Here is a 70,016-nt window from a genome sequence, read left to right as displayed (position 1 = left end):
CATTCAGCAGGGTAGAAAGACTGGCCCAAGCTCTTTATGAACACCACACCCCAGTGCTGAAGGGCAGTGGGCCGGGTTCCTAGCACGGCTTTGCTTTAGTGCCAAAGCCCCTTGCCTGAGATTGCGCCTCCATCGCTTAAGGCAGGGCCTCATGGATTATTTGTTGGGTGAATGAGCTCTTTAGAATTGGGCATGGTCACTTCTTGGCTATGTGCTAAGGACAGGGGTAGAACGTAGGACGGCTGGTGGTGATCTCTGTGCTGACCACAGGGACCCAGGCAACGCTGGGAGCTGGGAGACTCCTGCCAGGTCTGTGAGGTGATTTCAGGGCACATTCAAGGGAGTAGGCAGACCGATGAGGGTAGCCTGGCTGGTGCCCAGGCCCGAGGGAGGTAGCACAGCCTCGGCTGGCTCTACTAAGTGCCAATTCTGCCCTGACCCGCTCTCTGCCCAAGGCTTCCACAGCCTCGGCTGGCTCTACTAAGTGCCAATTCTGCCCTGACCCGCTCTCTGCCCAAGGCTTCCCATCATCCTCAGAAAGAGCCAGGGACAGAATTCATGCTTGCGCAACACACCAGAACCCCAAGAGTTATGAAACCCACCTGCTAACCTTGAAGATGAGGAAATGAAGGCCAGAGAAGGATGAGATGACCCCAGGCTTCACAGTGATTCGGGAACCCAGGGCTCTCTCCTGCCTCAGAGCCCAGACGTGCCAAATGCTAAGTAATGCTTCAGGGTTCTGTTTTCCCCATTGTTGCCAGGAAACTCCAAGTTTGCTCGCAAACTAATTGTGACGTTTATTGTTAAAGTTGATCAAAACCTTTTCCAAAGGCCACTCAACATTTATTTAGATCGTTAATGCGCCTGACCCCACACCTGCCATGCCCAGCCACATACAGGATCTTGTTAAATCCGTACAGAATGTGAGATAGATACATGAATGCCCTATACACACATGCACGTGGCACACACACACACACGCACACACACGCACACGCACGCGCAGAGACAACTGACCTGCTCAAAGCCACTCAGCTATTAGATGACAAGAGCAAACCTAAGCCTAGGTCCCTCCAGCTCTCACACCCACGACTTTCCTCTCAGTGGGGGACATGGAGGTGGCAGCAGTCTTGACTTCATTTGTCTCTTGTTAACCAATCTTCCTGGTGACAATCTTCCCTGGGAGGGAAATTGGTGTTGAAGTTGCTCCTCCCTTCCCAATCCTAGAACGGCCTAGCTTGTTTTTGTGGATGCCAAGTCTGCCGTCTTTGGGTTTTGTTTCCTTTTTGAGAATAACATCTTTCTATGTAGCCTTGGCTGTCCTGGAACTTGATAGGCCAAGTTGGCCTGGAACTCACAGAGATCCACCTTCCTCTGCCAAACTCCAAAGATGGAATACTTGCCCGGGCATGGTGGTACACACCTTTAATACCAGCCCTTGAGCAGTGAAGGCAGGAGAGTCAGAAGTTCAAGATCATCTTCAGCTACACACTGAGTTTGAGGCCAGCCTGGGTTACATGAGACCTAGTCTCAAAAACAAAACAAAACAAACAAAACAAAAAACTAACAAAGCAAACTATACCGCCCAGAACAGTTCGTTATCCAGAAAAGATAAGAAAAGCCACATACAGGAAAAAGCCTGTGTGATCTCAGAAAGGTCTGCCAGTGACGGTACAGCACTGAACGCCATCTGGGCTCCTCTCTAGTTCTTTCTAAGCTGTTGAAATTCTCAAGGAAGCCACCGTGAGCTAAGATTACTCCTGAATGGTGGCTTTCAGGGAGTGGTGCGGGGGCGGAGCCTCTGTGAGACCACACCCTCCTCCCCTCCCTTCCCACACCCATACTCCCTTCAAGACTTCCAGGGTCCCTCTCCCCAACGGAGGAGGAGCAGGCCCAAGGCCAGACAAGTCTAGCTCATCTTTCCTGGGCCAAGCAGGGAAGGGCGTGGCAGCACCTCCAAAGGTCCTGCAGCTGCCAGCCAGTTTGCATGACGGAGCACCAAGGTATCTAAGCTGCAGCCGCCCCCGGATGCAGCCACCAGGAGCGCAAGGAAGGAGAGATCAGAGGAGCTGCACACGGAGCTGGGAAGCGGGTGGGAGGGCTGCGAAAGGGGAACAGGTGGGAGAGAGAAGGTGAGTCAGCAGAGCTGAGCCGGCAGCCGAGCTTGCAGCCTGCATGGAGCCGAGCAGTCTGAGCTCTCTTGCACCCTGGGTCTGCCTGGAGGGCCCCCACTGGTGCTCCCCTGCAGCTCTATATGAAGTTCTGGTGTTGGGCTCTGGCCAAATCTGCTTCTCTCAAATCATGCTTCACATGCGGCATGTGGCCTGAGAGAGGAATGGGGTGTCTGAATGGGGTGTCAGACTCCGTTGCCCCAGGAGTCTGAGCAAGTGGCTCTCTGGTAATGTTTCCAGCGGGCCCTGGAATGCTTGTCCCAGGGTGGTGGTCAGTTTGGCCTCTTGCCAGAGTGGACAGCCTGATACTTGTCCCACCTTCCGGAACATGAGAACTGGGCTGAGTACTGACACTTCCCATCACCTGGGGCAAACATGAGAAGAGAGTCCCAGCCGTGTCCTCCCAGGGCCTGCAGGGCTGAACAGCAGGACATCCCTGAGAAGCTACCTGGGTCTGGGGTGCGCATGCGTGGCTAGGCAATTGAGATTTATCCCTTGCTGAGTGCCACCTCCCCATCCTGGCCTCCAGCCCTTTGAGACTGTTAAAGGTCATTGATGCACTTGAGGTAACAGGCTGGGGAGGGGGAGGATGGCAGACAGTCTCTGTCCATCAGTGTCTTCAGAGAACTGGGAGAGAGGCAACCTTTGCCCTCTGAAAATCACCGTATAGGAAAAGCCAGTCTTCCGCTCTCTTGGCCTGCATGCCTTCATCTACCAAACGAGACCTCAGTTCTTGACTGCCTAAAACAAGCTACGGTTGGGAGCCTTGGCTCCCCAGCTAGCCTCTCTCCAGGAAAGAGCCCTGAAATTCTCTTGTATAACTGTTGAAGCAAGCTGGGTGTGCAGTATTTACCCAAATGGTACTTGTGGTCAGTGCTGGTGAGGTGAGGTCCTTCAACCCACCTTACTTCACAGGAGGTAAGCTGGCATATTTGGCACAGAAGTTCCTGAGACCACCCAGGGTGTTTTCTACTTGTCTACAGCCTGAGTGCTGGACACAGAGCCGGCCTGTGGAACAGACCAGCTGAAAGCAGCCCCTCAGAAAAGGGCTAGGTCACCCAACATGACAACTCTTGCCATGTTCCTGAAGATGGAGTCTGACTCACCCCATTGCATCTGATGAGTCCCCTGATGGCCCGAATTGCCCAACAAAGTGCATCAGAAGGGATGCTGAAGTTGAGGCTCCCCAGCAAACACCCCAAAGGAACCTGATGGGGTTCATGAAAGGAGGAAGGGCCTGAAGCCCCAGCTCGGCACCAGACCATGCAGCCAAGGCTACCTTGACTCTTTTCCAGAGTGGCCATCCCAGTACAGCTCCCTGGAGACTTCAGGAGCAACTGACTGGGAGCGCGGTTACCCACAGACCTTGAAGGTTGCCTGAGTGAGGGCAACTCCACACAACACAAACTATGGAGCCCAGAGGAAGGAATTGCCAGAAGTCCTGCAGGCTCCGTCAAGCAGTGTGTAGAGACATGGATGTGTGTACGTACATAAGCCCGTGTGTAAATCCCGTGGGCGCGTCCTACTTCCCCTGAGTTACAAAGGTTTGATTCAGATCTAGCTTCTGTGATGCTCACCCACAATAGGGTCCTTTCATTGTCTGTCAGGTGGCACAGAAGTCCCTGTGAGGGTCAGCGTCTCAGAGAGGGGACACACCCCTGAGATGGCTCAGTCACTAAAGTGCAAGCATGAGTTCAATCCCCAGCACCTATGCTAAAAGAAAGAAAGAAAACGAAAAGAGAAGAAATGAAAAGAAAGAAAACCTGGACCTAGGAGGAGACAGTTAGATCCTATGGCTCTCCAGTCAGCTAGCCTACCCTAACCATGAACTCCAGACCAGTGAAGAGACCCTATCTCAGAAAGTAAGGAGGATGGGGCTGGAGAGATGGCTCAGTGGTTAAGGGCACTTGTTGCTTTTGCAGAGGACCCAGGTTTGCTTCCCAGCACCACACGGTGGCTCACAACCATCTGTAACTCCAATCCCAGAGGGTCCGATGCTCTTTTCTGACCTCCATGCGCCTCAGGCACACACACGGTGCACAGACACACGTGCAGAAAAAAGCGTTCATGCCTGTAAAATGGAAATAAATCTTTTAAAAAAGTGGGTGACTCCTGAGGGACAACACCTGAGGCTGTCCTTTGGCTTCCACATGGGCACACACATGTGTACCTGCACACACACACACACACACACACACACACACACACACATTATTTAAAAGGGGGCCACATAAAGATACTCACATGTGCTCTCTCTCTCTCTCTCTCTCTCTCTCTGTCTCTCGCTCTCTCTCCCCTCTCTACCAGCCTACTTCTAGTGACCATATGCTTTATTAAAAATAGTTACAAATGCCATCATCAATCTGGGGACTGGAGGGATTGCAAGGAGGGAGGGTATTCATCCCACCTCTGGGGTTCTGTCTGTACCCAAACCCAACACCATACAGAGTTGGCTTCAAGGGTCTCAAGGGACCAGCCAGCTGGGCAGGGCTGGGGCTGGGGGGGTAGGGGTGCACAGAGAGGGATGGTGGCTTCTCTGTCTCACAGGTAGAAACGGGCAGAGGTGGACTTGTGTCTCCATCTCTTCCATTTATAGATATTTACAAAAAGAGAGTCAAGAGCACAGACCACAGTCATGCAAAAGAAACACACCCCTCCCCCTCCCCAGACCCACCCTGCCCACCCAGAACCCCCATGATGCCCACCCTCCCTAGCAGTCCAGCCACCTTCCCCAAGGTCCTGAGAGCAGAAGGGTCACATCCTTGAAGGGTCAGTGGGAATAGGGTGGAAGGTCTGGGGGCCCAGAGCCACCCGTGGGGAGGTGCCGGGGGCAGAGCTCAGGTCAGCAGGGCTGAGTACCTGGGTCCTTCCCAGTCCTGGGCTCTGCAGTCAACAGGAAGGGATCTCCCAGTCTTTGAAGTCCCCGCCTTCCTCCAGGTCCACGGAGCCAGGTTCAACTCTGTCCTGAGAGTGGGAGGCTTGTCTTGGCACCTCACCCCTGGCAGAGGATCTTGCAGGAATAGAGAAGGGCAGGCCCTGGAGGTCAGATGGCAGACTCCCTGCGGTAGGAAATATTGTCCAGCGGGAGGGTGGCTTGCATGCGCTCAAGATCCAGATGACTACCAAACTCAAGCATCCGAATGATACCTGCCTCCTCTTTGGAACCCGCCTCCAGGCCCAGGCCTGCAGCTACGGCGGCTGCAGCAGCAGCTTCCTCTTCCATCTCCTCTTCCTCCTGGCTCATGAGGGCCAGCTCGTTCTCATAGCAGAAGGCACTGGGAGGGGGCGGTGGGGCGGGCAGCACCGTAATCTTGCTCTCCTGCAGCTCGCGGGCAGAGCAGCAGGGCGTGCCAGCCACCTCGTAGGTCTTGTGGAATCGTGAGTAGTCCACCTTGTAGTGACTCTTCTCCTCAAAGACCACGGGCTCGAACCGGTGACCCCACAGGATCTCACTGGCCAGGTAGGAACTGCGGGCCTGCGTGGTCATAGCTGTGGCCTCCACCATGCCCTCCAGGATAACCACGATCTCGAAGTCCTCCGACTCCAGCTCCTCCTTGCCCATGCCGTAGAGCGGACTGTCCTCGTCGATCTCATGCACGATGATGATGGGCGACACCAAGAAGATGCGGTCCAGGCCGATGTCATAGCCCACGTTGAGGTCCCGCTGGTCCAGCGGCAGGTACTCGCCCTCTTGGGTCATGTAGGGCTTGATGAGCTGAGCGCGGACGTGGGCCTCCACAATGTGGCTCTTGCGCAGGTTGCCCACACGCCACATCAGGCAGAGCTTGCCGTCACGCACTGAGATGACCGCATGGTGGCTGAACAGCAGCGTCTGCGCCCTCTTCTTGGGCCGTGCCATCTTGGCCATGATAGTGCCAATCATGAAGGAGTCGATGACACAGCCCACGATGGACTGGACCACCACTGCAATGACGGCCAGCGGGCATTCCTCTGTCACACACCGGAACCCATAACCGATGGTCGTCTGTGTCTCCACTGAGAACAGGAAGGCTCCCAAAAAGCCGTTTACATGCATGATGCAGGGTTTGGGGGCCGTCGGGGCTGCCCCACCATTGCCCCCCGGGCCTCCTGCAGCAGGCACCGAGGGGCTGGCCTCCAGGTCACCATGGAAGAAGGCAATGCACCAGAAAAGGAGGCCAAAAAAGAGCCAGGAGACGAGGAAGGCCGCGGAGAAGATCATGAGCATGTAGCGCCAGCGTGTGTCCACACAGGTGGTGAAGATGTCCGCCATGTAACGCTGGGACTTGTTGCTCAGGTTGGCAAAGTAGACGTTGCACTGGCCGTTCTTCTTGACAAAGCGGTTGCGGCGTTTCCGCCGGGGCACGTGGGCCTGCCCGTTTCGGCTGTGTCCGTGCATGACCTGAGGCCGGCGTGGTCACCTGGGGAGATGCAGGGTCTGTGAAGAACAAGGGATAGGTGAGGCGCTGGGGAGTGAGGGGCTACTGTAAAGAGACCACCAGACTCTCAGGCCCAGAACCGTCTGTCTACACAGGACCTCAAGACTTCCTTTGACCCTCAGTGGGATTATGGCAGAAGGTCGTTATTGAAACTAAGTCTAAGTCTGTGTCCCTGAGGCTGACCCTAGACTGGGGTCTGCCCAACGAAGAACAGAATCCAGGTCCTAGCTCCTGCCGCTCAATGTGGCCCTTCCACCTTGCTGCTGTTCTGGAAGTTTCTATATCTGTATTTTTTTTTTCTTCCTTTCTGGTTTTGAAGCAGGTCTTGACCATATTGCCTTGGCTCACCTGGAACTCATTCTGTAGACCAGGCTGGCCTCAAGCTCAGAGATCTGCCTGCCTCTGCTTCCTGAATGTGGAACCAAAATGGTGCACCCCTATACTTTCTCCATTTCAATGTATTATCATCGTTGTCATCATCGTCATCATTAGTGGGAGACGGCACACTTGCCGTGGTGTGTATCAGAGACAGAGGACAGCATTCGGAAGTCAGCTCTTTTGTCCCCCGTGGGTTCCGTGGATCAGACTCAGGCTGCCAGGCTTGCACAGCACGTATCTTTAACTAAGTCACCTTGCCAACCTCTTTTCATTTTTAGTGGTGCCAGGGTGGAACCCAAGGCCTTGGGCATATGGAGCAAGCTCTCCCACCGAGCCACACTGTCATCCTGATGCTTATCTTGACTCCGCGTCCTGCATGCCCTGAGCTTTGACCACCCCCCCCCCCCCATTTGCCTCCCGGTTTAGCCACTGCACTGGCTACCTATAATGATTTTTTTTAAATTCTATTTCAGTTCCTTGTCAGCACTGGTTTTGCAAATCCTCAGAGCTCCCTGTAGCTAAGTTACCATGGGAGTGAGTATATCCAGACAGACTTCCATTGACTCCCAGATTCCCGTCCTGTCCCCAGACTTGCTGGGAGCAGGCTAGGTGCTGACAGATTATCCGGTGTGCTGGTCAAGACGGAAGAAGGGACAGCCTGGCACTTCCGTCCCGGTCTGGGCACATGCAGCTGGCTGGAAGAGGGAGAGTGGTCTGCTGGGAAGAAAGTGGACCCAGACTCGGGGGTGTCACCTTCCAGGAGCTCCTGGATGAAGACTGGGGGTAGGTGAGGCAGTTGCTGCTCTTCTGCCCCACCCACCTCTGATCACCTGATCACTCAGTTTCCTTCTCCGAGCCTCAGTTTCCTCATCTGCATCCTACCTCACAAGACCCTGGAAGACAAAGCCCCCACCCTGCTGCTCCCCACTTGCTGGCACCTGCGAGAGGCAGGCGGTGTGCCTGACTGTGGTTGCCAGCTGTCCCAGCAGAGGCTTGTCACCCCCACGTGGCGTGTCCACCGGCTGGACTCACACAGAGGGCACACTGTCTTCTGTGCTCCCTGCCATTGAGGTCTGAGCACAGGAGCTGCTGGTGCAGTCTCAGGCCCCGGAGGCCCACAGGGCCAGGACCTCGCCTGGGTTCCTGATAACATCTTGGCCTAGAATTATATAAGTCTGGAAGCTTCTATTTTCTGTTCTATTCTTCCTGGTCTAATTGTGCATCTGTGGCAATGTTTACACACTTCCCTGGTTCAGGACAACTTGGTTGCCGCAGCAACCGGTGCGCGCCAATGCTATAATTTAGATATCAACAGCCCTTTCCCCTGCCTCTTTCTCCAGAGTCTCCCTCTCCCTCCCCCAGGCCACCCTACCCGACCCTGCTTCTCTCACCCACCCAACCCTAAAGGGCTCCCTCAGTCAAAGTAATTTGCCATGTGATTTGACTGGCCCTGAGTTACCTGACCTGGAACTTTAGCTTCTTGGGTATGGCCCAAAATTCAACACTGGTCCTATCCTTCAAAGCATTCAGTAGCTGGGGTTCCCTTGCTGTGTTCCCCCATGGCCTTCAACTCCTTCATCTGCACCAAAGACACAGCTGAGGAGCACAAGGTAGCCACACTCAAGACCACTGTTTTATAGGTAAGGCCAAGGAGCCCCAGACATGGAAAGGAGCCATTGAGGGTCTCCGAAGGAGGCAGGGGGGACTGCCCTGACCAGGTTGTTTACACCCACCCTAATATTTGGAAAGACAGATCTCCGGCTCTTCATCCCTTCTCGCTGGAGGGGCCTGGAGGACTGGAGCCAGGAAAAAGCAGGTACTAACCTCATCATGATGGGCTCTGAAGCACAGCCTGTACCTCTGCAAGAGAGGCAGAAGTGACACCTGTGCCTTTGATGAATGTCCAAGCGTGTGTGGGGGGGGGGGGGGGATGTCCTGCCAAAAGCTGCCTCCCAAGGTGCAAAGGACAAGACCCCTGACTCTGCTGGTAGGTCCAGTTCACTTGTGCTGCAGATAGGGCTCATTGTGGGGTCCACCCTCACAAGGGAGCCTGCGGTGAGTAGCTGAGAGAGTTCCTCTGTGGCTCTAGGCTATTGGAGTGTTCCCTCTGGTTAGTGGGGGAAGAAGAGGGAGCCTCTGCCAGCATCAGCCTTGAGTCTTTTCCCATCTGTATCAAGTACTCAGCTCCCCCCAGTCTCCCATCACCTGCATTATAGTTCTGCAGGCCCCTGTGCCTCTTTTCAAGCACCCAGAAGGTTTTGGAGGCCCTCCTGTGCCTGCCTCAGATGAACTTTTAAAGCTTGCCCATCCCAGTGCTCAGGAAAACTGGCTCCCCAGAGAGGTCCCTTCATGTACAGCGAGGATAGCTGTGGGCACTCAGTCCAGCCTCCTGTTGCAATAAACAGCCGCTGTGGCCATCACATCAACAGGGACGTGACACTCACCTGACTCTCCAGTGCGAAGTGCCAGCTGGGCATTTGTGCATGCGCTAACTGCATGGCGTGGGGAAAGACACAGAAGCTGGGGGGAATGCTCAAAGAGGGGGGACACAGACGACAGGAGAGGACACAAAGCACGATCACTATCTTCCTCCTCTGAGTAGAATTTACTTTGAAAAAAGAGGAACCCTGCCTGCTTGTCCAGGCAGATGGATGGCCCCAGCCCGTACTCTCCTGGAAAGCTGGGGACCAGTCTCCATCCTGTCCATCAAGTGGATTAAAGGATGCTGGGCTGGGTGAGAAAAGGAGGCTGGACCCTTCTGTAATACCCTGTGGAGGGTCCCCAGACAGGGACCTTTCTCTTTCCCAGCCTTGTAACATTCCCCAAGCCTGGGAATTGGGCTTTTGGAGGTGATGAAACTTGAAGAAAACAGTAGAAGCAGGGGAAGGTGAGGCAGCCAGGGTTTCCCACAACCTCCAAGAGCAGGCTGCCAGTCCAGCAAACTGAGCAGAGAGATGGGGTCCTGCCTTACTCAGGACTGCATCCTGTGGTGTGTCTGGTGGCAAAGGAATCCCACAGACTGGGGGGGACAACCATTCCAGTCACTCACCCACATACACATATCCTGGCTCCCCATGACAGAAAGAGTGAGCAGATGCTGTGAGGTTACCTCCCGGGGGACCTCCCTTTGGCCCTACCAGCCCCAGTAGCAGATGGACAGAGGGCAGTGGAAGCCACGCTTGGGAATGGCCAGGCTGCTGGGGCATTTTATCCTTTCACGAATCTTCTAGGTCATTGTTGGTGAGACACAGGATGTACCAGGCCTCACCAGAGGTCTCATACCCGTCTCAGGGCCCTGTCACTGAAGTGTTTGAGAGACAGAACGCCCTGGAAAGGCAGACTCCACACCAGGCGTGGCCTGCCTGTCTCACCGAGGTATCGCTGTGTCTTTGTTCAGTGAATGTCTATTTATTAAGCAGCTACTGAAATGCAAGGGGATTCTGGCTGCTGTTCCCCATCTGGGGAGATGAGCCTGGGGCTTGCACAGCAGAATTGGAGAGGTAGGACTCCCCTTAGGTATGGCACCTCTTGGCCCCCAGCTCACCCTTATCCTCGCTCACCCTGGCCCCTGGCTTCTTGCCTTTTTTATCTGCTGTGATGCTGTGCTCAGCCTGGTTCCTCCGGGGTCAAGGCCTTTGGTTCTGAAGTCACCGGTCCCTCCCTTCCTCTCCCTCACCACCCTGCCCGCCTGCCCTTCAGGCTGCCCCACCTTCTCTGTCTCCTTCACCCTTGCCGTTTCACCCCCATTTAGCTTCAGATCAGCTATGAAAACAACCTGCTGGTTGCATCCATATGCTTGAGATGGCAAGACCCAGGCTCTCAGTCTCCACTCCAAGACTCCTGCCTTCGTTTCCCTGCCTGCACGGGGAGGCAATGGCTACGGCGCTGACTTCAGCAGGCCAGCATTGGATGCTTTGGAGAGCCACTGCACCGAGGACACACCCGAGGGGAGGAAGGGCCCTTGGGTGCTGCAGGTAAAACTCCAAGGGTGACACGTTGGTGGTGACAGAGACGCAGTGGCTCTGGGACACAGAACAAGAGCTGGAGAGAACTCTTGGCTTGACTTTACCACAGAGGTGCTCTGGCCTGGTTCACCCCCTTCTGTCAGAAAAACAGGGACCCTTCACAACTCCCTGGAAAGAAGGAACATGTGAAGAGATGAAGTCCCTTGCTGTTAGTCCCTGAGCCTCAGGCAGGCAGGGGGAGTGGGGTCCTGCCTCCAGAAGATGGGCAGATATTCCTCGGGGAAGTGGGGAATTCAAACCAGCAACTTCTATCCCAACCCTCGAGATCGCAAGGCTGACCTATATTCCAGCTCTGAGGCTCCCAGGCTTAGACTTGATAGGCTAAGTGGGGAGGCCTTTCCAGTCCAACACACAGGCCTCTGCAGTGGGTGAGGGATTCAAGGCTCCAGGCAGCTGAGCTGCGCCTCTCAAGGAACGCATGGTAGAATCAACCTTTAGTCACAGCACTCTGGAGGCAGAGGCAGGCAGATCTCTAGGAGTTTAACGCCAGCCTGTGCTATATAGTGAGACTGTCTCAAAAGAAAAGAACGTGGGGGCTGGAGAGATGACTCAGAGGTTAAGAGCACTTGACTGTTCTTCCAAAGAACCTGGGTCAATTCCCAGCACCCACATGGCAACTCACAACTCTCTCTAATTCCAAGATCTGACACACATGCAGGCAAACACCATTGCAAATAAAATAAAAGTAAATAAATTACTAAAAGTAAGGAAAAGAAAAGAAAAAAACGTGGGATGGGGACAGAAAGGCGTGACCCTTTGCAGGTTTCAGGTTCCTATCATTCCTCTGACCCTGGATAACCTGATTCCTATGCCTCCATCTTTCTCTCCCAATGATAACACCCCAAATCTTTATCCTATGTGGACACATTTCATTGGAGGCCAGAGGACAACCCTGAATGTCATCCTCAGAAACACTGTCCACCCTCTCTGTACGGGGTCTCTTACTGACTCCAGGGCTTGACAAGTAGGCTGACTGGCCAGCCAGTGAGCTCCAAAAATCCTCCTGCCTCTACTTTCCCAGCACTGAGGTTCCACGCATGTTCCACCACACTCAGTCTTTTGTGTGAGTTCTGGGTATCAGACTCAAGTCCTCACGCTTGCAGAACAAGCACTTAATTGACTGAATGTTCCCCGGTCCCTCCAGACCACTTTCTATGTGACTTCAGGCCAGACACGTCATCTCTTTCTTCTCTGCGTGCCTCATCTACACATAAAGCTCGCTGTGGATCTCACTGCCTGAGAGTGTAATGAGAATAAACAGGATCCCACAGAGCTCACGCCTGCATAGGGTAAGGGACACATCTGAGCATGTATCACGCGGAGACGGAACACTCCTGCTCAGGGTTCCAAGGAGCAATCTCAGATACAGAATCCAGGACCCACCTACACTCACCCACAACACCTCACTCAGGGTGTCATCCTCTGTACTGAGGGCAGGGGCCCCAAAATCAAATCACACAGTCTGGATTCAGCCAGGTAGGCTCCGGAAGATTCACTCCCAGCTCATCCTCAGCATCTCTACTGGCAAAAGGAGCATAATGACACATTCCTATATGCAGGGCAGCCCTGATGTCACCAAAATGCGCACGCACAGTGCAAGCCACGCTGCCTTCCTCTAGACTTTGGAATCCTTCTGCGCGCTGCCCCTCCCCCTGGCCAGCACTATCATGTTGCAGGATCTGCGCTGAGCCTTTAGCAGGCATGCACTCTTGAGCAGGGGCCATTCTGAGTGCTTTTCGCTGATCGATTCCTCTCAGCCTCGTGGTGACCTCAGAGAAGGTACCGTCATTACTCCTGTTTTAGAAATAGAAGAAGGAAGGCACAGAGGGTTGGCAACCAGCCTGAAGTCCGAGGTCAACCTGAGCTACCTAGTGATATACAGTCCAGCTTGGACTCAAGCATCTTTTAAGGGCCACGCCCACCTGTGAGATTTGGCTCCTGATAGCATGCTTTAGGCTGGCCTCCAGGTATGGTGTAGGGGTAGGATGGGGAAGCAAGAGGTGACAACGGTGGCCTGGAACAGGAGAGAAAGAAGGGGACTGGGAACACTCTGGACAAAGCCCATAGGGTTTGGTAGTGGGTAGCCAGAAAACAGAGTAGGTGACCTTCGGCCCTGAGATGGAGCTGACTTTAATGGTCATTGGCTCCGGGATCCTGAATGACCGTGTAGAGCATGTGGCCAGGTGTGAATGGACAGTGGAGAGAGAGGGTCTCAGACCTTCCCACAGCCTCACAGCTGAGAGCTCGGGCCGACTAACCCCCTGACTCACTCAGCCCACTGAGCCAGCCATTTTCCCAAGGCTGGAAAAAAAAAATCCATGGTGAGCTAGAAGAGCCCACATCTACCCTGCCCCTGCCATCTGCCTGGGTAGGTTTGAAGGCCACTACCCTCCTACACCACCACTGCCTTGCCCCTGGATCCCAGCCGGGGTGGGGGTGGGGAGGCACAGGGGTCCCTAGAGTTTCGAGGAGTGGATGCCCTTGTCCCTTCAGTGCACAGGCTGCCCCAGCAGGGACCACTTACAGAAGAGGGACCAGCCTAGCACGTGACTGCAATCTCAGCACGTGGGAGGTAAACACAGGAGGCTCAAGAGTCCAGTGTCATCTTGGGGTCTACAGTAAATTCCAGGCCAGTCTGGGCGACGTGCTGAGTGACCTACGTGAAACCCTGTCTCCAAAAATGTAACAATAAAAGTTGGGAGTGATGGCAAATGCCTTTAATCCCAACACTTGGGAGGGAAAGACAGTCAGATCTCTAGGAGTGCAAGGCCAACCTAGTCTATATAGAACATTCCAGGTCAGCCAGGGTTACACAGTGAGAACTTGCCAGAGAGAGAGAGGGATTGCGAGCAGAAACGGTACAAGAACAGGGGTGGGGGGATTCAGAGCTAGGCTGGTGCCCCACCCTGCCTCCTCCCTCACTCTGGGTGGCTCTGCCCAGCCAAGGGCACCAGGGCACTGCTCGCTGATGACTGAGCCATCTCACAGCTGGGGATCATCAAGCAGTCACCCCAGTCGCACACAGGCGGGGAGTGAGGCAGGCAGCCTTCCTCGCTGAAACACAGCTTGGAAGGATCCCAGCTGCCCATCCGCGAGCAGCAGTACCACGCAGCCATGGAAGCCAAGGAGGCAGCACTTTCGGGAGCCTTGTGGGTCTGCGAGATGCGTTTAAGTGGAAAGAGGCAGCAGTGGTGAGCGGCGGCGAGTAGAGCCGCTACCTCGTGTGAAAAGGGAGAGGAGTTTATAGCTACACACATTTGCTCCTCTCTGCTCGCTCGCTCGTCTGGATGGAGACCCAGGAAGCTGGTGACACTGACTGCTTCTTGGGAGGAGAAGCAGGTGGCTGGGGATGGGGGGGGGGGAGAATACTCCCTGCCTTTTCATTTGTCTTTTAATTTTAGAACCATATGGGTGGATCACCTATGGAAAATACCCGTGCGTTTTAAAATTAGCATCGGACATATGTGTGCTCGTCGGAGGGGTCACGGCATCCATAAGATCCTCAACAAATAGTGAGATCCCAGACGGTCCAAGAACACATCCCCCAAGGGCTGTGAGGCCTTGGGCGACATGCCTTAACTTCTCCGAGCCACATTTCCAAAACGGGGGAAGAATAACCCCCACTCTCCAGGCTGCAAAAGTGATCAGTGGAGGACGAGGGGTATAAACTGTGAGGTGCAGAGGGCAGCCATCCGAGGTTGTAAGATGCACCTGTCCCGTGGTACTCATGTATACCTGTGCATGCGTGTGTGTTCTCCTAAGTCCCGCTACTGCGTGCGGCCCGTGGAGGCCTGAGGTTGACACCAGCTCTCTCTTCAACTGCTCTCTGCCTTAATTCTTGACAGAGTCTCTCACTGAACCTAGGGCTCGATGTTTCGACTGGACTGGCTGGCCAGCAGGTCCCAAGATCTGCCTGTTTCTTACCCCCCTCCCCGAGTGCCGGGTTACAAGCACACTGCCACACTCTGCATTTTACACAGGGTCTGGGGATCTGAACTCAGGTCTTCATGCTTGTGTAGCAAGAGCTTTACCTACCAAGCCATCTCCCAAACCCATAAAAACTCTTTTTACAGGACATGGTATGTGCCTCCCCTTCTCCCTTCCACCGCCTGGGGCCCTGAAGGAGTCCCTGATCAGTCCCCTTCTTGCTCCTGACTCCTTCAGGCCTGAGAACCCCTCTCAGGTTGCCTGACTCCTCCCACTTCTATAAGCCACATACCCTGGGAGCACGGACTCAGCCACCAATCACCACCAGCAGCCATTAGCCTCCCTCCATCTTTGACCTCCCTCCTCAGCTCCTCTGCAGTCCCCCCTCCCCGCACCCTGTGATCTCATCTAGTCCTGAGCCTTAAATACCAGCAGCCCCATCTCCTTCAGAGCAGACTCGTTCTGAGTGTCTGCTGGATGGCTAAGAGGTACCCACTGCCTCCCCCTTCTCCTCGGTCTGAGAGCCCTCCCAGGGCGCTTCAGGTCTAAGCCCTGTAGCTCCTTCACCCCAAGAATATAAGGGTATGGAGAAAACATCTTCGGTGAACACTACGGCCAGCCACCAGCCAGGCTCTGGTTCTCATTCCAAGCTATGGTGGTCCTATTATCTCACAGGGAGTTGAGGAGCAGGCCCACAGGACTATTCTATGTTCACAGCCTCAAGCTCAACCCACAGCCTCCTCCTGGCCTCCCCAGTCAAGGATTCCTATTGCCCCCCCAGCTATAGTTTTGGGGCTCATCACAGTCCCTGGGCTGAACTCCGAGCCCAAAAAAGGTTCTGCTCTCACGCAGACCTTGCCCCCTCAATTCCCTGCCCCAACCCTTGCCACACTGCCACATGGCCTTTCTCCCCATCCCTCCAACGTATCAAGTTGGCTTACTTGGGAGCCCTTTTCACTGAAATTCTGTGGCTCTTTAGCTCCAAGTCCCCTCCCACTGGAGTTTTGATTTAGAGGCTCTAGGCTCAAACATGTCCTGTACTTTCTTGATAGTCCTTCTCTTCCTCACAGCCCTTCTGGGCCTGATGTCATTGGTCCAGCCGTGCTGGGCATCCTTGACTGTCCACCCTGAGCCCCGGAGCCTGGCATGCAGTAAACGCTTCACACACAACTGACAAGGGACAAGGACATGAGATCTGTGCAGCCTGTCATAATTCCCGTGAAGGGCCTGAGCGGGGCGATGTCACAGAATGTGACAAGCTATTTTTGATGCTGTAATGAGGGAGCAGAGGTGGCCCCGAGCACAGACCAGGAGGGACCTTCTGTGCCATTGCACCATAGGACACAGCACAGTAGCTGTGAGTAGAGGAGACAGGGGACAGGACAGTTCAAGTCTCGGGCCTCTGTTCCACCTTCACAGAGCTGGTCCTGGAAATTCTGGGGAGAAGGGTAACAGATATTCTGGGCAAAGCTTGAGGAACCCATGGTTTGGAAGGTGGGGCAGGGCTAGGGGAGAGCGCACAGCAGATAGAGGCTCAGAGGGTGAGGAACTGTGGTCAAATCCCAACACTGTTTGGCAACGACCAAGGAGACTGTGGCTAAAAGAACATCTGTCCGCTGAGTGTCGAGAGCTTGTTCATTGAATCTGACCATCTCCCACCAGCTCCAGCCAGCCCATTCATTCATTCATTCATTTGTTTGTTCATTCATTCACCACCTAACAGTATCCTGAGCTGGCTCAGCATCTGCTTACCCGCCTCTGTGTCTGTGGCTGTGCTCTGGAGGCTGCACTTGAGTACCCACTATGTGCTGTGGGCTTGAGTGCCCACTATGTGCTGTGAGAGAAGCAGTGAGTTCTGAGCTGGCCTTGGTGGCACACATGTCTTTAGTTCCAGCACTCAGGAGGCAGAGGCAGGCAGATCTATGGCATTTCAGGACAGCCTGGTCTACAGAGTGAAACAATGTTTCAAGAAGAAAAAGACATGCCTATGAGCAGGCCTACTTAGCTCAGATAGTGTGAAGTGTCTTATCTGAGGACAGGAGCCAAATAGTCTACACAGTCAGGGGCTAAAGAAAGGGTCTCTGGGCCAGGTGTGATGACACACACCTTTAATCCCAGCACTCAGGAGGCAGGTGGATCTTTGTTAGTTTGAGGCCAGCTTGGTCTACAGAGCTAGTTCCAGGATAGCCAAGACTACACAGAGAGACCCTGTCTTGAAAAACCTTAAAAAAAGAAAAAAAGAAAGGGTCCCCGGAAAGATATACAAGTTCTAGAATGCAGAGGAAGCTGGGCAAGACAGAGCTTGGAATACGGCCCAGGCAGGACAAAGGCTCTGGGGACGGCTGGCTGCAGGGGACTGGAGACCCAGGCTGGGTGGACAGCCATGCATAGGAGAGGAGGATGCTCCAAAGCAGGGCAGTAACCTCCTAGAGGCTTTGGCACTTGGGTTCCCAGGAGCAGAGGGGCCTGGGAAGGAAGCCATGTGTCTATAGGAGCTTTGGAATCGTTAGCCAGGGAACTGGCTTTTCAGCTCCAAACAAGAATCAGAGTAAAGCAACATGTTGGGTATAAGGTATTATTAAGCACACAAGTGCTTGCTTGCACACACACACACACACACACACACACACACACACACACACACGCCAGTGGCCATCCTAAAATACTACTTACCCTCACATATGCCTTGTGTTTCAGTGTTTTACAAGCCAGGCCCTGCCTGCCACTTGGTTATTGATCTCACTATGTAGCCCAGGCTGGCCCAGAACTCATCCAAAGGGTTGGGCTTACGAGCCTGAGTCACCACACCCAGATCTTCCCTTCTGCGATGTTAAAAGCCCCAGTCTGAAAGGTGATGAGGGCTGAGAGCCACAGCACCTCTCACAGCGAAGTCTAATGATTTAGACTTTTTGTCACAGATGCTGGAGAAGCTGAGGCAGACAGAGTACAAAGTCAAGGTGACCCCAATACAGACTAGTCCAGGCAACTTAGTGACAGCCTGTCTCAAAACAGGAAGTGAACGAATAAAAGGAGTGTGTGGGGAAGGAGGGCTAGGGATGCAGACAGCGTGCCTGAGGCCTAGGCTTCATTCCCTAGAGTACCCAAACAAGCCATCAGGAACATTACAGGAGATGCCGTGGGCTCGGGAGGCAAAGGCACAGGGACCTCGTTGACCACCGTGTGGATACTTGAGACAATGGGCTGTCTGGGATCCCCAAACTCCAGTCCCCACAAGATGTTCATTTGGGTTCTGAGTCCCTTCCACTGCCCTGTGCTGAGACTCTGCTGTCCCTCCCTTGGCAGGTGCCGGTCAGCGGTTGCTCACAAACCTAGGACAAGCAGCCCACTTGGCTGCAAGAAGTGAGGCTCAGATGGTTAAAAGGTTCATCCGAGGATGCGGGGCATCTCTGAGACAGGACCCTGGCCTCTCCTCATTCAGGCACTGTCTGGTGTCTGGGGGTGGTGGCCCTGGTGCCCAGCTAGGACTTCTCCAAGGTCAGGTGGCCCTGGAATCTGCAGCTGCAGGGCTTGGCGCCCTCTCAATATCGCCCCCCCCCAGCAGGTCTGCAGACAAGAAGAGAGAGCTGGGGTGCAAGGGCAGGGCCCAGCAGACATTGGGGGGACAGGCACTAACTGACTGGATACAAGGTATTTGAAAAAATGGCCCCACTCCCCTCATCCTATCTGTTCCCAGACCAATGGCATCTCAACAGGGGCCTGGCAGAGAGGAGATGGCATGGCACCAGCCCCACAGGACACCTGGTCCCTCCTCTCTGTCCCCTGCCATCCCTGCTCCAGAAACAGAAAAGGCCACAGAGGAAAAGTTAAGTGCACCTCACCGACCCATGTTCGCACTAGTGGTCCTGGCTTCCCCGAAAGCAGAGGGCCTCCCAGAGTGACAATGGCCTGGTGAAGGTCACAAAGGGTTGTGAGTGGCTGAGCCTTCCTCCTACCGTTGTGACAGGGTCTGCTTCTCCCCTTGTCTCACATGTACTTGCCCAGGAGAGGAGAGTGGGGGAAGAGATATGGGTACCTGATGGAGAGGGGAGGGTGTCGGGGATCCTGGTGGCCCTGAGGAGCAGAAGGAGGACCAGCTCCACGTCTGCCACCTTCACTAGGCAAATGCTTGTTTGATGCCAGGTAAAGCTGCGTGGTGTCTGGGCCATTTGTCCCAGGTGAGTTGCTAGAGGGAGGGAAGGCATAGGAGACAGGCCTAAAATTGAGGTGAAATTCCTCCTCAGTCCAGTCCCCAGTCTTTGTCAATCTCCATACCTGTCTGCCCAGCTAGAGACCCCACAGCCCCCCCCCCCTCAGGCATCACCAATCCATGCTCTCAGTGGTAGGTCGCCATGACGACACCACCTCTCACAGCAGGGCTCTTAGTGGGCAGGGAAATACAGAAGTTCACTTTTCCTGGTAGCTCGCAAGGGCCTGTTGGTGTCTCCCGGGGGCACCTTACCTCACTCTTTCTGCTGAGGCCATGTGCTGGCTAAGGACTGGCCAGACAGCCACAGGGAAGAGTCTGGTGGGGAAGAGCAAAGAGGGGGAGACACGGGGTGGGGGACAGTGCCACGTTGGAGGCAGGAGACCAAAAAAAAAGGAGGGGTTGGGGCTTCCAGGGGATGGCACATACGCAGGTCCTAAGGACATACTTGTGTGGCCTGGGACAAACTCTTACTACCATGCTTCCGTTTTCTCACCTGAAAACAGGGTGCAGTGCTCACGGGACAGTGGGGAGCACTGACTGAGACAGCCAGAGAGTCCAGCACCTTCTCCTCACTCCCTCAAGACAGTCTACAAGGGCTGGAGAAGGAGCTCAGTTGGTAGCAGGCATGAAACAGCCCCCAGTACTCTAGAAGCCAGGCACGGTGGCTCACACCTGTAATCTTAGCACTCGGGAAGCAGAGACAGGAGGATCAGAAGTTTGAGAGATTTCTGTTGCACACAATCTCTCTGTCACCAAACACCAGCACCATCATTCCAGGCAGGGCTCTTGCGTGTGCACCTGCTACACGCAGGTGGGAGGCGGCTGTAAGAAAACTGCGGCGAAATACCCACGGTGGTAGTAGCCTAGCCCGAGAGCCCCCCCGCCATTTCCCTGGCTTGCGTATGTATCCTGAAACAGAACCCCATGACCTCAGAATCAGCCAAAACCCACATGTCCAGTCCCACAGGTTTCCAGCGGCCATGCTCCCTAATGAAGCCTCAATGTCCCCTTCTGTGAAGGAGAAGTAACCATGCCCTATGGGTGCCCAGGAACCAGAGGGCAGTCTTTGGGGACGGTTCTTGCATAGGCCTTTGGAAGCAGGAGGTCAGGATCCAGAGCCAGCCCGAGCATGAGCCCCCTGCCCCCATGTCTCACCCCACCCACCACCCATGAGCGGAGAGCGCGCCTGCAGGAGCGCGCGCGTGTGTGACTCAGGCTCTATTCATAGCTGAGCTCCGCCAGCTGCAGTGTCACAGGCAGAGGGGCCTCGGCCCATGTTATTATTACAATTACCATGTGAATTAAAAGTTTGAGCAGCGATCAGCCCACGTCGCCAGGGAAGAGGGAGCAGGAGAAAAATAAAGATGAAAAGGAGAAGAAGGGCTGAGCCTGGAGAGCCCCCCATCCCCACCCCCCATCCCGAAGAAGACTGAGTCCGCCTGAGGAGGCTTAAAGGTTATACCAGCCCCCAGGGGTCCTGCCTGGCCCTTCCAGGACCCAGGGTCCTCGTGAGGAGGGAGGAGCATTTAAAGACAGCCAGTGGCAGTTACTTGGGGAGAGGGGGTGGCAATGAGATTTTTTCTTTCCAGAAGTTTGTCACTTGACTGGACAGACTAAGCTCAGAGAGGGCAATTGAGTGATGGAAGGTCACACAGAGAGGTACAGTCAGGTTACTGGCTTCTAGACTCGCACGAGGTGTCTCGCTCCGCATCCCTAAAGCTTATCAGGCCCTGATGCTGCTGTCTGCCGGTGATCTAGGGACGAGGGCTACAAATAGGACCTGCCATGCCTGCTCTCTCTGCTCCGTGGAATGACAGAACCTGACCCTTCTTCCAGAAGCCCTAGCCCAACGCCACCAGCAGCTATGGATTCTGAATCCACCTCCACATGTCATGCCACCATCCACCCAGGGTCCCTTCCCCTCATCCACCGGTGCAGAGGACAGAGTCCCAGGCTAGAGAACAGGCTGCCCAGTTGAATGCTGAACTCTGGTCACCTCAGGCTGGCTCATTCCTCCCGTCGATAAGTTGAACCAGCCCCCAGTGGTTCATAGCTGCGTCTGTCTCTATAATGGAGCCCCCAGAGGATCCCTGAGGGGGTGTCGGGCTGTGGGGGCGACTAGACCATCTCCTGCCAAACCCCAGCCCAGGGGAGGAATATTTTCCACTCTTTCTGGGGAAGCCCCGGAGACGGCCCCCAGGAACCAGATCCATCTAACTCAAACCAAGTCCCTCCATACCTCCTGGCTGTGTGACCTTGGGCAGGTAGCACAGCCCCTCTGGGCTGCAGCTTCTCCATCTGTAATACAGGGACAGGGCATCATCAGCGGAGGGCTGCTGAGAGGAGTAAGGAGGAATTCACTGCAGCCCCTAGCCTCATACCTGGCCAGGCAGTACACCTCCCAGATAGGCAGCAGAGTGGTATGCAGGGCCTCCTGGCACATCTTTGGAAAATAGCACTGATTACCGAGGTGGGGATGTCATTCACAGTCACCCAGGAGGTAAAAGTCACCAGGTAGAAAGGCACTGCCTGATTAGGAGCAGGGAGCTCACTTGCTCGCCAAACCTTGGGTATACCCATCTTTTTCAGTCTCCCGGGAATAACAGGCCATTTGGCTGACTCAGGACAACTAACCAGGCCAGCTCAGTCCTTGCCACTAAGCATGTCTTCCCATCTATAAAAATGAGTTCTTCCCCAGAGGATCCCTGAGGGGGTGTCATGTTGTTGGGGGTGACTAGATTGTCTCCTGCCTAAAACTCAGCCAGGGAGAGGAATATTCTAGAATGGACCATAACCTTTTAGCTTAACCCTAAGTTTAGCTTGCCCTCACAAGGACAGCCTAAGATTAGTTCTAAAGGAATCCCTCACATAGAGCAAGTAAAGGATCAGAGCAAAGTCCTTGATGGTGGAGACAGGCAGGGTGGCAGGAAAGGAAGAGGAGGGGCCAGAGCCAGAGCTAGGCCTTTGGGGCTCCAGATCTGCCTGACTCTTGCCTGCCTGCTTCCATGAGGGGTCATCACTGTGGTCCCAGGACCTGTTTTCACTTTTGCAAAATATCAGCATCAGACCAATGATACCAGCACCAAGCCTCTGCGTGCATGAAAGCGTCCTCCCACACCACCTGTCCTCACGGTGGTGAGGATGGCGTCTCCCCCACCTCTGGCCATCATGTGGAAGGCCAGAGGGCTTGCACCTATCTGTGACTTTGGAGCCAGGGTCCTGCTCTCTCTCCTGAACTACAACTCGTGCCCAGAGCCCAGGTGGTCACCTTAAACATTCCACCATTCCCATTTCACAGGTGAGGAGATGGAGGCACAAGGAGGGAAGCTGATGTTCAAGGTCACAGGATCCCTCCTGGGGTCCTGGAATATCAAAGTGACAGAGGGCACCTCCTCTGGGCAGCAGGGGGGGTGGGGGGAGATCACCAATACTACAAGTCACCAACATTCACTATACAGATGTGGATTCTGTACAGGGGGATCTGTCCAAGGTCACATGGCCAGGCAATGACACGTGAGGTCCTGAGAACTCTCAGGCCTCACCTAGCCAGGGTGACAACAACAGGGCATGACTTCTTGCCCCAGTCATGGGACCTCCCCAGGATTGGAGTCCTTGTCCCACCTCAAGGTTCTGCATGGCCTCCCCTATATTCCCCCATCTAAGATTAGGGTAAGAAGAGCAAACAAGAAACAGGCAAGAAAGTTGAAGTCTGGCTGCTGCCCTTCTGCTCCCAGCCTGGCCTGGTCCTTGGTCCTTCCCCTCCCTCCCCCAGTGCAGGGGGATCAGGCGCTGATGTAATGCACTCGGCTTTCGTCCCCGTGCCAATCTCAGAAGAGAGACGACAGATTGCGTGAGCCAAATTTGGCATCCTAGGGGGAGAGGCATGAAAAGTGGAGATGTGGAGGAGAAGAGGAGCCTGGGGAGGTACCAAAGAAGCCCCCCTGCTCAGCAGACCCCCTGGGTGTCTCCTCTTCCTCTGCTTACACCCCATTCTTCCCTAGCCTTCCCTGGCCTGCATCCCCTGCGGGCCAGCCAGCCTAACCCACCAGGGACCCTCCAAGCCTGGGTGCTGCCAGTCCACCCTCCCCCACCCCGACACACTGCTCCAGCTCCATTCCCACCGCTAGTTTCCTGGTTACCATGTTGCTGGTTGTCATGTCGCTTACATGTCCTCGTGACTCAGTGGTCCCCGCAGAGGGGCCCCCTCCTCCTCACACCCCCCTTAGCGCTCGCCCCCGCCTCCCCCAGATCCACATTAAGAACCAGCCCGCCCTGTGTGAGCCCACACAGTTCCTCCTCCCCCTCCCTCTCATCCTAAGCCCTGAATCTTCCCACAGCATCCCAGAGTGACTTTGTCCTCCGATCCACAAATGTCTCTTGAGAACCTGCACGCCTTGGCTTTCTTCGCAAGCTCTTCTCAGGGCCCTGACACTTCGTGCAAAACACTGACATCTCAATGAAGCCAGGGCTACACTCCCATTTTCCACTTGTACAAACTGAGGTCAGAGAAGCGAAGCCAAGTGCCCAAGGTCACCTCAGCAGAAGCCCATGGACATTTCTGTCTGACCAGTCACCTCCCCCCGGAAGTTGTTTCTTCAAAGGTGGCACAAGGAATCATTAGGTACAGCTCCCAAGTTCCAAATCCCCCCTCTAATGCCTAGACACCTCTATTATTGTCAGTCTGTATTTCCAGCCATATGCTTGCCACTCCGTAGCTACTTATTTTCCTTCAAAGTAAATCGAGTCCTTACTCCCACCTGCCCAGCCTTTTCTCCAGCCCACCAGTGCTCTGCTCACAGAGCTCAGGGCCCTCCACTGGAGGTCAGTGGGGCAGGTCTGGTGTCCTCATTCCACAGTTGTGTTACAGAGGCTCGGGGAGCATAACTTGCCCAGGATGCTAGTTTCTCAGCTAACTGGGCTTATTTCCGAAGCCTGGACCGAGTGATAAATGAGGCATGGTGTCCAGTATGGATAACTCCAGAAAGAGACCCTTCTTCCAAAGGGAGAATAGAGCTAAATGCTCCAGAGTCACTCCTCCAGTCTGCAGCCCCATGGTCAAGCAGCTGTTGCTCCTACCATGTTGCATGCAGTCCGCAATCACTTGCCCCGACTGTCCTGCTTCCCCATTTGTTCCTCTCATCAGAAGCCAAGTCAAGCCTATGCAGGGCTCCTGGGTCCCTAGAAGTCCTGGAAAGTGTAGGACTGGATGGGGGATGGGAGTGGTGAGTGCATTACATCCCTGGGTTCAGGCTCTCTCTGTCAGAGGCCAGACACCCTCTCTGGCTCCCAGATCCTTCAACCTACCACTTGGCGCTCTCCTGCTTCTGAGGCCCCAGCTGCCAGTGAAGGCCAGTCACCCTGCTTCCTGATGCCTAGAGGGCACTGCTGCCTGCTTCTCTGGGCTACCTCTCCCTACCCTGAAGTCTAGGTCCCCTGCATAGCTTGTGTGTGTGTAAGAGTAGCAATAGGCTGACCCTGGTTAAGGGACATTCTGCAGGTGTGTGTGTTTGAAGGGGGGGGGGAGTTTTCCTTGCCTGGAGCTCAAGGTATCACTCACTGCTGTGTTTTCCCTTTGCAGAAGAAGAAAAAGCATTTCCTCCTCTCCCTGCAGCCTCAGTTTCTACCACTGTAAACCTCTCCTATCCTAGGGTCATCTGACACAAGGCAGGTACTCAACACAGCAGAAGGGAGATTTCTGCCATTCTCAGAGCCATTCAGAGACTGCAGGTGGGAGGTGGGAAGTAGAGACATCCCCTTCCCATCTTGCTGCAAGTCACCTGCCTCGCAGCTCCTGGAACGGAGGTGGGCGGGAGCAGAGAAGGGCCATCGCTAGGGCAGGAGGTCAAAATTTCTTTCATCCAACTCCTTTCTTTTGCCAGCTGCAACCCATAGGCGATGCTCGGACGGCCAAGCGGACAGAGCACGCCAGCTTGGGGAAGTCACAGGACCACACGGGGACCTTTCAGGACCCGGGTCAGAGAGATGAGTGCAGGATGGGTATGGCCAGAGTATCAGGACAAACAGACACTTCCTCGGCTAGATAGACAGTGGGAAGGACTCACGGATTGACAGCGCTCGCAATAGACGAGCCCGAGCTTACCCTGGGGCGAGAGATCCGAGGAGGGTCTGGGCAGCGAGTGGCCGCTACATCCCCCGGCGAAGTCCGGCGGGCGGCGTCCGGGGGCGCGGGGCTCGGGGCTCGGGCGCCGCCTGCCCGCGATGTCGCCGCTGACCCGGGCGGCCGCCGTGGGTTGCGGGGTCTCCGCGCCGTCCCTCACCGCTTCCTGCGCAACTTTCAGCGTTGCCCCGCGCCAAGAGCTGGGCGCTGCCCGGGCGGCAGCATCGTGAAGCCCGGGCTCAGGTTGCGGGGTCCCGGGGCCCAGGACGCCCCGCCTCCTGCTGTTACCCACAGCCCCGCGACCCTCTCGCTGGGGTCGCCGAGTTCTAGGGCCACCTCGAGTCTGCAGCACGGTCCCCGCCGCTGCGTCTCAGTCCCGCCTCTCCTCCCGCGGGGTTGTGGACCTCGTCGCTGCGCTCTGATCCCTGCCCCGGCCCAGTCTCGCCCCGCGAATCGGCCGGCTGTGTCCTTCTCTGTCGCCGTCCCTCCCACTCCCGCCGCCGCCCCCTCCGTCTGGGACCCGGTCCCCGCCGCGTCCCCGGCTCGCCCGGGAGCCCGAGCTCCCGCCGCCCGCGGCGCGCCGAGAACTCCCAACTCGCAGCACGCGCCCCGCTTCGGAGACTTTCGCCCCTCCTCACACGTGACCCGCGCCCCGCTGCGGAGGCCGCGCGCCCTGACTTCCAACCCCAGGCAGACCCCGCCCTGGCCCTCCCGGTGCGCCCAGCCCACGAGGGCAGGCCACTGGCTCCCGGGACCGTAGACTCGGGCAGGGGTCTTGGGGGCTGCGCCGTCCCGTTCTCGCCCTAATCCTTCCCGTGTTTTCCTGCTCTCTCTGCCGCGCTCCTCCAGGAATCCGCTCCGAGGATCCGCTCCTGGGTTTGCGAGTCCCCCCGGGGGTAGGTGGGAAGGGTTCTCCGAGCCCAAGAGAGGGTAGGTGGTAACTGGTCCAGTTAGGGTCCTGGTGGTCCTGACCCTCTCCTGGGAGGTCTGTATTCCCTCCCGAAGCGCTACCAACTAGGGGTCCTAAGCATCCCCAGTTGAGGAGATAGAGGTCGCTCTTTTGGAGGGAGCCTAATAGTCACCTAGTCAGTAAGGCTCCAGTTCAGAGACTGAGGACCCACAGAGGTCCTTAAGTTCGCAAAAGGTCATTCAGTGGGGTAAAAGTCAAACAAACCCTAGTCCCTGTTTTCTTCTTCATCTTAAGTTATTTTCTTTTTTATTTATGTGTGTTCGTGTGCCTGTGTCTGTGTACGTGCACCACGTGTGTGCAGGTACCTGTGTGAGTGTGTGTGTGTGTGCACTAAGCATGTGCAGGTGCCTGTAAATGCCAGGAGAAGTTGTCAGATCCCCTGGAACTAGAATTATAGGCAGGTGTGGGCTGGCATATGGGTGCTGGGAACTTAACTTGGGTCCCCTACAAGAGCAGCAAACCTCGATGGAGCCAGCTCTCCAGCCCTTATTATGCAGTATTGATAGAAGAGAATTCAGACCCTCCCCCACAACCACCTCCAGAGAGCCCAGATTTGGGACCCACACTCTGGAAGCACCTCCCAGTCTCCAGGGAGCCAGTCAGCCACTTTGCTGAGCATGTGCCACCTTGATCTAGTCTCCTAAGGAAAAGTAAGAGGAAAGCACCCCTGTGTGGCCATAGGAGTCTACATCAATTGCAGGTAGATAGCCAACTGAACCTGCTGGAGTCTGGCCATGGAGGACTAGGCCCAGAGTCAGGAAGGAAGAGCTGAGTTAGGGCCACAACAAGCTTGTGGAAAACTGACTGAATAGCCAACCTCTTTGGCCTCCTCTGCCAAGCAGGCCTTCCAGGACAAAACTACTGATACATAGGCCACACATCTGTCTCTTTTCTGTGGGCTCTCCCTGTCTCAGTATGGTACGCTGTCAGGCTCCGGCACACCATATATTCACACAAGTCCTCCCATTCCCACGGATTCCATAACGTACCAGATGCCTTCACACCTCTCTCTGGCTGCGCCCTGTGCTCCCCCTGCCTGGAATGCCCTCGGTCTTCTTTGCCTTTAGAGCCTTTCTGCTGCTTTCCACGCCCAGCCTCAGAACCACTTCCCAAGACACAAGCAATCCAGCACCCATTCATTCAGTTGGCTAGCACTGGGGACCCACCTATTACCAGCCCTTAAGGTAGGCACGAGCATGGTTCTTATTGAATAACTTTGGAAATCAGACCAACCTGGCTTTGAGAGCACTTAGAAACTGTAGTAACCTTTAGTGAGATTCTGTTTAACCTGTCCACAAACTGTGAGCGCTAACAGGCTGTTGAAGGTAGGTGGGTGCTGGCAGCAGGTGCTCATGGCTGTCTCACGGGTGCCATCCTCAGCACTGTGGACCTTCGCTGTGCACAGTGTCTGTTCTCTTTGCCAGTCTTCCTCCTTACCCTGCTGTGCCCTCAGGCAGGTAGCCAGGACTAACTACTGATGCTCCCTGGTGTGTGTGTGTGTGTGTGTGTGTGTGTGTGTGTGTATGCATTGACTCCCACCCTCCAGCAAAATAAGTACTCACTTATAAGTGCAGTTGATGGATGCCTGGTATCTACTACACCTCTGTGTGAACCAATAACGGTAGGGCAGGATGGACGGAGGGACATCTAGTGGCCTGCAGTTTCCTCCCCTGGTGGCTGGCTGCCCTGGGAGTGGTGAGTGCAGGAGAAAGGATAGGACAGTAGGGGGTACACAGAATCAGGGGTAGCTAGATCCACCACAGCTGCTCTTACAGGCTACGTGTCCCTCACCAGGTCACCAGGCAAAAGTCTGAGGAAGGGATGGGGCTCCCTGGATGTTGGGCTGCACTATAGGGCAATGCTGAGTCCCCGGAAGGCTGCAGGGCTGGAGCTAGGTAATAAGAGATAGGGCAGCTCCAAGTCAGGAGAGGTCCGGGGACCCCAGGAAATAGAGTCCACCATCAAATAAACACCCACGTGACCCTGGGCAGGTGGTCTCTTCGCCCTGGGTCCTGTTTTCTCCCATGTTAAATGGGAAGCATAAAACACCTCTCCATTTTGAGCAATTGTTCTGAGAATGATTGAAAGACCTTGCCACAGACTATGGCATGGTCCAGTAGCTTATGCTCAGTTTGATATGATAGGTGCGATGCCTGCCAATGTGTGTGATTGTGTGTGTGTGTGTACATATGCATAAGTGTGTAAGGGGTCTTGGTAAGTTGTTTATCTTTTTGGGATCAAGTTCAAAGACCTCATCTGGAATGGGACCATCTTCTCCAGCCCTGAGAAGGCAAATTGACTTGTTCTCATCCAATATAGAAGCCTGACTTGTCAGGGTAGCCTTGATGGGGTGGGCCGGATTGGGCAGGCAGTCTGAGACTCCAGACTCCTCCCATCAGTCCAGCACTGTTCCAGGTCCTTATAAGCACCACCCCAGTCTCTACAAGAACTCTCTACTTCAGGTACTCTTTCAGCAGGCTATTGAACACATAGCTTCAGTGCCAGGGTCAGCTGTCCAGAAGAATGGCCGTTATGCCGAAGTGTGTCCATCTGTCCGTTCATTGTCATCTGACTCTCACAACTCTGTGAGGCAGAGGCATGGACTCTCGCTTCCTGGGTACAGAGAGGAAGTGGCCTGCCTCGGCTCAGTGGGAATAAGCAAATGCAGAAGCCAGGACTGGAACTGGGTTCGGCACCTACCTAGGTTCTATAGAATGGTTGGCAGAGAGCTTGCTAACCCACCCACTCTGGGAGCCTGCTCAGGCCTCCTGGGTCCCACAGTAGCCTCAAAAGCCTGTGCATAGAGCTGGGAAGAATGAAGGGCAGAGGGCTGACAGGTGGCAACAGTTGGGGCTTGGGGTGCACTTAGAAATGTCAGTATTACTGATCCCAGAGGGTTGGGGGGGCTTAGAATGTTTCTGAGAGTCTAGCCAGCCTATTCTACAGATGAAGCAAACTGAGGCCACCCAGCTGTTTGGATGAGAAACCATATCAGAACACAGCTGGCCTGCCTCAAAGCACCACAGTCCAGACAGCTCCAATTGAAGAGGTCCAGAGTGGGGAAGGGCTGCTGGGGCCCCAGAAGGCCAGCATCCATGCCAGCATGCCAGCCCTTGGGATGGAAGACTGTGGGGGTCTCTCCCACCCTCGATCCCCATCCTCACCCACCGCCCAGCACTCAGTCACCAGGGTGGAATATTTTAGCACCTATAGAAAAACCGCCACAGACGGCAGTGGCAGCTGTTGCTAAGGAGATGCTCCCAAAATAGCCCCCCTCCGCCAACCTTTCCTGCTGCTGCTCCTGCTGTGGGGAGGGGAGGAGGCCAGGCAGTGAGGGGTGTCACATGAGCCCTGGCCCCAGGCTCACCCATCCAACGTAGCCTCTGGTGGCAACTGTGGCCACAGACCTGAGCTGCCACAGGTCTGTGGAGAGAGCAAGAGGTGGCCTTTGCCTGCCCAGTGGCCTCACCACCGTCCTTAGCTGGGGAAGAAGGTCACCAGGTGAGCAGAGGGAGGGAGACACCTCTACTCCCAAGACCCTCAGCACACCCCCACACCGCTCCCATATACACAGCACCTAGGATCCCAGCACCTCCACACATCTACTCAAGTACACCATGAGCACAGCCCACACAAGCCTATCTGGATATGCATCCGCACCAGAAAGACACACATAGATGCCCGGTAAACACATATGCCAGGAATGAACAACACACACCACATGACACTCCACACAGCCATAAATACACACATTCACATATATAGACTCACACATCCATCCAAAGTGCGCACACACACGAAGGCCTGCCGTGCCAAGCACACAGACACACACCCATGTATATTGTATATACTTTTCCTACACACACACACACACACACACACACACACCACACACACACACACACACACAATACACATGCTCACAGACACAACCATCCAAACACACGCCCAGCACGTGGCTCAAATGGGCTCTGTCCAGGGGGCAGGTCCTGAGCTTCAGACAGCCTTAATGAGTGAGAGCTTGACCTGTTCAGTCACAGAGGAGGGGGACAGGTGAGTGAGTAGGCGGAAGGCCATACTTCTACAACCCCTCTACACCTGGGGCACACAGAGTCTTAGATCCCAGGAGAACTTCCCTGGGGCTATGTCTATGAGAAGAAAAAAATTGAGGGGGACTCACCTGCAGGCTTGAAACCTCTAGGCATGGAAGGTTCTGAGACCCAGCTTCAGAGTGCAGCTGGCTGTCACAGAGACTGCCCTTGGGGCTGGAGTGATGGACAGGACCAGAACAGAAACGAAGATGGCCCTTGGCATGTGCAAGGTACTTTGCAGTTCGACAGCTTCTTTGAAACTTGGTGATTATTTCACACACTTGGTGAGAGCTACTCTGAGACATTGGTGGTAATGTCCCATCTCCTAGACCTGGAGAGGAGTGGGGACTTCAAGACCACACCGCAGGTTACTAACTGGACTGGTCTCCAACTGGGTCCTCTTCAACTTTTCTGCACAGTTCTCTGTCGGGATGCTGGCCACCAAGTGCAGGTCCTGGCTTTGCCCACTTCACCTAGTGATGCTGAGGCGCAGCCCAGCCCTCCGTCTTCCCACCTGGAAAGCAGGGAAGGAATTCCCAGGCAGGGTATCTGGCGGCAGCTGGCGACCACAATGAGGACAGGGTGAGTGGGAGTGGCGTTTGCCGGATGCCCTCAGGACGCCAGCGCAAGGACGAAAGGCTGCGTCGCTTCCCACCTCACTTGACCAGCGATCTCTCTCCAGCCTCGCTCCGTGGTCGGCTCCAGAAATCCAGGCTCCGAGTTTTGGCTCGCGCCTTGTCACTTGGGAGACGCGGGGAGCGGCTTACCGTTGCCGTGGGAACCCCGCCCGGGCCAGGCCCGGCTCACGACTCGGGGCACCAGGCTGGAGCAGCCACGTGGACCACAGCGTTTGGGGTCTCGGAAAACGACAACTGTCCCTAGAGTAACTCTCCAAGCGTAGTGCACACACCTCAGAAACACAGCGTACAACCCACATCACCCCCAGCACGGTCAATTCCGAGCACTTCCAGCGGCAGAAATCTAACGTGCCAGGAAGGCGCTGTTTAGCGGGAATTACCCTTTAAGACTGCACGGGTTCCGTGTTTCTTCTCGAGTCCGCTTTTTGGGCCCTCTTTGGGACTCGGTTTCCTGCGAAGGGACTCGAGGAACTGACACATGATCTTTACCTGTTCCTTGCAAGGCGCTTTAGACACTTGGCTAACTTTGGCCCTGTGACCATCCTCCGAGTCAGTTCAAAACAAAATAAAACAAAACAACAAAATGAAAACAAACAAAAAAACAGGTCATGGACGTGAGAGATTCAATAGTTCAAAATGAGTAGCTCCCAGGCTGATGCAGCCTGAGACTCCCAGCTCATCTCCCTAGTCTGAAGTTCCTGTTTCAGCTTCCCTTTGCGGACCTCCTTTAAAGAGCAATGCAGACAGGACTCACTGGGACAGTGGGCCACAGCCTATCTTATTGTCCCCAGGCATGTCTTTACTCCCTGGAACTCTCTCTCCAGGTTTTTTTTTTGTTCCTGAGGCAAACTCCTACTCAAAACTCACTTGCCTTGACACTTTCCTTAATTACAATCCTGCTCGCAACTTTCCTTCTGCGAACAGGAGGCTTCTGACTTCATCCCTAGGGTCTTATACTGTTTGTGACTAGTCCCTTCCTCCCCACTGGACACCCAGAGAAATCCTGCAGACTGGATTGATCTTTATTTTCAGTCCTCAGGGCGCCGCCTGGCACACCGCTGGGCTTCAATAAATATGCTTGCCACTAGAAGCGGAAGGGAGGTTTCACAACCTTGGCCACCTCATCTGTAAAATGCCACCAGCCTAAACCTGCCAGGGATGGAACTTTTGGGACACCTGGGGCCCAACTTCAGGGAGAGAAAGGCAGCTGGGAGTCAACTCTGGCTGGCTGTTTGAGACCGTGTCACAGGGGTCTAGGAACCCTTAGAATAGGTTCTCCTTGCTTTCTGGGCCTCTGCTGGGGAGCCAGCCCACACTCTGCAAGACATTCAGCACAATGGTGAAATACCATAAAGCGCTACAATCAGTATGGAAAAAAAAACATTATTATGCAATTATGCATGCATATCATTTTCTAAAATCGAGTGACCCTCATTCTCTCTCCCACAACTTGACTTTGAACATACAAGCTTCCTTGATAATGAGAAGGAACACTCCTCGCCCTTTGAGCTGAGGGAAATTTCCCTCGTGGTTTCACCTGAGCAAGCACATTTTTGGGGGTGTGTAAAAATTGAGGCATGGAAGATGAGGCACTGACTCATATCCACCTGTGTCAGGGACCGATGGGGAATGGCGATGACCCCCAGTGGTTGGGGGCAGGGAATAGGCTGGAGCAATGCAGTTTAACTAACGATGGGGATTTGCACTCAAGGCAATTCTCCTGCCTCGGTCTCCCAAATGCTGGGATTACAGGTAGGACAAACCACACCTGATTTCTGTGGTGCTCTAACAGATGTTCCTCCTTGGAGATGGGGTGGGTGTAGTGAGCTGATTACTAAACAGAGAGTGACAGAATCCTGGGGAAAGTGCACTGATGCAGGCTGTGGGTGCAAACAACTGGACCATCCATTTCCCCATCTGTGAAATTCAGACTTAGCATTCATTTCACAGGCGCCTCAGGAAGACCCATCTAACAGACGGGCAAGCTGAGGCCCAGAGCAGAGGCATGCAAAGGCTCACCACTGGTGTGGCAGGCCCAGGATAAGGCCCTGTAGCTCCCCAGCCTCAGTTCTTTCCCTTTTCCCACTACAGTGGTCACTTTTCAGGCCTCCCTGCCAAGGTCTCCTGGGAGGAATTACAGGAAGTGGAAGACTCAGCCCCAGCCCAGTCCCCAGGCCCCACTGACAGCTGGGTTGCTTCCCAAGAGGGCAGATGTGTTGCATAAACTTCTCTTTGGCTTGGGCAGGAGGTGGGCACTGGAAGAAGATACCAGTAGGTTGGGTACCCTCGCCTGAGGGATTTAAATGGCCACTGCCCTCTCTGGGCATCCACTTAGGGAAAGCATCCTGTCAAGGCTGGGTGAAAGCAGGGAACAGAGGACTGAGCACAGTTTATCTTCCCAGAGGGCCATGGTCCATGCACCGCACTTCTCTGACCTCAGGCTCCATTGCCTGCCCTACAAGCTCTAAGGCTGAACAGGCAGGAGCTGCCCAGCACACCTGATGGGCCTAGCACCCTATAGGTATGCAACCCTCGCACAGATGTGCAAGCCCTGCGGCTTTCATTGTGGGGAAAGCTCCCTGTCAGATGGGAGTCCTTGCCATACAGGGTTCCACCCCCTCCCTCACTGCTCTGGCCTGAAAACACCCCCCACACCACCCCATCATGGCTACTAGCAGGGCAGGGCAGTCAGACTGGGACTGAGCCTCAGCTCTAGGCTAACATGATGCTTGTGTGATAAATAGAAACGATTTCACAGCCAGGCAGTGGTGTCACACACCTTTAGTTCCAGCGCTCGGGAGACAGAGGCAGGCAGATCTCTAAGCTTGAGGGTCAGCCTGGTCTACAGAATGAGTTCCAGGACAGCCAGGGCTACACAGAGAGATTCAGTCTCGAAAAACAAAAACAAACAAACCAAGAAAAAAGAAAGAAAGAAGGAAGGAAGGAAGGAAGAAATAAAGAAGGAAAGAAAGAAAGAGAAAACAAAGAAAGAGAAAGGAAGGAAGGAAGAAAGAAAGGAAGGAAGGAAGAGAAAGGAAGGAAGAAAAGAAAGAAAGAAAGAAAGAAAGAAAGAAAGAAAGAAGGAAGGAAGGAAGGAAGGAAGGAAGGAAGGAAGGAAGGAAGGAAGATGATTTCACCTCTCTGGACCCAGGATTCTGTCTAATGTGAGAACGGCAGTACCTACCTGGGCACATTGTTCAGATGGTGACCCTCAAGCTTTTGTCATGCATATGTCTCATCTTGGGGCCTTTCTCAGCTATTCCTAGCATGCAAGTGGATGAGTGTGAGTGTGTGTGTGTGTGTGTGTGTGTGTGTGTGTGTGTGTGTGTGTGACATTTAGCCCAGTCACTATATGACCTTAACTCCTGATCTTCTTGCCTCCATCTCCAAATGCAGTGATTATAGATGTACCACCACATCCAGTCTTGTTTTGTTTTTTAATTTACATTGTGAGCACATGTCCTGGCATGTGGGTTCTGGTGACTGAGGTCAGTTTGTCAAACTGGTTATCAAGTGACTTTACCGGCTGAGCCATCTCAACAAGCCCTATATGAGGTTTTTTGTTTGTTTGTTTGTTTGTTTTGTTTTGATTTGCTTTTTTGAGACAGGGGTTCTCTGTAGCTTTGGAGCCTGTCCTGGAACTCACTCAGTAGACCAGGTTGGCTTCGAACTCACAGAGATCTGCTTGCCTCTGCCTCCAAGTGTGGGGGGATTAAAGGCATGTGCCACCACCATCCCATGAGTTTTTTTTTAATTAGTGAGGTTTTTTAATTTATAAAAGTTTATTAATTTATAAAAGTTTCCATTTCCGCCCCTCCTCCCAACACCCTCCCACTCCCCCCACTCCCTCTCCTCCTCCCTCTCCATCCCTAAGAGCAGTCAGGGTTTCCTGCCCTGTGGGAAGTTCAAGTTCCTCCCCCCTCCCTCCAGGTCCAGGAAGGTGAGCATCCAAACAGACTGGATCCCAAAAATCAAGTATATGCAGAGGAAACAAGTCCCAGTGTCATTGTCAATGGCTTTTCAGAAAGACCCCGTGCCAGCCACATTCAGAGAATCCAGCCACATTCAGAGAATCCAGCCACATTCAGAGAATCTGGTTGGATCACGTGCTCGTTCAGTCCCAGTCCAGCTGGCCTTGGTGAACTCTCATTAGATCAGTCCCTTGTATCAGTGGGTGAACGCACTCCTCACGGTGTGAGTTTTTTTATTTTTAATGCGGTGGTGTTCTAGGCAAACACCCTATCAACTGAGTCACAAGCCTAGTTCTACTGTGTGTGTGTGTGTGTGTGTGTGTGTGTGTGTGTATGTGTGTGCATGTGTTACCTGTAGATTCACAACAAGCCTGCCCAGGGTCCTATATGTTGCACTCCCTCAGACTATGTCCATGATACTGGTCCTCGGGGTCACATGCCAAGTCTCCCAGTACCACTTTGTGCTGGCTGGGAGTGATGGTGAAAACACTGGGGAGCGGGGCAGAGGCATGGAAAGAGTTGGTGAACATGGTAGTGACAGATCTTCTTCCTGCCAAAGCCTCTCTTGCAAGCAGTGTGAGTGGGAAGAGATGTGGAGCTTCGGTAAGTGGGAAGGGAGCTGGGACCAAGGAGAAGGCAGTCAGGCCCTTGGTTCATCTGTTCCATGTCTACAGGGTCAGAGACTGTGCCCAGAGAGGGTGGCTGCCCTGTTCAAGAACCCACACAGTGGGAGGCCTCAAGCCCATCGATGGTTCTTCCCACTCTATCCTGCCCGCCTTTCTGAAATTTGGAGTTTTTCCTGGTCAGCGAAGCGTTTCCTAGCGTCTTCTCACATGAAGAAGAGGGGAACAGAAATGAAGGCGTGGGATTCAGCGACACACTTAGCTTCTTTCACACTCTCAGCAGTTCTAGTGTAAGGTCAATCCTGAGACCCAGAGAGGGGAGCTTGTTTCCACACCCCAAACCATCAACAAGGTTAGCCCAGAGCTATCCAGATTAACAGGTGAGAGGGTCAGGACAAGTTTCAGCCCCACTTCTCATGAGTTCCAACCCAGGAGGTTGACAGGGGTAGGCTGAGAGCCTGTTTCCACCTCCCAGGCTCCAGCAGAGCTTTGGCAGTCGAGACTCAGCTTTTAGCCAAGTGAGTGGCTATGACTGTGCCTTCTGCCTTCTGGGTGGGGGGGCGATGAGCGGAACCTCTGGGTGCGAATGCAGGACCAGAGAGGGCGTAGGCCAGCAGCCGCCGTGCGAACCGTCCCGCCCATCGGCGTGGGGACGTGGGAAGCTCTGCTTCCTGACTCCTCGCCCGCGCCTGGCCATCCCGCCACGTCACCGCGCGGCCGAGAGTGCGCGCGGCGAGAGCGCGCGCAGGGAGGCGCGGCACCGGCCTGGGGCACCGCGAGGCGCGGGGACGGGGACGTGGCAGCGCCCGGCGCTCCGAAAAGTTCCCTGAAAGTTCCCCGCGCGACGCGGCGCGAGAAGCGGCGAGCGGGACCATGAACGTGTTCCGAATCCTCGGAGACCTGAGCCACCTCCTTGCCATGTTCCTGCTCCTGGTCAAGATCTGGAGGTCCAAGAGCTGCGCCGGTGAGCCGCGCCCGGGCGGGGCGGGACGGGACCAGGGTGGGAACTTGGGCTCAGCGGGAACCGCGCGAGCGCGCGCATCCAAAAACTTAGGTGAAGTTGTTCCACATCAGAGGATTCGAGGATTATGCGGGAGCGTGACTTCCGCTTCCACGGATACTACTACCGCACCTCCCTCGCCCCATCCTTCACCCCCAAGCTGGCAATGTCACTGCTACTGGACAAAGACTGGGGGGGGGCACGACCCTCCCCCTCACTAGGAGAGAAGAGCATATATTTAGAAAGTGCCCTAGTGGTGGGGTCTTTCCTTTGCCTTCAACTCCCCAAGAAGCCAAGAAGGACCTTCCGTTTCCTGCATGCTAGTGACACCAGCCTGGCGCAGGGGTGTGGAGCTGGCCCTGAGTGGAGATGGGAGCTATTTGGAGGGGCTTCCTGTTTGACCAGAGGTCTGGCTGCCTTGCTGCCTTACTGGGGTTGGGAGAAGTTTCCAGGCTGGTTGATGTGCAGTTCCACTTGGTGCAGTGAAAAGCTGCCCGCTGTCTTTCAGCCTTTTTTGTCCTTAGAGCACTGCCTGTGTTAGGGATGCAGACAGGGGCTTTGGGGTGAGCTCAGACTCCACCAGAGCTGGGGAAGCAGAGAACAGCTGAGCGCTACGTGGAGGAAGGGGATGGGCAGGGTGTGTGCCCAGAAGCAGAGAACAGAGTTGAGAACGCCAGTGCAAATACATAGAAGCCACAGGGCATAGGGCAGATCCTGGGAAGGATACACACAGCGGGGTGGGGGGATCCAGAAGGTAGGGTGGTCCGGAGGTGAACGGCTTTACCCATTATACTTGGGATTCAAAACTGAGGAAGCCATGGAAGGTGTAGAAGCAGAGCGAGAGGAGCGGCAGGTCTCTTCAGAAGAAGGGGATGAAGGTTGAAAGCATTCTAGATGTCACCTGGGAGACTGGATAGGAGAGGAACTGGGCTGCGTAAGGATCCGGGCACATTTTGGGTCCAGTGGCTCTGCACTGAACTGGAAGTTCTGGGGTTTGGAGTCTCCTGAGTGTCACTCACAATCCTTCAGAGTCTGGCTCAGGGCACCTGGGGGCTGGAGGCCCAAGAGGGAAGTCACTTGGACCTGTGCCATCCTTCAGAGAATGCCTGGGGCAGGAAGAGGGGTGAGGGCTGCTACCCTCCTTACCTGGGTCCTGAACACTGTGCCCTGAATCCCCACTGCCCTGCCGTGGGTTGCTGGCCTACTGCAAGACCAGCAAAAAGGACCAGGGAGGTCAAATCAGTAAGTGGTGTGGCTTCCTAACCTTAGTAAGTGCTGTGGGCAAAAGAAAAATGGCAGCCAGTGCCAGGCCACTGTCTTGTGGTGTTATATAGTCTGGGGTCTCTTGTGTAACCTGGGGTCTCTGTTTTCCCATCAGTCAGAGGGACAGGAGGCTGCCCTGACTGGTTAACCCTTTAGAGACAGGCTCAGACTCGCAATGTCCCTTTTTCTCCTGGCCTCCGGATGGGGATGGTGTTTGTGGAAATCAGTGTTTTTGTTGTTTTGTTTTTGTTTTTGTTTTTAGATTTTTAAAATATAATTTTATTTTTTAATTGATTTTATTGAGCTCTGCATTTTTTTTCTGCTCCCTTCCTTGTCTCTCCCCTTCCCTTCAACCCTCTCCAATAGTCCCCATGCTTCCAATTTACTCAGGAACTCTTGTCTTTTTCTACTTCCCATGTAGGTTAGATTCATGTATGTCTCTCTTAGGGTCTTCATTGTTGTCTAAGTTTTCTGGGATTGTGATTTGTAGGCTGGCTTTCTTTGCTTTATGTTTAAAAACCACTTATGTGTGAGTACATATGATATTTGTCTTTCTGGGTCTGGGTTACCTCACTCAAAATGTTTTCTAGCTCCATCAATTTCAAGCTGTCATTATTTTTTTCTGCTGTGTAGTACTTCACTGTGTAAATGTACCACATTTTCCTTATCCATTCTTCAGTCGAGGGACATTTAGGTTGTTTCCAGGTTCTGGCTATGACAAACAAAGCTGCTATGAACATAGTTGAGCACATGTCCTTGTGGCACGATTGAGCATCCTTTGAATATATACCCAAAAGTGGTATTACTGGGTCCTGAGGAAGGTTGTTTCCTAATTTTCTGAGAAATCGCCACACTGACATCCAAAGGGGCTGGACCAGCTGGCATTCCCACCAGCAATGCAGAAGTGTTCCCTTTTCCCCACAACCTCTCCAGCATAAGTTGTCAGCAGTGTTTTTGATCTTGGCCATTCTTACAGGTGTAAGATGGAATCTCCGAGTTGTTTTGCTTTGTATTTCTCTGATGACTAAGAATGTTGAGTGGGAAATCAGTGTTTTTAGGAGTATGTGTGGAGCCACTGGGGAGGAGGACAGGAGACTAGTGGCCAGATGTCCACTGTGGGCTGCTGCTTAGGCCATCCTAAAGGACAGAGGGCCTCTCTGGCAGGGCCTCCATGAGGACTTGGTGGTGGGGTCGCACAACCAGCCCCACCTGGAGCTGACTCTGTCTGGGTTGTGTCCCCATCTGCATCACCCCCTCATGAGGTCCTGCATGGTCACCCTCATCTCCAAAGCACACTCCCCGCCAGGACCCTACTCAGGTCTTTGTCTTTCTCACATGGCTCCTGTATGTGTGGGCTGTTCTACTGGTGAGGCCCAGACTTGCCTAGAGCCAGGGTGTGGCCCCAGTGCTCTTCAGAACAGGTGAGACTTTAGGAGTGCTCTTCCTTGGTCATTAAAAATGTCACACGGGCCAGGCGGTGGTGACGGACTCTTTTAATCCCAGCATTCAGAAGGCAGAAGCAGGCAGATCTCTGTGAGCTTAAGAACAGCCTGGTCTACAGAGCAAGTTCCAGGACAGCCGTGACTGCACAGAGAAGCCCTGTCTCGAAAAACAAAACAAACAGAAGGTCACTCTGTCCCAGGACTGTCAGCCCCACCAGAAGTGTTAGGTCGGCGGTGTGGACATAGGAAAGAAAAGACACTACGTGGGTCACACTGCCCAGACATTCTGCTCACTTGGAATATAATCTAGACATAGTAGACATAGTGATAGACTGGACCGACTGTGCCAAGAGCCAGGGCAGAGGGTGGCCCAGGCTGCAACTGGGATAAGGTTTTGTGTCTTTTAAGGACATTTAGAAGCCACTTTAAGCAGAAATTTATTTTAAAATATCCCTTGAGGGCTGGAGAGATGGCTCAGTGGTTAAGAGCTTTGTCTGCTCTTCCAAAGGTCCTGAGTTCAATTCCCAGCAACCACATGGTGGCTCACAACCATCTGAAATGAGATCTGATGCCCTCTTCTGGCCTGCAGGCAGATACACAGACAGAATATTGTATACATAATAAATAAATAAACAAATAAATAAATATTTTAAAAAAATATCCCTTGAAGCCGGGTGGAGGTGGGGCACACCTTTAATCTCAGCACTTAGGAGAAAGAGGTGGGCAGATCTCTGGGAGTTCCAGGCCAACCTGGTCTACAGAGCGAGTAAGCTAGGACTGACAGAGAAACCATGTCTTGGAAAACCCAAATACAGAAAGAAAGAAAGAAAGAAAGAAAGAAAGAAAGAAAGAAAGAAAGAAAGAAAGGAAGGAAGGAAGGAAGGAAGGAAGGAAGGAAGGAAGGAAGGAAGGAAGCTCTTGGGTTTCTGGATGGAGACTGGAAATGGAGGACTAGTGGCCAGCAATGAAAGATTCTGAGAGACCAGTCCATGAGGCCCTGAAGTGACATAGTTGGACTGTCAGAGCTGCGGAACAGAGGGGAGTAGGCTAAGGGATATTGAAGGGACTGAGAGAGGGGGCAGGAGAGGAAGGGAGGGAGGGAGGCCCAAGGGTAGCTGTGAGTTCTGGGGCCTGAGTACTAAGGGCTGGAGGACTGTTTACCAAGAAGGGATGGAGGAAGCTGATGGGAGGGAGCTTTGTGTTAAGCTGACTTTGGGGTCCTCGTGGGATTGTCCTGAAAAATGAAAGAGACAGGTGAACGAATGTACAGACCAAAACTGAGAGGAGAGGAGGGTTCAGATGTGGAGGGTCCCTAGTCTTATGTGTAGGTATATTGTGTGTGTGTGCGCATGCAAAATAAATAGTATTTTATTATATTTATTTGTTCTTTTTGTGTGTATATGTATGCACCTGAGTCTATTTATATGTACCACGTGCTTGCATTGACAATGGAGGTCAGAAGAGGGCAGCAGATCTCCCGTCTAGAGTTATAGGCAGTTGTGAGCCACTTTGTGGTGGGCTGGGAGCTGGGCATGGTGGTGGTACACGCCTGTAACTGCAGCACTGAAGAGCAGAGGCAGGGAGAGGTGCTAAAAGCTTGAGACCGGCCTTTTCTTTTTTGACTAATTAATTAATTTCGAGACACGGTTTCACTAAGGAACCCTGACTGACCTTGAACTCAAAAGGGATTAAAGGCAAGCACCACCACACCTGCAAGCCAGCCTAGTCTAGAAAGCAAGCTCCAGGCCCGTCAGGACTATACAGCAAGACCCTGTCTCAAAAGAGGGAAAGAAAAAAGAAACAAGAGTGGAGAATAAGACACCGTTCCTGACGACTCCACGCACCTGGGTCACGCGCAGGCACTCAGGCACAGACAGTGAGCCGTGGTCCGAGGTCCGTGCTCTCGGGCTTCTTTACTTTTGCATGTACCATTTGGTGTTGATTACTAATTGCAGTGTTGGGACTGAACCCAGGGCCTTGCACATGCTTGGCAAGAGCTCCGTCACTGAGTTGCACCCCTCATTTCGTATTATAATGAGTAAAAATAGGCATAACCTTTGTGAGTAGGAAAAGGGCTTTACAAATTTGAGCATTTTGGAAAAGAGTGCTGCTGGCCCGCGCCTTCATCTGCCTGCTTGTCTCCCTGGTGAATCAGCACCTGGAGTCAGTGCCTTGTTCTCCCAGGATGGCGCTCTGGGGTTGTCACTGGAGCTCTGGGGGTGGCACACAGAACAGCCTCAACACCCCCACCCAGGCGACTCACACTACGCCCGCGTCCTCCACTGAGAAGCACCAAGGTGGCGCACGCAGGGTGACTGGGAACGTAGTGTTCGAATCTTTATTTGGAGACAGATCACAGCTCAACAGAGGCACAGGGACTCAAGTGACTTAGAGCTGGGCAGGGACAGCCGTACCTGCGCCTGGGCCGCCACCCTGATGCTGTCTTCTCACGGTCTTTTGCTCGCCCTGCACAGGCATCTCTGGGAAGAGTCAGATCCTGTTCGCTCTGGTTTTCACCACCAGGTACCTGGACCTCTTCTCCAATTTCATCTCCGTCTACAACACAGTGATGAAGGTGAGAGAGCGGGCTGGGCTGCCGAGTGTTGGGAAGTTTCAGGCCAGTGCTGAAGCTGTTGCACCTGCCTCGCTGCCCAGGGCCTTTCAGGGATGGGTCTCTATGTACTGTTTCCTCAGGGCCAAGGGGGTCCTTGCACTTAGCTCAGAGGGGTGACTGTGAGGGTCATCAAGGTCGCAAATTTAAATGTGAGGTACAGTATCATGATACACTCTTGTAATGTCAGTGCTGGGGAAGCAGGGAGGCAGGAGGGTTTGCTGCAAGTTCAAGGCCAGCCTGGTCTACATACCTTGTTCCAGGGCTACACAATGAGACAGTGTCTCAAAAGACACTCCGCCCCCCACCCCCCCCACATAACACTAGTAGCTTCCCACAGACTGAGCATTCCCTAAAATTAGCCGTAACACAGAATGGTTAAACAAATGAATCAGACGTCTGTTTATTGGATCCTGGACATTTGGTGACTTGATTTGGCCACAAGCATGTTCTGTCTCTTCTGTGCCAGGCACTTGGGGACATTCAAGACTCATGGATCCTGAGGGGAGCACCATAGGCGAATGAGAACACTGGTGATGGCGGGGCTAAGCAAAGTATTAAAATCTTACGTTAATTGATGTTTTCTTTTAAAAAAGTTGTGAAGAGTTATCTGATAGAGGATCGCTGGGTAGCTACCTCAGAGAGTATGCGCAGGAGCTGAGGAGTAAACCGAGGTGTGTGTGTGTGACAAGCGATCAACCTTGAGATTAGAGGACAAGCTTCCAACAAAATGCAGAGCCAGGGCAAAGGCCCCTAGAGGCAGGAACAAGCTGGCCTCTTCGGAGAAGCTATGAGGCTGAGGCAGTGGGAACCTTGTGGGATTGCTGTAGGGAGAGTGGCGGGGGGGCGGGGTACTGGGCAAGGAGTGGCAAGGGGCTCAAGTCAGTCGCAGGGACCAGAGGCTTCCACGGTGCCATGGTTTGCAAGTGAGGGCCGTTTTCTCACTTCCTCTGCCATGCCTCATCTCTTTGCCATGGAGTGTTGCGTGCTTTGGGGATGAAGATTCTCACCAGCCCTCCTGGCTCTGAGGCACATACATCAGAGGTAAGAACAGACTGCTAGTCAGCCAAGTGGGGTGCAGCTGCTCACAGGCAACACTGTGGGTGACTTGGGCAAAGCCAGAGTTGTACCGCTCCTATCACCAAACATCTGGATATGAGCAATCCGGTGCAGGCTTGGCAGCCCCACGGGTTCCTAGGCTCCTTTTGAACTCCTTGCTCCGCGTCCTTAGTGTGGCCAGGACTCGTGGGCATGTAACCTCTACAGTTGTTCAGCAGCGCGCCATACTGCTTAACGTCTCTGCAGCTGCCGTCTTGAAATTCCTAGTTGTAAACAAAGGGCCTCACCTTTTCATTTGGCAGTGGGCCAGTACGGTTCTGTGGCCGACTAGTCATGCACATATCTATCCTCAGTTACCACATGGTTACAAAACAAAGTGTGCACTGTGGCTCTTAAGACAGATGGGGATGGTGGCACAGGAAGGTATCTGCCAGCTAAGTAAGGTTTTTGTTTGTTTATTTGTTTAATAAGATGGTCTTACCACGTAGCCTTGAGGGCCTGGAACTCAACAGAAATTCACCAGCCTCCTAAGTGCTGCAATCATAGGAGCATACCACTGTGCCTGGCTTGATTTAGGTTGGTTTATTTTTCTTTCTTTCTTTTTTTTTTTTTTTTTTTTTTTTGGTTTTTTGAGACAGGGTTTCTCTGTGTAACTAGTTCTGTAGATCAGGCTGGTCTTGAACTCACAGAGATCTGCCTGCTTTTGCCTTCCCAGTGCTGTAATTAAAGGTGAGCGCCACCACAACCCAGCTTGTTTTAGTTTTAAAAGATTTACTTGTATTTTCTATGTATGCCTGTTTGCCTGTATACGCACCACATATATGCAGTGTACAGAGGCCAGAAGGCGTTGGATTCCCTGAAACTGGAGTTCAAGCTCATTGTGAACTAGCTGCCATATGGGTGCTGGGAACCACACTTGGGTTCTCTGCAAGAGCAGGAAGTGCTCACCGCCTCTCCAGCCTCCTGTTCTTGGTTTGGAAAGAGGATCTTACCACATAATAAAGACTGGCCTTGAACTTGAAGTCAGTCTGCCTCAGCCCCCTATATACTGGGATTATGGAGAAAGTTCATTTTGTTGAAGTTGCTGGTTTTTTATTTTTTGAGACAGAATCTCTCTACATAGCCTTGACTGTCCTGGAACTCTAGACCAGGCTGTCCTTGAACTTACAGAGATCCGCCTGCCTCCTGACTAAAGAAAGGCATGTGCTACCACCGCCTGGCACAGAGATCTTTGTGTCTCTGTAGACCAGGCTGGCCTTGAACTCACAGAGATTGCCTGTCTCTGCCTCCCGAGTGCTGGGATTAAAGGTGTGTGACACCACCACCCAGCTGGAGAAAGCTTTTTAAATAGTTTATCCAGAATCTCAAGTGACTGAGATGGAGGATGGTGAGTTCTAAACTAGCCCGAGTATAGGAAGGTGCAATGAATAAAGATGCCTGCCATTAAGTCTGATGATCTGAGCTGGATTCCCAGAGCACATATGGTAGAAGGAGAGAACCAATTACCATATTATCCTTTGGTATCTATATACACACCTTAGCATGTATTTGTGCCAACACACACACACACACACACACACACCACGACTCTCTTTCAAAAGACAAAACAAATAGTTGGGTGTGGTGGTGCACACTTTTAATCCCAACACTCCGGGTCAGAGGCAAGCGGATTTCTATGAGTTCGAGGCCAGCCTAGTCTACAAAGCAAGTTCCAGGATAACCAGAGCTGTTACACAGAGAAACCCTGTCTCAAACAAACAAACAAACAAACAAACAAAACAAAACAAAAAACCCAAAGCTTGAGAATTCTACCCAGGATTCCTCCCTACTCTGGAAAGCCTGTTTTGGTTTAGTGTGTTATCTGAAGCCCTAGTTTCACCCTGCACACATGTGGGGTGGGAATGTCTTATCTCTATCTTGCAGGATGACTGTGAAGATTCTAAGAGATGTTATGGCACACGAAAGGGAATTCTCTGACTCAGGGATATCCTTTGGGCTCATCACTAGTAGGGGTAGCGGCGGATGTTGTCACCTGTGAAGCATTTGAACTGTGTGAATCTGGGTCTGGGGTCTTAACATCACCCTGTCCTTAGAATCATTGTCCACTTAGTTCATTCCTCTGCAGACCCAGCCTTGTGTGGCAGGATGAAGCGTCTAGCATGGAATGGAATGGAGAGATGGTCATCATTTTCTTTGTTCCCTCCCTCACTAATCTTAGCTGGGGCATTCACAGGAGAGGCCTGTCCATGAATCCTCTTGTAGGGCAGATGGACTCACACCTCTTCACAGAATATGTGATCCCATGCTACAGGTTGTGGTGACAGCATGCCATTCTAGTGACGTTTAAGTGATTGCATTCTCTATGCCAGTGTAATCTAGTGCCAGAGAGCAGCATTAGCACCACCCAGGAAGTTGTTAGAAATGCAAATTCCAAGACTGTCGAGACCTACAGAAGAGATCCTGGGGATGGCATCAGAGAAGCCATTGTGACTAATGCAATCCTCCAGCCCACAAGGCCAGGGGCCTCCAGAAACATCTCTCTCTCTCTCTCTCTCTCTCTCTCACACACACACACACACACACACACACACCTCTCACACACACGTGGGCATGTTGGGGAACCATAGCATATTGGCCCTCAGGGTTACAGAGATCATAGCTTATTATGACCATTAATAAATGATTTCATAAATGTCCATGTCTCCCTAGGTTGTTTTCCTCCTCTGTGCCTATGTCACTGTGTACATGATCTATTGGAAGTTCCGGAAAACGTTTGACATGGAGAATGACACGTTCCGGCTGGAGTTCCTCCTGGTCCCAGTGATCAGCCTTTCCTTTCTGGTGAACTACAGTAATGCACCAATGGAGGTGAGTCTGACCCCAAGGCCCAGCCATCTGGGCCTGCCTACACCATTCACCCCCATCCCCAGGCAAGGGGCACATCGGCTGAGTCAGAGGTTCCACGGTAAGCTGGTGGTAACCCTGCTTCTGTTGCAGTCCAGGCTGCCTATAACTCAGCAGGCCTGAGCTTCGAGAGACAAGCATCTCTGGAGGTCCTGACACACTGTGGCTTAAATTATCACTTATCAACAGTGCAGTCTATTAACACTATGCTTTGTGGACATTTGCGCTGTGGTAAAACAGACCTTACACACCTGAGTTTGTATTTCTATAGGAGGCAATGGAAAGGCACAGCTACTGAAGTTCAGATTGGGGACACTATGGGTAGAGTGCTTGCCCAGCATGCATCCGGTCTGGAGTTCTATCCCCAACACTAAAAAGCCACAAATGAGCTCTTAAACTTGGTGTGGTGAAGCATGGCTGTCACACCAGCCCTTCCTTGGGAAGCAGTTAACTCGAAGCCTACCTGGGTTACACTGGGACCCTGAACAAGTGATTGTGTGACAAACTGTTCTCTCCAGCAAAGTTCACTACACATGGGCCCTCCAAAGCAAGGACCCTTGCAGCCCTCTGCTTCTCTGACAGGTCCTCTGGACCTTCTCCATCTATTTGGAGTCAGTGGCCATCCTGCCGCAGCTCTTCATGATCAGCAAGACCGGAGAGGCCGAGACCATCACCACTCACTACCTGTTCTTCCTGGGACTGTATCGGGCACTCTATCTAGCCAACTGGATCTGGCGGTACCAGACAGAGAATTTCTATGATCAGATCTCCGTGGTGTCTGGAGTAGTACAAACCATCTTTTACTGTGACTTCTTCTACTTGTATGTGACCAGAGGTAGGGGCTGATCCTAAGTCATTATGCACTCTATGGTATTCCAGCTGGTCTGAGGAGTCAGGGCCAAGGCTCATCCCTTCTGGAGCTTATTTGGATGTGGGAGGCATAGACCAATGGGAACCATACTTGCGTACAGATGAGAACTGGAGGACTTTTGACAAACCTGGTTAGGAAATATCTCATGTATAAGCTCCAAAATGGGTGAGCCTTAGAAAGTTATAAACCTTGAAATGCAAACCAACTAAATTCACACAGAGCTGAGGGGTTTGCTAGTACATCACCAAGAGCATCTGTAAGAAGTCACTTCAATCAACCCAGTAATTGTCATGCAGGGAGGGTAGTGAGGCTCCGGGTGACGAGACAGTTTATGGGAGTGGAGTGGAGATGAATTGAAGACAATTGCTAAAATGTACAACTATGTAAGGAAGAGCACAGTAGCCAAAACGGAGTCAAAGGGGCATAGAGCCCATGGCTAACCTGAAATGGAAACTTGTAACTTGATCTGCAAGCAACTTTTAAGGGACATGGTGTGGTATAGACAGGCTAATGAAACTCAAAAAAGGAGGAAAGGGGATGAAACAATACTTTTCTAATATCGTGATCTATAACTTCACCTTCCTTTTCTTCTAGTCCTTAAAGGAAAGAAGTTAAGCCTACCAATGCCAGTTTGAAGAGATGGGCCACACTGTAAGGCACCCAAAGCAAATTATTTGAACTGTTCTCCTTGCTGACTTAATGTTAAACGATTGGTGTGAATTTGAGCAAAGCACTGGCAGAACTTCCCATCTCACCATCAACAGTTGAGACATCATGGATGTAATGAGGCCCAAGTGTGAGGCCTCACAATGGCGAGTGAAATAAGGAGCAGTTAAGATACCCCCACCCAAGAATGACCAAATATTGCTCCTTTGACTAGAGGAAGGCTCATGCCAAGAACAGGCAGATCCATTCACAAAGATTCTTCCTAGGTCAGTGTGGAACAAGACCCCAGGTGTGTGCATGTGTTGTCACTCAAATGGCTTCCACACTGCATCTTAGACTCATCTCAGTCACCAGCCTAGGTGGATACTGTGACCATCCAACTGTGATTCAGATTCTTGTGCCAAGACCTATCATCAATCCCACTCTTCCTTCCCTCCCTCCCAGTTTGAGGTGCTAATTAGGGTGCTTAGTCACTCAATCTCCCAATATTTTCTAAGTTTTGATGTAATAAAAAAAATTCACACCTTTATTGTCAATTGTTTTATTTATACCTACAAAAGAAAACAATATGGTATCAAAAGGACAATTTACAAACTAAGAATAGTAGTAACATAGCTCTTAGCATCCTGTGCCTTAACATCACACCTACAATTCAAGTCTCAATGACAGGAATGTGTTCAGAGACCAGCAAATGCATTAGCAGAGCACTGATCCCAAGCAAAAGCCACCAACCTTTTAGATGAGAAGTCTGCACAATGAATTGTTCGGGAGGGGTAGGGAAAAGCAGCCCACAGCTTAATACTGAAGCCCTTTCCTTAAGTGAGTTAACCTCACAAAGGTAATTACCCCAGCTCAGAGGGCTTTCCTAGGCCTGTTCTGAGAGGACTCAAAGGACAGACAAGAAGACAGAAGTCATTTGCACTAAATAGGAAAGCTGCTAGTTTTCTGCTGTACCCAGGCCAAAAGAGCTCATGAAGTAGTAAATCAACTGTTAATTTATCTGGATTATGCTTCTGGTGGAAAGGGGAGGTAAGCAACCTAGCTACTGCTTCATCTCCAAAGGCATTAGCAGAAGGGGTATTTTGAAGAACTGCAGTAGCACAGGATAGCTCATGGTATGATGCTTAATAAGTAAATCTGAAGAAAGAAGTATCTGTAACAGGCTGGTCAGTGTCTATATAATTAAGACACTTCCTTTTGGCAGGGTGAGAGACAGACAGAACACACACTTTGGTTTCAAGCACAGAGCAGGGTTGCCACACATCTGTGCCCACCACTTCCCCAGCTTCATATTCTGTAAAATAGTAAGGAAAACAAAAGATGCCAAGCGTTCACATGCATATACCCAACATATGCTGACAACCTACCTGTTGTGTCGCACACTGAATCCTACTTTCAGAGCCCTCAAAACCATCCCCTTTCTCTTCCTGAAGGAAACCTCAAGTGTATTGTTACCACTTTTACAAAGCAGCAAGCACTCTGAGGGCACAGCCACGAAATGAAGTGGAGCCTCCTCCTGTACTGTGAATGAGCAGCACAGGTAACAGCAAAACAAAAGACCCCGCCATGTGATGATCTCTCACAGGTGCTGGGGCCATCTACTGTCCCATCCTGTTAGGGTGACACAAGAGCAAAATTCTTTTCAGGTGCATCTGTTGCTCTTGGAAGTTTCAGGAAGAAAACAATTAACAAAGGGATGAGACAAACCCACCTTCCCCCTGCAGAGTAAGGGGGACCTGGGCTCTAGTCCTCCAGAATGCTTCCTAAGCACTACCTACCTGTGAAAAGCTGAGTGCAAAAGGATGCCGAGGACGAGTGCCTCCAGCTGCTACGAAACACCATAGAAAGGGCCGTGGAGTCCTGCTCAGGAGAGCCTGGCCAAGAGGGCAGAGCAGCCCACGAGCCACCCTAACTTTAAAAATACTGAATTTAAGAGGACGATCTGCCCATTTGGATGTCATCATTTATAAAGGCGTTTTGTACACCATAGACTCAGCTGCTTAGGAAGCTTCTGCTACACACTGATGCATGCTTACTGCTCATAACTATTTGGCTAAAGAAATCAACTTCAGATGGTCCCTGGTTATATGGAGAGCAAAACCAGGCAGTCTCTACCCAGATGCCAGTCTACCCAGCAAAAACAATGCTTTGTAGTTTTTCTAAACTTAAAAAAAGGTCACTTGAACTCAGAAATTTGATTTCTAACTCAACACTAACCTGGTTAATATTTAGTAACTGCAGGAGAGAGGGGCAAACCAATAAGGAATTTTTTAGCTCTCAAATCCATGTTAATACACCATCAGCCAAAATGACTGACAAGTCTTAAAATCTGTCACGCCAAGTAATCTAACTTCAGTAACTTAAAACCCACCATGGACAACACACATGAAATCCCTCTTGGCTTCTCCCAGCCTGAAGCACAGATGCTGCCATCTTCTGCAGAACACTCCATCCTTCCCTACCCTCCCTCCCAACAATAAGCAGGCTCCAACAAAAGCGCCTAATACCTTTAAGATGAAAAATAGCTCAATATCCTCAACATGCATTAAATCAGGGGAAGAAAAACTTTTCTAGTCATATATATATATATGTATGTATATATATATACATACATACATATATATATTTCCGTACAAAATCTGTTATTATAGACTGGATCTTTTGGGTGGGCAGAAGAAACCTGGCAGTGAATTTTAACTAATCTGCATTTTAAAAAAAGGATAAACCACAATGGTTGGGAAAAGAAAAAATAAAAATGGCTAAAAGGTAAAAGAATAGACAGTGTTCTTTTAGATGCAGTCTGCACAAGTCACTCCCACCAAGCAGCTTCATTTACGAGAAGGAGGAGGGGGAGGAGGTGGGGGAGGGTACTGGTAAGCAGTCTGCCCCATATAGCCTATCATATTGGTAGCTCCTGGAGGCTGTGCAAACTGCTGTGACATCAATGGCTGTGGCTGCTGCCCAGATCGGCCTATACCACTAAACTGCTGATTAGAGCTCTGGGAGCTTCTCCCAGTAGAGGTGGTGCTACTAGCCCCGTAAGTGCCAGCAGCATACTCCTGGGCCGTGTAGCCACTGGTACCATAAGCAGCTGCCCCATAGGTGCCTTGGGCATAGGTGTATTGGCCTGCTTGTGCCCCAAAGGCAGAATTCGGGCTTCCATAGCCACTGCCATTAGCATAACTGGCTCTATCGGTTTCACTGCGATCCCGGTAGCTTGTAGAATCTCTCCGGCCACCATCCTTGACCCCTCGAAGCCTCCGGTCACACTCATCCTGATACATCAGATTGGGGTTGTTGGCTGAAGAAGTAGTCCGGTATCGAGAGCGACCTCCTGATGGGAAGATAAAGGTATCTTTAATGCCAGGTATGAGATTCAACACAAATTAAACATAAAAAGGAACAGAAATACTCAACACATCTATCTTCACTGTCAGCAATGCCGGTCTTTAAGCTAATACTTAACTTGGTGCCTTTTAGACTCTTCTTGAGGGCAACAAAAACTATCTTCTTTTCCCCCCATCAGTTTTTTGAGAGAGGATTTCTGTTTAGCCCTGGCTGTCCTGGAACTTGTTCTATATAGAAAAGGCTGGCCTCAAACTTAAAGAGACCTGCCTGCTTCTGCCTCCCGAGTGCTGAGATTAAAGACGTACACTACCACCCTGAAGTCAAAAAACAATCTTCACACACCAGGCTAGGGAGCCAGGAGTCTGGAGCTCGGTGCATCTCACAACCATAGATCAGTTATGTGTTAGCTAATACTATGCTATGAGATGACGTAAAATTACCAAATTCTCCACATGCAAAACTGAAAACTCTAATATAACTAAGAAGCAGTTTAAAGGTATCAAAAAACCAGGTTTAGCTTTATATGTATCTGTTAAGAGAAAGGGTCTAACCAAGCAGTAGCGGCACACTCCTTTCATCTCAGCACTCAGGAGGCAGAGGCAGGTTGAGTTCAAGGCTAGTCTACAGGGTGAGTTCCAGGATAGCCAGGATCTGTTTCACAGAGAAATCCTGTCTCAAAAAAAAAAAAAAAAAAAAAAAAAAACCCAACAACAACAACAAAAAACACTTGGCCTTAGATCTAGAGGTCAATGCAAACACCACACCATCAGTGTGTATGTGTGTGTGTGTGTGTGTGTGTGTGTGTGTGTGTGTGTGTGGGGAGTATCTCTGAGTTCAAGTCCAGAGAAACCCTGTCTTAAACATCCACCCCCCCACAGAAAAGAAATTTATAGGAATGCATGAGTTTAGTTTTGACTATACACATGACCCAAAATTTAAATAAGCGGGTCTTAGACTCTCACATACCAGGCTACAATAGCAACAATAGCAGTACAATGATGAAACTTGCTTTTTGACTTACAATGACGCCATGAAAACCACTAAGCATTCTCTGACTTCCAAGCAAGAGCCTTCCTTCACAGATCAAAATAAAAAATTAAAAAAAACCAGCAAAAAACAGTTAGCATCAAGAGTCCCATACAGTACCTGGAAAATTCCAGGACTTACCCTTACCCCCTCCGCCGCCACCACCTCTGTGGTCCACCAGTTGCATCAATTTTGGATTGATGGCCTGATTAGCCTCTTCCAACACTTTGATCAGCTCTCTAGCCTGCTTTAGGTTCCCCGGGGTAAAGAAAGTATAGGCAGTGCCCTTGTTGGTGCTCCGGGCCGTTCGGCCAATACGGTGAACATAGTCCTCTGAGCTGTTTGGATAGTCATAGTTGATCACAAACTTCACATCTTCCACATCTTCCGGGTCAATGATGAGTCATTGCGTTAAGTTGATGTGGAAAGAGAAGGTAAAGTACAAGGCCAAGAGGTGGAACGCACGAATGCAGATGACAGCAAGAGGAGAAAAGATGAAGTTAGTAACCACTCTGAGCAGGTACAAAAAAAGACTCATCCCAACAGAGTAAAAGAGAATCAGTGATTCTCAGGACACAAATGGGCACTGCGTCTTGATTATAATCCCATGGGAATCCCATTTAAACCCCCCAAACTCCTGCCTCCTCTGTGACAGTATGCTGACAGGAGCTACACTACAACCAGAGTTCAAACTGACACATTCCAGTGCCACCCTTTTCAGAACTGGGATGTAGAGATCAATAACCACCATTAAAGTGCAGGGCCAAATCACTTCTACTCTGTTGGGAGAAGCCTGGCACAGTCTACCAACAGCACAACAACTTACCTTCTGACCAGTCACAGAGCAACATGGAAAGGCACTTCATCTACTCACTACATTCTCAGACTACAGTTAGGGCTTTCTTGCTCTCGTATTTAAAAAGCAAACCAGAGTCACAGAACACACCTATTTTGCTTTGCTTGAACATCCACATTATCTTTCCCTTTTCAATCACAAGAACACATTACACTAAAATTTCACTGCACTTCCAAGCCCAGCTTCTCAAGTGAGGTTTTTTTCCACTCAACTCAAGGTTATTACAAACTGGATACTTGTATCATTAATCAGATTGTCTACGTGACCTGGAGATTCAATAGCCAAAGAATGTGGGGAAAACCATGACACTTTGAGACACACATTAATATTCTGCACATGGCTAGGAATTGGGCTGGGTAACCCCTAAAACTTATAGTTATGTAAATGTTAGTGTAATGCTTTCAGCTAAATGTTTTTTAACCTACCCAACAAACAAATTTAATAACAGAATCCTATTTTTTTGTGGAAAAAAATCTGCATTTTACAAAGAATATTCCGAAAATATCCTAGATAAAACACAGATTTCTGTGATAGAAATAATTAAAAAACATTCTCTGTTTGTTACCAGACCGATGCACACTCCCTCCTCCTTTGGGAAACCGCTGCAGCCGATCCCGTCTCTTTGTCTTTTATATTTGGCGGCCTCCTTTCGAAAACTCCGCCTTCTGACACGGGACCACTGGAGCGCGGGGAGCATGCATCAAGGGTCCATGGCAGTGAGAAGTCCCCACACACGCTCGCTCTGTGAACTGGCTTAGATGCTTCTCTGTAGCCCCATTTGGTTGCCAAGCGCCGGAGAACCTGGGTTCAGGTAAAAATTTCAGGTCCTCCAACGCCTCCCCAAGGTAATTGGGGTGATTGTAGAAAAATTAAAAAAAAAGTTACATCCAAAGGGTCAGACTGCATCTATTGCCCAGACTGGATCAATTTCAGGGGAAGGGGAGATGATTAAAAAACAAAAATTCAGCTGTTGTTAGGGGTGTGTGGAGTAGGGGCATTATGTCTGTTTCTTATTACAATAAAGGCTCCTCAGTCTTTACTGACCCCTAAAGTCCTGAATCACACCAGAAAGACGAGAAGGCACTTATCACAGGGGGCAGCTTGAGTCTCCGGCTTGGGTCGTTGATGCCACAAAGAAAAAATATAGGGCAAGGATGGAAGACAGGGGTGGGGGTGGGGTAACTCCATAAGCACATCTTCAGAGCTTGAATAATAGCCCTTAGTCACTCCCACTGGTGACCATGGGCAACAGAGCACGCTGAATTACTGCACCGGATGCACAGGAGTGTGCTTTCCAAGCAGCGAGTACTGGGGGCTCCAGATGCTAACAGCTGGGAGCACTTCTGGAGGGGCTGGATAAAGGATGGACACGGTGCAAGTTCTTCATACTAGAAAGGTGTCCTGTGTGCACACAGCTGCCTGAGGCCACCAAAGAGCAAGCACAGAATCTGGTTTTCTCCAGTCCAGGCTGCCCTGAGGTTACTGGCGCACTGCCACAACGTTATCTTGCTGTCTAGAGAAGATGCTGTAGCAGGGTAAGAAATGGAAAGTTACATGGTTTGGCCAGTGGCCTGGGAGAACCTATGCCATGGCCTAAAACTCCAATGACTAATTGGGAGGATCTAAGACTAGCCAGCAGGCTCATCTAGAGCAGCTTCGGGCCAATGTAGATTTGCCTCAGTCATGTACTGAGTGATCTGCAGCTGATATCAAAGCTTCTGCTAAAAAAACAAAACAAAATCAATTCAATACTTTTAGTTCAACAGTCTGTAGTTTAAACAAAAAAGAAAAAGAAAAAAAGAAAAAAAAGCGAAATAAAAAAATATCCCAGTGGAAAGGGAACAGTGGTCGCCTGAAGATGACTACTATGAACTATGGGAAGCAAAGAACTTACCTGAAGGGATCATTTAAGAGACCATCGCACCACAGAAGTGAAAAAAGGCCTGGTGACTCAGCTGAAAATAGCACCCCTGTCTATGAGGTAGAAGCCTTCACTTTCCAGGATCTTGTAGGACCTTGGTCAGAATTCTGCCATTGTGGTGGGTTTTCTCCCTCCTTTTGATTTTTACAAGGCAGCAAACAAAGGGGCCCAAAACAAGCACTGATGTTGAGTAACAAGAAACAGACTCAGGCACCTTCCCTCTCCCCTCACTTGAATGAGGGAGGGTGGGATGAAGAGTCTAAGTTATTCTAATGGCAGCCAATTGATTTTGTTAAAATATGCAAAGGGACACAGAACAAAGATTTTTAATTGTCTAGGCAAGATGCACAAAGAAGCTACCAGCACATAGCAAGCCTGTTTTAAAAACCACCATTACTGAAAGCTTTCATGGAAATTGCTTTCAGGCTTCTGCCTCCTCTCCCAACAGGCCCAAGTTCTAACGGCACAGACCCAGACACGACCTCGGAGGGAAGAGACAGCTTCCCGCCATGGCTGCAGGTCACTATCTCTGAAGGAGTTGAAGGGATAAAAAAGCCCCACCACTGCTGCATCAATACGTATCATCGTTATGTTAAATTGCACAGGGAAACTTGGTACTTCTCACCTTCCTCAATAGGAAATTAAACATATCAATAATGGATTCCTCATGATACAAATGACTCCCATCTCTCTAAAACAAGATCTTGCTATATATAACCAAGGATGGCCTCAAACTATTGATTCTTCTGCCTAAGCCTCCCAAGTGCTGGAATTTACAGGCATACACTACCATGCCCAGCTATAGCAATCTCTTTTTGTGGAGACAGAGTCTCACAATGTGGCCCTAGGTGGTCTAAAGCTTACTAGGAATACTAGGTTGACCTCAAAATAAAAAACCACTTGCCTCTTCTCCCAAATACTAGGATCAAAGGCATGTATTACTACACCCAATTGAAATAATCTTTATAAATGTTAACATTTTGGGTCAGACTTGTTCAGGTCAAAACAATAGGCCATCTGTATGTATCTTAAATTGTGAGTTGAAACTAAAGAAGAACATCTTTAAGTTATTAAAGTGAACACACCGATGGCCAAACGGAGGGTAAGAAGAGGGGAGAATTGCCCACTATTTTACTGAAATAACACCAGGCAATGCAGACTTTTAAAAAAAGAATGTCGTTATAGTACAGAGTAATCAAACTTTTAGTAAATGTTCATGGAAGTAGCCTCTTTGCTTGTATCTATAATAGACAAACTAGCATAAGGCAAAAACTAAAGAAACCAGTTTTTGTTAGCTAGGTTTCATTAGGCTCCTTCTATCCAGCCAGAAAACTGAACAAAAACAAAAAGAAATTAAGCTGTAAAATGAATTATCTCCTCTCCCTGTAATTTAGTAATCATGCCTAGGCCTTGCTGCAGACCAAAGCCTGTTTATTAGGGGCCGGATGAGACTTTGGAAATAAAAGAGGGGTGGGTGGGATGACCGCAGAAAACCCAAAATAATAATAAAAAAATTAAACCCACAAAGGTCAAAAAAATTTACAAGGGGGGGGGGTAAATACTTATACTCTTTTGACTAAACTTATATACATACAACTCTAAATTTCACATGACAAAAAAATTTTCAAAACAAAAGATACACAAACCACCGACATACACCTATCTATACAAACCTAGCCCACGGGAGGCTACATCTGTGGCAATGAGTATAGGAGCCTTTCCAGATCGGAACTCTGAAGAAAAAAGAAAAACAGGTACCAAGTTAGGGAACCAAGGATATAAAGAACATCCATAAAAGACATAGACTGAAGAAAAATCATTCTCTCCACCCAGCCAATATACGTGCCATTCATAATGTTGGCTTTGTAAACCTTCTTAACAGTTTATACCATACCCACTTTAACTAATATTTTTAAAAACTGTGTGTCTATGAATGTAGGTGCTCAGAAGCCAGAGGCATAGAATCTCTTTGTGGCTAGAATTACAGGTGTTTGTGAGGCACTCAACCCAAGTCCTCCGAAGAGCAGCATGTGGGTCTTTTTTATTTTACTTAAAGACAGGGCTTCTCTTGTTTAACAGCTCTAGCTGGCCTGAAACCCTGGAACTTGCTTTGTTGACCAGGTTGGCCTCAAACTCACTGAGATCCACCTGCCTTTGCCTCCCAAGTGCTAGGGTTAAAGGCGTGCACCACCATGCCTGAGTCATCTCTCCAGCCCCTTTGTATTTGGGAAAAAAAAATTATATATATTATTATAAGCTTTAAAGAACTCTAGAGATGTACTGAAAATGCCCAGGGTTCAATTAGCTAAAGTAGGGCAAGTTGGACTTTGATCTACAAATAAAATCTAGTATAGGGAACGCAGCCAGGCCATGTCTGTAAAACTATCTATGACCATCTGTTTTTGCGTAGAAATCATTCAAACCATTATTTGATGTACAAAGTCAAAATATTCTATTATCTAGTTCTTTATAAATAGGGCAGAGGGTATAACATGTGTCAAAAAAACTTTACTGAGCTAGGAGGCAGAGGCAGGTGGATTTCTATGAGCTCAAAGACTGAATGACACAGTGAGATCCTATCTCAAAAGAAAATACTTAGTCTTATTCTTACCATTAAGTACCCAATCTCTTTCTGGTTGACTCTTGTCTCCATGGATACACATAGCTGGCCAACTATCAGAAGAATATTATATATTAGAAATCTTTACACAAGTATTAGTACATAATGTTGATCAAGTTCTTTAAGCTACATAATAGAAGACTGTGCTTATTTATACATTTACACAATTACACATTATGCTAAAATACACACATGTAAAGGCCCTAGCATAGCAGTGGTTCTCAACCTTCTTTAACAATACAACCCTTATGAGGAGCAGAAGAAGGGAGAACATGAGCAAGGAAGTCAGGATCACGAGGGGTGCGTTCACCCACTGAGACGGTGAGACTGATCTAATGGGAGCTCACCAAGGTCAGCTGGACTGGGAGTGATGGAGCTTGTGATCAAAATGGACACTCTGAATGTGGCTGGCAATGAAGGCTGACTGAGAGGCCAATGACAATGGCACTGGGTTTTTATTTTGCTGCATGGACTGACTTTGTGGGAGCCTGGTTTGTTTGGATGCTCACCTTTATAGACCTGGATGGAGGGGGTAGGACTTTGGACTTCCCACAGGGCAGGGAACCCTGACTGCTCTTAAGACTAGAGAGGGAGGGGGAGGTGTGAAGGGGGAGGGAAAAGGGAGGCAGGGAGGAGGTGGAAATTTTCAATAAATAATTAAAAAACCCTTTAATACAGTCCCTGTGGTGACCCCAATCATAAAATCATTTTGTTGTTACTTCACTAACTGCAATTTTGCTATTGTTATGAATCATAATGTAAATATCTGGCATGCATGATATCAGATATATGACCAGGATGGAAGGGTCGTCTGCCCACCCTCCCTTCACATATATTGTAACCTAGAGGTTGAAAACTGCTGGTATAATGCTCTCTAGTTGCTGTACTCACCCATCTCTACGCATCCTTCGAGTGAGGTCATCACAGCGTCTCTTTGTCTCCACAAATATTATAGTCTTATTTTCCTTTTCTGCCATGATTTCCTCCATCAGTTGGATCAATCTGAAGACAAGACCAACAATGCAGTCTCATACAGTAAAGTTCTTTATCATCCACACAGATGCTATTAACTCCCAAAGCTTGGAGTGTGGTGGCACATGCCTACAGTTCCAGTATCACTAAGGAAGCTGAAGCAGGATGGAGAATCCAAGGGTCAACCTTAGTTACATAACAGGAATCTTCTCTTCCAAAAAGAAAAAAACCCCTCAGACCTAACTTTTTTGGATTTTGTTTTTCAATACAACAGGGCTTCTCAGTGTTGCCCTGGCTGTCCTGGAACTCAACTCTGTAGACCAGGCTGCCCTCAAACGTAAAGAGATACACTAGGCAGTAGCAGCATATACCTGTAATCCGGGAGAGAAAGGCAGGCAGATTTTTGTGAATTCAAGGCCAGCATGGTCTACAGAAGGAGTTCTAGGACCGACTCCAAAGCTACACAAACTAGAAAAACAATCTCAAAAAACAAAACACAAATCTTAAATCGGTCTGCCTGCCTGTGAAGCACTGGTATAACCGTCTCAAAAAAACAGAACACAAAAAAAATCTTAAGCCTCTATAGCACTGGTATAAAGTGCTAACACGCTTGGCTTGTTCACCGGCACTTAAACGCATACATCTATATTTTTAAGAAATAACTTTTCAGGATCTGAAGAGATTAAAAGTCCTGCTGCTCTTACAGAGAGGACTGACACTAGCTTTGGGCATCCACTATGGTGTCTGGCAACCATCTATAATTCCACCCCTAGGGATCTGAGTACAGTGCATGAAAACAACAAAAACTAATCCACTGTGGTTATAGTATTCGCCCAGCAAGCATGATGCCCTGGGTTCAATCCTCAGCAACACCTAAACAGTGTGGTGGCATATGCCCAAAATCACAGTACATGGGAGGCAAAAGCTCTAAGCAATCTTGTTTTATTCCTCAAGGTCCAGGCCTACGAAGGACACATGAGATCCTGTTTCACATACACAAAATAAAACTGAATTGGGCTGGAGAGATGGCTCAGTGGTTAAGAGCATTGCCTGCTCTTCCAAAGGTCCCGAGTTCAAATCCCAGCAACCACATGGTGGCTCACAACCATCTGTAAAGAGGTCTGGTGCCCTCTTCTGGCCTGCAGACATACACACAGACAGAATATTGTATATATAATAAAATAAATAAATATTTAAAAAAAAAAACTGAATTCCAACTAATTCACTCACACTAGATTCAAGCAGGTCTGATGTATTTGATATTATTCCTACTCAAAAATGAGAAATGGAGGCAATGAGACAGAAGCCTAACTATACAGAAGCCTAACTATTCAAATCCCCAACACCCAGGAAGCAGAGAGATCTCTGTGAGTTCGAGGCCAACCTGGTCTACAAGAGCTAGTTCCAGGATAAGCTCCAAAGCTACCGAGAAACCCTATCTCAAAAAACAAAACGAAACAAAACAAAACAACAATGTTTCCAACCTCAAAAAAATCCTGGCCTTTTCAGCTATGGTACAGTAGAGCAGTAATTCTAGCATTCTGAAGGATCATGAGTTTAAATGCAATGTTAGGACATCTAGTGCAGCTCTATCTTAAAAAAAAAAAACAACAAAACAACAACAACAACAAAAATCAACCAATTCCAATATTCTATCAAAACAGGATAACAAAGTCTCCTTTCATACTTGTGATCTTTTTCACTTTCCATACAGACATCCACAATCTGCAGGATGTTATGGTTGGCACTCAACTCCAGATTGCCCACATTGATCTGGGTGTAATCACGCAGGAAGTCCTCTGCAAGCTGCCTTACTTCCTTTGGCCAGGTTGCACTCCACATCAGTGTCTGCCGGTCAGGCTGTCAAGAAATGAAGGTTTTCCTTTAGACTAAGGAACCATGACAGTTGAACAGGTATGAATATAATGAAGTATCAGCTTTACGAACCCTGATTTGGTCCACAATTTTACGGATCTGGGGCTCAAAGCCCATATCAAGCATTCGGTCAGCCTCATCCAACACCAGGTAAGTACATCGGCGAAGATTTGTCTTTCCTGATTCCAGAAAATCTATTAGGCGACCAGGAGTGGCTATGCAAATCTCAACACCTGCAAAGCAAAAAAAAAAAAAAAAAAAACACCACAACTTTTTATAAACTGCCTACACAGAAACCATGACACACCAGCTCTGGTGGCTGCATTTGACGTTCAGCAGTTGCTAAACATACATAGTATCTGAAGAACATGATGTAAGGAGAACTTCACAAAGAGCAGGTTAAGACTCTAGCTTCCCTCTGCAGAGTTGTTAATACAACTGCATTCCAAGAATTTCTACATGATTAAAAATACTGAATTTTCTAACAGGAAACTTGTCCTGTTGTGGGAGTAACTTTCGCTGCCTCAACCAATAGTCGCTGAAATACCAGCCCACAGTGCAGCGGGGAGCGACTTCCGCTCCGTCAGCCAATAGCTGCTGAAATACCAGCCCACTGGGGCATGGTATATTTCTCTTTTAAAAAGAGAAGCATATCCGGATCAGGCCTTCTTGGTTCCTGCTCTTGGTTCCGGTGCTTGCTCCTGGCTCCTGCGACTAGGCTCCCTTCCTGACGGTTTATGGTGTATGTAAGTTTTACCCCCCAAAATAAATAACCCCTTAAAACATAACTGGTGTGGGATTGATTCGCCGATATTGTCCAATTTCATTTACAGAAATTTGCAAGGATAATTTTTTTTTTTTACCTCTTTCCAAGTCTCGAATCTGGGGACCTTTAGGAGCCCCTCCATAAATGCATGTACTCTTCAACCTAGAACACTTTCCATAATCATCAGCCACCTGCTGCACCTGCTGAGCAAGTTCTCTGGTAGGAGCCAGCACTAGGCACTGAAATAAGGGGAGGGGAGAAGCAAATAAACTTGAGACAGCCAACCCAAGTTTAACAAAAACACCCAAACAACCCTAAAAACCAAAAGGTAGTCTAATTTTCCCTTTATGGTCCAATTTAGCACAAAGTTATTTGAGCAGTGGGGCACATTGGATTATGAGCAAATATAACTTAGAAATGATACCAACATCTTCCCCATGCTTACTCTGATGCATTATCATTACATAAAGTATAAAGACCACCTCAGGTTGATTAACACCTTTTATTATCTACTTTGAAAAACAAAAGAGGGTCTTCTATAGACTCTCTCTGGCCTTTAACTATGTAGCTGAAGATGACCTTGAAGTTCCTTCTGATCCTCACTTTTCCACTACCCAGGCTAGGATTGAAGACATTGCACCATCACACCCAGATTTGTACTACCAACTTTTAACCTTACAAGATGAAAGATCAGCTTAAAAAATATTGATGTGTCAGGCAGACCTCTGTGAGTGGGACTGAGACCAGACTAGTACAAAACAAGTTCAGGGACAGCCAGGGCCGTTACAGAGAAACCTTCTCTGGGTAGGGTGGGGACATCCATTAAACAAAATTTTAAATATCAGTAGAAATACAGATTAAAGTTGAGCTTAGAAAATGGCTCAGGGATTAAAAACACTGGCTGTGGTTCTCCCAGAGGACCCTAGTTCAATTCCCTGCACTCACATGGCAGCTCATAACTGTAACTCTAGTTCGGAAGAATTTGACATTCTCACTCACACAGACATACATGTAGGCAAAGCACCAATGGACATAAATTTAAAAAAAAAAAATTACTTGACTGGGTGGTGGTGCACGCTTTTAACCCCAGCACCTGGAAGGCAGAGGCAGGCAGATCTCTGTTGAGTTCGAGACCATCCCGATCTACAGATCAAGTTCCAGGACAGGCTCCAAAGCTACAGAGAAACCCTACCTTGAAAAACAAAAACAAAACAAACAAAAAACTACTTAAAAAAAAATAGGGAAGACGATAATGACTGGAGAAGATGCTTGCATGGTGGTGCACACCTTTAATCCCAGCACAGGAAGCAGAGGAAGAATGACCTCTGAGTTCAAAGCCAGCCTAGTCCATGTTAAAAATAAAAAGCTGATCAGAGACCCACGTGGTGTGGTGGAAACCGACCCTAACAAGTTGACTCCTGACTTCTACAGAATCCACTCCTAAATAAAAATTACTAACCAAAACTAACAAAAATGAGTAATTCAAATTGTGTTTGAAGGCTGCTGATATAGCCCAGTGGTTGAATATTTACCTAGCACGCACTGGGCCCTAAATTCAACCCCCAGTACAAAACAAAAAACAAACAAACAGAAAAACTTGTACTTAAATGTGCTACAAAGACTGGTTCAGGATTGGAGAGATGGCTCAGCGGTTAAGAGCACTGCCTGCTCTTCCAAAGATCCTGAGTTCAATTCCCAGCAACCATATGGTGACTCACAACCATCTGAAATGAGATGTGATGCCCTCTTCTGGCTTGCAGGCAGACACACAGACAGAATATTGTATACACAATAAATAAATAAAAAGGGCACCGGAAGGAAATACATTTAAAAAAAAAAAAAAAGGCTGGTTCAAAGACTAAGTTCAGGGAGATAGAGCTCAAGGGTGGGTATTTATTTGCCTAACACACACAAGGGCACAAGTTAGATATATAGAACCTCAAACAGAAAAGAGAAAGAATGCCTCAAATTCAGTCATTTAATTCCAAATGATAGGGCAGGGCAGGGGCGAAGAGACAATTAGACAATTCAGGGGTTAATAAATAGCACTGGCCCTTTTCAGGACTTGGGTGCAATCCTAACAACCACATTGCAGATAACAACTGTAACTCCAGGCCCACACCCACCCACAGGGTGAGCAGACACATAAACCCCGACTTAACAAATAGGCCAATGTAAAGCAGAGCATTCCCAGGTGGCTCTCAGGAAGGCAGGAGAAAGAACATGAGAGCACACCGTGTGAATTTTTAATTCTTAAAAATTATAAACTGGGCTGGACAATGGTAGTACACACCTTTAATGCCAGCACTTGGAGGCAGAGACAGGTGGATCTTAAGCGAGTTCGAGGCCAGCCTGGTCTACAAAGTGAGTTCCAGGACAGCTAGAACTGTTACACAGAGAAACCCTGTCTCAAAAAACACAACACAACAAAACAAAAAACCAAGAAAATTTACAAACTGTAATACACTTACAATTGGGCCATCTCCTCTTTCCAAGTATGGCTGGTGGTTTATATGAACAATTGCAGGCAGCAAATACTGAGGAAGAATGAGAATCAACAATGTCATACAAACTCAAGCCATTATCTCAATGGTTCCAATTTAAATCAGTAACTAACAATGCCCTAACAGAAAGGGAGAAAAATCACCACACTCAAGTACAATGCAAACCTCCATTTGAAATATTGTTCATAGTAGTATTTTATGTTTTGGCTCTGGTTTCCTGGAACTCACTGCATAGACCAAACTGGCCTCCAACTCAGAGCCCAATCTGCTGGCTTCTGCCTCTCTAGTGCTGGGATTAAAGGGTATGTCCCACCATCCTGGCTTGCACATAGTATTTTAACTATGAGTTTAAAAATTGAGAAAACGTGAGCTGGGTGGGCATGGTGGCGCATGACTTTAATCCCAGCACTTGGGAGGTGGCAGAGGCAGGCAGTTTTTTGGCTGGAGGCCACCCTGGTCCCAAAACAGCAGGGATTACAAAGAGAAACCTTGTCTCAGGGTGTGCGTGTAGGGGGGATGACACCCAAGAAAAATCTAAGACAACTAGGATAACAAAATAAGTTACTACAATGTCAAAGACGTGGTACCTACCGCCAATGTCTTCCCAGAACCAGTCTGTGCAATGCCAACCATATCCCGGCCACTAAGAGCCAAAGGAAATCCCTGGCACTGAATGGGAGTTGGTTCTGTAAAATGCTGATCCATCAACACATCCATTACATACTCTGAAAAAAAATGAACGCATTACTACTTTTACTAGTAAAGCTAAGGGCACACACGAGATCTAGAGTAGCAGTTACTGAAGATAAGACTTACTTAGACTTAACAAGAACTTTAAACCCAATTTCTTGCCAGTTCACTACTACCTTTGTGAATTACTATTCTAACAAACCTAATAGCACAGGCCCATGCATCATTTACTGTTCCCAAAGTTCGTACTGTATCCTAGAAGTGATATTCTGCTGCCTTACAAAATGAAGGGGTAAAATATTGGTACAAGTTTTGGCACTGAAAAGAAAAAAGAAGCCGGGTGGTGGTGCACTCCTTTGATCCCAGCACTTGGGAGGCAAGTGGATCTTTGTTGAGTTTGAAGCTAGCCTGGTCTACAAAACAAGTTCCAGGACACATGTTGTGACACAGATACCCTATCTTGGAAAGAAAGAAAGAAAGAAAAAAAAAACCCACCAAAGCTGAGGAGATGGCTCAGCTGTTAAGAGTACTTTTTGTTCTTAGAGAAGACCCAAGTTTGATTCCCAACACCCATATCAGAACTGTGAACTGTGTGTAATTCCAACTTCAGGAAATCTGATGCTGTCTTCTGACCTCTCAGGAACCTCACCCTACACAAATAATCTTTTAAAAAAAGCAAGTATTAATAACTATTTATTAACATAGTAGTTATTAATACTAGTAGCCTTCATGTTTTTAAAAAATTGAAAACTCACTTAAATTACTATTTAAAACCAGGTGTAGTGGTACCTACCTTTAATCCCAGCACTTGGGAGGCAGGGGCAAGTGATCTCTTGAGTTTCAGGCCAGCCTGATCTATACAGTGAGACTTTGTCATGAAAAATAAAAACCCAAGAAACTTTTAACTTTATTATTGTTTGAATATGTGATGTGCCCGAGTGAGTGTGTGGTGGTTGGAGGAGAGCTTCATGCAGTTGGTTTTCTCCTTCCACGTTTATCTGGGTTCCAAAGGCTGACTTAGGTGGTCCAAACACTCTCACCACTGAGCCACCTGACTGGCCACTAAGCTACTATCTTTTCTTTTTTTTTCCTTTTTTTTGGTTTTCTGATACAGGGTTTCTCTGTGCTGTCCTGGAACTTACTTTACTCTGTAGACCAGGTTAGTCTCAAACTCAGAGTTCTGCCTGCCAAGTGCTGAGATTAAAGGCATGAGCCCATCACTGCCTATATATTATCTTTTCTTTTTTTTAAAAAAAAAGGCTTCTATTTATCTTTTCAACAAAATTCTGAGCCTTAAAAAAAAAACTTTTAAGCAACCTACCACTTAATGCAGGATTAAAGCACTTACGTGGGAAGTTCGCATGATGGAAGGCGAAGACAGGCTTGGGACAGACATCGCCTCCTCTCACTGTGATCTCTTTCTTTCGACGGAGTTCATCAACCTCATACTTTGGGGAAGGGGGAAGACAGTAAAAGTTCTTCTCAACTTAAAAGCTTTATTATCACACATGATAAATATTAATATTTTTACATGAATTCAAGTTTGGGATGCACATGACTAACCTTATCTAAAAACAATTAGACCAGCCAGGGTTACTTAAACAGTCTACTACAAATAATTAACTTCTATTCTACATAAAACTAGAACTAGGAAGAGACTATCTGTAACTTGAGCCAAAAGCTCTTTCTTGACAAGCAATTATTTTCTGGGTAGAATACACTATCAGGTGGTTAAAAGAACACAAACATACAATGTTAATTTATCTTAAAAACTAATTTTACGAGAATATAGGTGAATAGTAGAGTTTAAGCTTTACATGCATACGGTGCTAGGTTTGAGCACGGTACTGCTAAAAGAAAATCAGCTCAATGGTTGAGAAATTGCCTTCATGGACAAAGCTCAGGTTTTGACCAAAGAATATCACAAACCAGGTTTGCCTGCCCATGCCTATAACCCTGGCACCTATGAGCTGAAGTAGCAGGATAGAAAGTTAAAGGCTAGCCTAGAACTACATAATGAGACCATGTCACACACAGAACAGTTTTTTTTGGCTTTAAGGGGTTCTTTGTGTTAACAGTCCTGGCTGCCCTGGACCGCTTTGTAGACCAGGCTGGTCTTGAACTCAGAGATCCGCCTGCCTCTGCCTTCCAGGTGCTGGGATTAAAGATGTGGACCACCACTGCCCAGTAATAAAATAGTTGTATCACATAAAAATTAAACAAAACAATGGCAAGCCAGCCATGCTGGTACACTTCTTTAATCCCAGCACTCAGATGCAGGTAGATTTCTGAGTCTGAGGCCAGCTTAGCTGCCAGCCTAGTCTATAACAGGAAGTTCTAGCACAGCAAGGGCTGTTATGGTCTGACCTAATACAAAATAAAGTATAACCACCTGGATGAATCTGTTTTAAATGCTCACTCACATCCCTTTCTTACCGGAGTCAGTCTTGCTACTTCTGGATGCTCCACATAAAAATTCTTCTCAAATTTTGGGAGTTCACTCAAATCCCACTTCTTTTTCCGTAAACGCTCTCCAGGATTACCAAATTTCTTTGGGGGAAGGCCACTACCACCTCTTGCTCCAAACCTAGAGACACCAGAAAATACTGATTCATTAGTAGCTGTCTCATGAGACAGAAGTATGTGAAGAGATGGCTCCTGGAAAGCCCTTTCCAGAGACGGTTCATCTGAGTTCATCTTAGAATCAATCTCAGGGGTAAGAGCAGAGATTATGGAAACAGACAAGGATTGAGCTCTATTTCCTTCTGAAACTTACTATGTAATCTGGGAGCACACTTTACTTCTCTGCATCTTAGTTCTCTATGCAGAGAACAGCACTACTACTAATTTTATCCATTTGGCAAAATCATTGGCTACCTACCAACTACATACCCAGTGCAGTTTTTTAAAGTGGTACTGGAGATTCTGCATGGCACAAAACAGAAACAGGTTTCAAAGAAGATACTCTCTTAAACTGTAAGAACAAGATTGTGGACATGGAGAAAAACACACATACTTTAAGCAAGTCCCTCAAAACTGCAACAGCTTCTTGGCCAGCTTCCCCGCTTGCTGAGACAAGCACTTCCCAGCTAATCTGTACACTAAAGGGACACCAGGAACTAGTACTCACCTTTAGTTTGTTCAAAAGAAGCAGAATAAAGGGTTTTAATCCTTTCCTCGCTAGCCTTCATCTTTATTTTACATCGATATACTTTATTTTGCATCTCCTTTTTCTTCCCCAAATATAACTCGTTTTGAGGCTGAACCTCATTTACCCTAACTCACAGAAATCCTCCTGCCTCAGCCTCCTAAACACTGGAATTACAAGTGTGAGCTACCACACCATGCTCAAATAATACTAAGTTACAGAAGAAACAATGTTGACGTAGGTTAAGGTATTTCGCTCAATAAAATTCAAAGCCAGATACAATGCTGAAAGTGTGCAATCTTTAGCACTTGGAAAGGTGGTGGCAAGATCAGAGTTCAAGGCCTATCTGGACTATGAGACTGCAGTACCAAAACAAACCCCCCCTTCAAATAGATTTAAAATTAAGTCTTGGTTCAAGAATATGGATATGGCCACTTGCCAAACCTAAAATGTATGAAATTAGAAGCTAACTGTTCCTAGAACAAATATCACCTTTATTTGCCTTACTCTGTGTAAAAGCACAGGACTTTGATACACAAACAGAGCATTTTAAAATCTCATTTCCTTATTCCTTGTAAAACACTACAGAATTAGAGAAAATTCAATAGTAACTACTTTGAGGAATTTCAATTTCAAGACCAGCCAGTTTGGGGAGTGGTGGGACAAAACCTACAACCTAAAACCGTCTTCTGTTAGACAGAAAAAGCATGGTTGTCTACACTGAAACATGGCACATTCTAGGCCAACAGACAGATTTATGGTAAGAAATTTTACTGGGATTCACTGGATATGTACATTCAGTAGGCAGAATTGGGGTAATTTATTAATACCATTGCTGAACCAACACAACAGAAAAATATATACAGCCAAGAACACTCATCCACACCTTTAAAAGGCCCCAGGTTTTCAGCTCAATATCAGAGAAAAAGGCCTTCTGAGTTGGCCACTCCACCCCACTTGCAAATCAAACACAAGTCTGAAACACTCTACAAGAACTAGAAAGCCAGGTTTTTTTCAGTCTTGCAAAAATTATCCAACCCAGTTTTGAAGAGACTTTTAGCCTCAGTCAAACGACTTTAGCGTGGCTCCCAACATGCTCCCGGTGTTCCTGATGTGATGCGGCACTGCTTGATTTCTGCTGGTTTTCAGACAGGGTTTCTCTGTGCAGCTCTGGCTGTCCTGGAACTCACTCTGTAGACCAGTCTGGCCTTGAACTCAAGAGATTCACCTGCCTCTGCCTCCCAAGTACTGGAATTAAAGGCACATGCCATCATGGCCCAGTTAACATTGCTTGATTACTGTAACGATCTAGAAAGAAAGCTTCTAAAATTAAGATTCCTGTACAAGGTTTATTCTAACTGAATTTTCTTTCTTTCTACAACTAACCTTGAAAACCGTTCCCTTGCTTTGACACAAGAGCAAGGCCAGGAGTCACCAAGCTCCTGCCTCAGCCTCTGGTGCTGGAAACACTGGGATGCGCCACCTCAAGAACGTCTCTTGGTTTCAATAGCTTTGTTATTTCTAAAGATTTTCCCCATTCGAGGGAGGATCTCACTATGTAGCTCTGGCTGTCTTGGACCAGGCTAGCCTGGAACTCAAGAGATCTACCTGTTTCTACTGCTTGAGTGCTAAGATTAGGGGAGTGTATCACCACGACCAGCCAAGACTTTACTGTATCCAAATTTAAAAAAAAAAAATCACCTAGAGTTTATTTAGACGTGAACTGTTTCCGGTATCTAAGTATCACGAACAACGTTGGCATAAAGTTTTTTGACTATTGACTCCTGGGCAGGCACATTCAAAAATTTTTCTAGTAGCACAATACTAAGTTTCCTGTGGTAATTTATAAAAAACTTCCTAGCTTAGGCCTCAAAGTTAGTTCTGCAATATAACTGGATCTATAAAAGGCAATAAATAAAAATGTCACCTGACCTCCTGGCTCTCCCAATTTCGATCTTTTAAAAGCAGCCCCAGCACCTCCCATTCCAATGTGTTTCCAATTAACCAAAATATGACCGAATGGGAGTAAAATCTGGCTTAGAATCATAAAAGACCTTTTCGACTCTAGTCCCTCTAAACGGAATGGTTGGAGACATAACGGAAAGGAAACCACCTCGAGGTCGCTTTTTCTAGACTTGAGCATGCGGGTTCTTCCCATACAAACACTGCGGCTTGCGGGGACCAAATGATCGGTCAAGCGAGGCGACAAGGCTGGCCTGCCACCTCCGAGCCACTACGGCGGTTCGTAGAGGCGCTCGGCCGAGCCAGAGGCCCGAGCACGGCAGCCATTGTACGTCGCGGGCTACCCCGCCCCCCGCCCGCACCTTCCCCTTACCCTCCACGGTCCCGATCCCGGTCCCGGTCCCCAAAGCCGCCTCCGCGCATGGTCCCAAACGGATAAAGATCTGGGAGCGGGGCACGAATGGCCGAGCTAGGGATGGCCTGTGGCTCCGGTCTAGTGACGACCGATGGCGGCGGCGCCTCCGCTGTTGGGGCGGCGGCAGGCGCGGCGCTCTCTCGCTCCGACGCGCTGTCTCCCGTCGCAGACGCCACCGTCGCCGCCTCTCTCGTCGGAGACGGGAGCAAAACACAGAGAATCGGGGTTGTTAGTACAGCGGGGAGGTCTGGTCACGCTCAAACCGGGCGGTGCCACGGTTTAGGCGTCTCCCTGCCTTCCCAGCGACTGCACAAAATGGCGGCGGTCGCTGAGCCTGCTCCAACTTATCGCTACGCACGGCCGAGACGCTACGTAAATAGCGTCTGGAGGAGTCCGAGGGCTCGGTACGGGGCTACAGACATTCTAGGAAACGTTTTACGTCAGTAGCGGAGACGGGCGCCCTTGTCGGCCCACCTAAATAAGGCACTGTACGCAATGAGCGTACCGCTCTCGCGCCACCAGCTCTAGAACGTGAGCTGGGGGTGGGGCGAGCCTCCGGC

General features: G+C 49.9%; 3 protein-coding genes across 5 annotated transcripts; 1 reads left to right on the top strand and 2 right to left on the bottom strand.

Moving 5' to 3' along the window:
• Positions 1–4,853: 4,853 nt before the first annotated feature.
• Kcnj4 (potassium inwardly rectifying channel subfamily J member 4) lies at positions 4,854–31,013 on the bottom strand. Of its 2 annotated transcripts, none has more exons than XM_085678391.2 (2): positions 30,395–31,013; positions 4,854–6,588 (listed from the first exon to the last, which is right to left on the bottom strand). In XM_085678391.2, the coding sequence occupies exon 2, from the start codon at positions 6,547–6,549 to the stop codon at positions 5,215–5,217; it is 1,335 nt and encodes a 444-aa protein (XP_085534517.1). In that variant the 5' UTR covers positions 6,550–6,588; positions 30,395–31,013; the 3' UTR covers positions 4,854–5,214. The 2 variants fall into 2 exon arrangements, with proteins under 2 accessions (XP_085534517.1, XP_048310738.1); XM_048454781.3 differs by lacking the exon at positions 30,395–31,013 and adding an exon at positions 25,227–25,745.
• A 5,260-nt stretch (positions 31,014–36,273) lies between these two features.
• Positions 36,274–47,889, top strand: Kdelr3 (KDEL endoplasmic reticulum protein retention receptor 3). The gene is made up of 5 exons (XM_048454780.3): positions 36,274–36,501; positions 41,717–41,817; positions 45,622–45,780; positions 46,399–46,651; positions 47,282–47,889. Exons 1-5 carry the CDS (start codon positions 36,411–36,413, stop codon positions 47,320–47,322), a joined length of 645 nt encoding a protein of 214 aa, XP_048310737.1. The 5' UTR covers positions 36,274–36,410; the 3' UTR covers positions 47,323–47,889.
• Positions 47,879–69,797, bottom strand: Ddx17 (DEAD-box helicase 17). 2 transcript variants are annotated; one of them, XM_048454779.3, is made up of 13 exons: positions 69,415–69,797; positions 66,368–66,518; positions 65,280–65,379; positions 63,833–63,966; positions 63,209–63,274; positions 60,835–60,976; positions 60,044–60,204; positions 59,784–59,956; positions 58,016–58,126; positions 57,116–57,177; positions 56,178–56,237; positions 51,875–52,111; positions 47,879–50,687 (listed from the first exon to the last, which is right to left on the bottom strand). In XM_048454779.3, exons 1-13 carry the CDS (start codon positions 69,462–69,464, stop codon positions 50,182–50,184), a joined length of 1,953 nt encoding a protein of 650 aa, XP_048310736.1. In that variant the 5' UTR covers positions 69,465–69,797; the 3' UTR covers positions 47,879–50,181. The 2 variants fall into 2 exon arrangements, with proteins under 2 accessions (XP_048310736.1, XP_048310734.1); XM_048454777.3 differs by having other exon boundaries at positions 51,869–52,111; positions 69,415–69,796.
• Positions 69,798–70,016: the final 219 nt, after the last annotated feature.

The sequence above is a fragment of the Myodes glareolus genome, chromosome 19 (genome assembly GCF_982192425.1).
Source record: "Myodes glareolus chromosome 19, mMyoGla1.1, whole genome shotgun sequence".
NCBI lineage: Eukaryota > Metazoa > Chordata > Mammalia > Rodentia > Cricetidae > Myodes > Myodes glareolus.
The sequence above is the reverse complement of the archived record's forward strand: the minus strand, read 5'-3'. Positions and strand labels throughout refer to the sequence as shown.

Excerpts from the sequence above, each read along its gene's own strand:
- Kdelr3 (XM_048454780.3), top strand. The coding sequence starts at position 36,411 with ATGAACGTGTTCCGAATCCTCGGAGACCTGAGCCACCTCCTTGCCATG. Across the intron at positions 41,818-45,621 it reads TCTACAACACAGTGATGAAG|GTTGTTTTCCTCCTCTGTGC; the intron begins GTGAGAGAGCGG and ends ATGTCTCCCTAG. Across the intron at positions 46,652-47,281 it reads CTACTTGTATGTGACCAGAG|TCCTTAAAGGAAAGAAGTTA; the intron begins GTAGGGGCTGAT and ends CTTTTCTTCTAG.
- Ddx17 (XM_048454777.3), bottom strand. The coding sequence starts at position 69,464 with ATGCGCGGAGGCGGCTTTGGGGACCGGGACCGGGATCGGGACCGTGGA. Across the intron at positions 56,238-57,115 it reads AAGAGATTGGGTACTTAATG|AGTTCCGATCTGGAAAGGCT; the intron begins GTAAGAATAAGA and ends TTTTTTCTTCAG. Across the intron at positions 50,688-51,868 it reads TGGCGGCGGAGGGGGTAAGG|GAGGTCGCTCTCGATACCGG; the intron begins GTAAGTCCTGGA and ends TCTTCCCATCAG.
- Kcnj4 (XM_085678391.2), bottom strand. The coding sequence starts at position 6,549 with ATGCACGGACACAGCCGAAACGGGCAGGCCCACGTGCCCCGGCGGAAA.